At 42.0% G+C, this 71,822-nt stretch overlaps 4 protein-coding genes across 5 annotated transcripts in view; 1 reads left to right on the top strand and 3 right to left on the bottom strand.

The window, feature by feature from the left end:
* The window catches only part of LOC139638223 (frizzled-3-like), a 33,700-nt gene extending 9,528 nt beyond the window's left edge, over nt 1-24,172 (bottom strand). Inside the window, exon 1 of the mRNA XM_071512285.1 lies at nt 24,065-24,172. Coding sequence (XP_071368386.1) covers nt 24,065-24,151 — 87 coding nt within the window. The 5' untranslated portion in view covers nt 24,152-24,172. The remainder of the gene's footprint in view (nt 1-24,064) is intronic.
* Nucleotides 24,173-30,169: 5,997 nt separating this feature from the next.
* On the bottom strand, nt 30,170-34,985 carry krtcap3 (keratinocyte associated protein 3). The gene is made up of 6 exons (XM_071512290.1): nt 34,863-34,985; nt 33,322-33,506; nt 32,489-32,548; nt 32,113-32,310; nt 31,817-31,951; nt 30,170-31,503 (listed from the first exon to the last, which is right to left on the bottom strand). The coding sequence occupies exons 1-6, from the start codon at nt 34,873-34,875 to the stop codon at nt 31,405-31,407; spliced, it is 690 nt and encodes a 229-aa protein (XP_071368391.1). The 5' UTR covers nt 34,876-34,985; the 3' UTR covers nt 30,170-31,404.
* Nucleotides 34,986-35,546: 561 nt separating this feature from the next.
* Nucleotides 35,547-50,365, bottom strand: LOC139638222 (nuclear receptor-binding protein-like). Of its 2 annotated transcripts, none has more exons than XM_071512283.1 (18): nt 50,283-50,365; nt 49,343-49,759; nt 48,627-48,749; nt 47,500-47,601; nt 47,122-47,211; nt 46,707-46,747; nt 46,434-46,528; nt 45,640-45,723; nt 45,155-45,213; nt 44,951-45,049; nt 44,597-44,729; nt 43,810-43,900; nt 43,596-43,646; nt 42,555-42,690; nt 42,384-42,437; nt 42,078-42,141; nt 39,331-39,386; nt 35,547-38,739 (listed from the first exon to the last, which is right to left on the bottom strand). In XM_071512283.1, exons 2-18 carry the CDS (start codon nt 49,577-49,579, stop codon nt 38,680-38,682), a joined length of 1,575 nt encoding a protein of 524 aa, XP_071368384.1. In that variant the 5' UTR covers nt 49,580-49,759; nt 50,283-50,365; the 3' UTR covers nt 35,547-38,679. The 2 variants fall into 2 exon arrangements, with proteins under 2 accessions (XP_071368384.1, XP_071368385.1); XM_071512284.1 differs by having other exon boundaries at nt 44,597-44,726.
* A 1,198-nt stretch (nt 50,366-51,563) lies between these two features.
* On the top strand, nt 51,564-66,886 carry kctd3 (potassium channel tetramerization domain containing 3). The gene is made up of 19 exons (XM_071512291.1): nt 51,564-51,740; nt 52,253-52,306; nt 54,196-54,241; nt 54,987-55,060; nt 55,204-55,262; nt 56,158-56,238; nt 56,452-56,613; nt 58,616-58,706; nt 59,114-59,304; nt 59,573-59,688; nt 60,993-61,080; nt 61,709-61,825; nt 62,097-62,267; nt 62,907-63,062; nt 64,441-64,537; nt 64,655-64,848; nt 64,960-65,098; nt 65,517-65,639; nt 66,298-66,886. Exons 1-19 carry the CDS (start codon nt 51,670-51,672, stop codon nt 66,884-66,886), a joined length of 2,619 nt encoding a protein of 872 aa, XP_071368392.1. The 5' UTR covers nt 51,564-51,669.
* The last annotated feature ends 4,936 nt before the right edge of the window (nt 66,887-71,822 follow it).

The following is a 71,822-nucleotide window of genomic DNA, read 5'->3' as shown; positions in this document are numbered from 1 at the left end:
TTAATGTTAGCGGAACCTGCTTGACAAGGTCATTATTAATGCTGTCATGCACCAGGGAAAGAATGTGCATGATGATGTACATGCCCACACACTCACTCAAACACACACTCAACACCAAGTTAACTGCCATCAGTGGCACATAAGCAGAGGCTCATATTTAACCTGAAATAGCCATCAAAGAAAAGAGAGAGAGAGAGAGAGAGAGAGAGAGAGAGAGAGAGAGAGAGAGAGAGAGAGAGAGAGTACACTAAACTCCTCTGCTGCGACTTCTACTCCTCAGTATCCCATCAATATTTAGAAGCTTATGAAATATGTATAGCACCAATCACATTACCCAAAGATCCCTTTGAAGTAGGATACCGCAAAGATAGACCTCTAAAGGTTGAGCCAGAGCCATGTGTCAACATGCTGGACAAACAAACAGCAGCCGGCACCACACACACACCGAAGATTAAATTATATATTCCGCTCTCTGTAGTGGCAGTGTAAAGGTTAGAGAATCAGGCTTGTGACCTAACGGCTGCCGGCTCAAATCCCCAGAACGGTTGGGAAAATGTGGGCGATGGAATTGGATAAGTGGTACTCCCCCCTCCCTGAACAACTACTGCGATATCTTTGGTGATAAGCGGTCTTTGGTGTGATGTTTCTTCAATGCACTTTCCAGAGACCACTTGTCAATCAAACAGTGTGGCCAGCACTGTGATGTCTTTTTGAGTTTCTGTAGGTACCAGTCTATTCTTTGTCTGTTTAGCTCTGGTGGCTATCGCTGCTCATGCTAACTACCCAGGTCTTCTTCTATTTATTCCAAACAAAGCACTGTTGCTGCTGCGACTTCCTGTGCACCACAGGATTTTTCCCAGAAAAGACCTACCTGACAGCGGGTGTTTAAAACAGAAAATGGAAAAGCAACAGGGTATAGGTTGAATCACTGTTGTGCTACATCAATTGACAATAGAGAATAGCAAGACATTTATTTATATGAAAATGTTGCAGATCATTACTTAAAACCCCAAGTGCTGCAGTGGCTCAGTGTCCATCAATAGAAAACTAGTTCTGTGCAGCTCACAGGTGTAAATATGACTGTAAAGCAAGGTGTTGCTAAAAATGCCTATGTGTGCTCAGTCAACCTTACCTGAGTAAAAAATTGACTTAAAAATGCACTTTAGTGGATTGCACGTGGCATTGCCTTTTAATGTCTGTGTTTAGTTGTGCAGAGTGCATGTGTAAGTGACCAATCAGATCATTTTGATAGCTACTGGTGACCACGTTCATTCATGTCTTTGCATTGTCTACAACAGTGGTTCTCAAATTTTTTAACCAAGTACCACCTCTGATCAAAGCAAAATGTCCAAGTACCACCTCACCTACAAGCCAACATCTCAAAGCACAAATATGACAAGTAGTATGAGCGCATAAGTACGGAGCCCGGGAGTGGCCATTTGGAGAGAAAAAAAGTTATATCAAGTCCACAATTTAACGTGCGCACGTTTTACTTCATTTGTGCGCACAAGATACAATTCGTTCCCTCAATTTCATTAAACTGTGTATTTTAGGAAAAAATGCAACTTAAAAGATACCTTTTAGGTATTGCAGATATGCCTAGTAAGGATTTGGTATGTTAATATCCATTGTCTGTTTACACTGAATAGGCATAACCCCCAAATATTGCAACATATTTCGCCACTTAACCTTCAGGCCATGTAAACACAATCAGGTGGCTGCAACACACCCAGGACAGCGGCACATTTAAACATAATCACCAATATGTGCACTGACTCTTTATAAGCTCGTGAAGAGCACAAGTATTATATATCGAGAGCACCATATCACTATTTCGAGGGCACGTTTTGGCAATTCGTGCACACGTAAAGAGGAAATTGAGGAAACGAATTGTATCTCGTGTGCACGAATAAACCAAAACGAGGACTCATTTTAACCAGATCGAGGGAACGAATTGTATCACGTGCGAACGAAAAAAGAAAGCTTGGAAAAGAGAGCTCGAATTGCATATCGTGCGCACATTACAGTAAATCGTGGCCACGACATAAATTATTTTTCTCCCGATGGCCACTCCCAGGCTCTGTACATAAGTCATTCGGGCAGGCAGAGCCAGTGCAAGTATGTGGGCTGCGCGGGCAGAAACCTTGGTCAATTTTATAAAAAATGTAAAATATGAAAAAATTTTAAGCCTTTTTAAAATTTGGATTATGCTGGTAAAGCACAAATTAAGAGTTCATAAACATTGTAATGGTTTCAGATGGTTTTTCCAAATTCTCAGTGTTCCATGTACTACTGGTGGTACACGTACCACAGTTTGAGAACCACTGGTCTACAAGACCAAGGAGCAATTATTTTTCTTGGGAGGGGCAATACCCATGAGTCCATGGTGTGCGGCCCTACACACACCTGTTTAAGATCATGTTTCATAGCGTTTATGTTGTATTAAATAGTGTAAAGTGAAGAGAGAAAAGAAAGATGGAAGAGACAGAGGATGACATAAAACCATAAATTGGACTTGCCACAGGCCGCCGAACCATCCAGACATCCATACACAAACCGCTGTCATGTCTAAAACTCAGAGGTCTTAACCAGACATCGGCTCGCTTGGGAAAAACTTTTTCGATCACCTTGTATCCATGTATCTAAGTCAAAGAAAAATCTCTAGAAATGGATCTGAGGCTGCTGTGATAGAGGAGGGTTCAGAGGAAGTACAATATCCAATCAGATTTTCAATGATCACATGAGGATTTCAATAACTCCATACACTGGACAAAATTGACTACTTTATAGACAGACCCACATATGACTGAAGCTTTCCACAAGATGGGTAGTAGTCAGAGCATGAAAAGAACTGCTGCATGCATAATGTGAGAATGACTGAGGACTCATACAGGCCTGTTGGGGAGAGAGATGAGAGATGAAGAGGGGGAGGGAGAGGAGGGGAGATGAGAGAGTGAGTGAGAGAAATGAAGAGGGGGAGATGCAAAGGGAGGAGAATGGGAGAAAGTGAGCAAGAGACAGCAAGCAAGTCAGACGGAGAGAGAGAGTTGTCCTTTTGAGTGGATTCTTACACTTCATTTGTTCCCTACAGGACACCGATGACAGAACTGTAGGTTGAAGCTCTCTCTCCTTCACTTTCTCTCTCTCCTTCACTTTCTCTCTCTACTTTGACATCCACTCTGGTTTTGGGGGTGTGCATGTCTAGGCCAATAACTGTGTGTTTAGACATGTGAGAGCATAAGGAGAGATGTTTTTTTGGCCAGCCTCAGGGCGTCTCCTAGCTTTCAGAGAGGCTTGGGTGCTAATGTTATTAGCAGGGTGGGTATCAGGGGGCTGTAGTGAGTCAATGACTGTGTCCGAATTCGATTCTACCCACTGAGCAATTTTACGTTGATTAGACGTTTAAAACATGTCTAAATGGCCCATAGCCATCTAGGCTAAATTAAGTTTAAATGGGGTTGAAAAGTGAAAGTTTATTAGATGTCTATACATAGACAAAATTATCCTAGGCTATATGAGAGCTACGCATAGACGCAATGTTGAAATTACTTCTTGTGCTCTGATAATTATCTTGTAGGCTAGTCTACAGGACTGGTGCATATTTTTGGTATTTACAGATGTTTATTCATTGTAATAATGTATTTACTGCTTGGTCTAAAATAGGTCTATACATAGCCGTAATGATCCTGGGCGATGAGAGCTAAAGCATAGACGCGACATTGAAATCACATCTTTTGCTCAGTGGGTAGTTCCCCAGGTACCAAGTGACTCTCTAGTCAACAACCTCCAGGAGCAAGGGGGGCTTTTTGAATGCATTCACAAACCCTTTACAAGGAAAAGAATTAAGGAAAATAATAATGTTACAGATTTTTTATTTTTTTAGCTGGTTATAAAACATGATGGTAGACTGCCTAAGAGTTTAATAGCAAGTCAAACAGTAGCAGAAGTGAACATTCAGAAGTACAAGGGACAACAAAGAGCTAAAGAAATCATGGGTTTGTAGTGTAAGTCAGCAGAAACTTAAAGCATAATCCTGGTTGACATCTCTATAAAGAAATAAAAAAAAATATGAAAAGAAGCCTATTGTCCAGGCTAAGGAGGCTATATTGTATAATCAAAGCATACTGTTCAAGGTAACATCCTGAATTGTTTTGTTTTTTTTACTTGTGGGTTGCCACTCAAAGTGAGTTGCAGCCCTGTTTCTGGGTTTCTAGCTGATAAGAATGCTAGTATGTTTTAATGAACATGGGAAACCCAGGAGAGCAGTTGGGATACCGGATTGAAAAAGGTTTAAGAACCTGAGTCTTGATTGAACAAGTTACATCACTAAAGTAGGTAAATTGTTCAGGTTCACACCCAACGATGAAAGTGGTAACAACTTGCTGCACACCGCAATCATGCATTTTAATGATGTGCTTATAGTAACACATGTTGTGTGCTATTAACACTATGTGCATTGTGCTAAAAAGTCAAACATGTTTTCCCAAACTATACTCATTGATGTGTGGCACATATCTATTCAGCTATTCAACAGTGTATATAATTTGTCTGCACTAAGTGAGCCAAGCTGAGTGACACATTTTGAGGCAGCTTTTTCACATGAGGTAACAGAGAAATGAGAGAACCGTAGCGTGACGACGATGAATGGAGACAAGAGCAGTGAAATAAAACACTTAGCTTGACTGCCCACCACACTGCACTGTGTGTGAGGTATGCATGAAACAAAAAACACTGCACTTAGCTTGATCGCCCACTACACAAGCTGTGTGTCTATGTACTGTATGTGTGCATGTGTGCAAATGCCCATTCATCAGTGAATGTGTGCGTGTGTGTGTGTGTGTGTGTGTGGAATCTGGCCTTCTGAGTGTGTTTTGATCGTTCTCAATTGGTGAGTTCTAGATCTTCACATTGTAGAAATGTCCCACCAGTAAATGGGTGCAGCGGTGCATGAGCTCTCTGACATAGTTTTGAGTCTTGCACACAAACACACATAAGCGCATGCACACGAGCGCGTGCGCACACACACACACACACACACACACACACACACACACACACACACACACACACACACACACACACACACACACACACAATTCAACCATGTTCATTCTTACAGTCACATATGTTCAATAATTCACATTTTTCATCCTGCTTTTTTTATGTGTGTACATGCAAGCTTGACTGCATAAGAGAAGAGAGCGAGAAACCACATGAGCTTTGGTTGTGGGCCAAATCTCTCAGCTGAGTAAGCAGGCAATGTAAACATTAAGTACAATATATGTAGGCTGAATGGCGAATGAATGAGAAAGCACTTAAAGCAGGATGTACCACTGTATAATAACCTAACCCTTCCATGAAATAGGCATAATGGGCCTCACAGCCGAGAGGAGCTGCCAACCTGCCATAATAATTTAATTAATATTTATTCCAGTGGAAAATCTTAGTGCCATATGTTCTAAATGATCTTACACAGGTCGTTCCATCACACCAAGAATATTGTAAATCTACTGCATTTGGCTACTTTATAAAATGACCCAATCTCTGTCTTTCTCTCTGTCCAGCTCTCTGGTATTTCTACTTCATCGGTTTAGAGTGAAGAAGGATATGAAATACTGCAATGAGATCCAATTAAGCTGTGTCCTCTATTTGAACTACAACACTGCAAATACATAATAATACATGGTACAGCTCTTAGCCACTGAGCACTAGTTTTTGTTGTAATATGCAGTGAAGAAAGAGAGAAAAATGGTAAACGTGGCTCCAACAGCATCACATCACCTAGTATTCCAACCCATGTGATCATAGTTATGTCACGTTGGTCCTGTATACTGTGCACACAGACTAAGCTACCAGGACACAGATGGGGAAAGTGCATGAATAACACCTTCCCCTCCCTCAGCAAGACACTTACTGTAGCCTCTATCTCTGTTGCAGTGGAGCTGCTCAGTGGCCACCAGTAGCAGACTGTGTTTGTACTGGGCAGCTCCCAGGTGGGAGTGTGTGGAACTGTGTGAATATGAAACAAGGCGTTGCTTCAAAAGAGCAGTGTGCTCAGTCAATACTGGGATGCATACATTATATATATATATATATAATATATAGGAGGTGGAGTCACATACACACACTCTCCCTCCACAACACTACCCCATCTACAATACAGTCTGGGTGAGCTGCACTCACTCACAAGGATTATCGAACCGATTAACACCATATTTGGACATTCCGACAATTGGGATCAATAGGGATCATCTGAGACTGTGAGGGTTTTTTCTTTGTTTTCAGTGCATATTAATACATGTTGCATTAATGTGCATATTAATAACAATTGATTCAACCCCAACATATTGATTTGTTGGGGTTCCCACGATATTAAAGGTCCTGTTGTAAATGACGCATCAGAAGTCGGCAGGATAAGCATGAGCACAACTGAGAGACAAAAACATCTGTCAAATCCGTTGTCGTGTGTGATGCAAAGTGTTTTCAAAATCAGTCAGGATTTTAAGTCTTCCAGTGTGTCCCCAGCCTTAACACCAACCGATAGCAGGCATCCCTCTGTAGCGCCATCTCTCTCTCCATCTCACACACACACACATACTCTCCTAGTAGCGGCCTGAGGCCACACTTAACTGAGCGGTGGTTGCTTTCTGCATGAGTGTGTCCCACTGCCCAGCAGAAAGGACCTTTTCCGCGTGTCTCCTGATACCAGCTCCTACAGCGAGTATGTGTGTGTGACTCGTCTTCCGTTTTATGTGTCCCCATTCACCCCATTTCTCCTGGGCGCATTGGTGTGCATGCATGGGTGTGTGTGTGTGTGTGTGTGTGGTGTGTGTGCGCAACTAAAGGCATGTGTGCAGATATCTGTGTGCAATTATTCTGACAGTCAGGGTAATTGCCCCCCATCTCCCACTACAAAGAGAATATTGATATTAAGTGCCCTAACTGTGCCACCCAGCGAGAGAGGAGGGGGGTGGCAATCGCTTCTCCATAGAGGACAACTAGACTGAATTGTCTGGCACTTTGTAGTCAGTTGGTCACGGCAGAGCGGGGAAAGGAAAGTGGAAAAGCCTGGGAACCTGGCCTGAGGGCAAACACAGACTCCTCTTCTATTAAGAGATGGAAGGAGGAGGAAAAAGGAGTGAGGGATGGAGAGAGGGGGATAAGGAGAGCCAGAGGAAATGTAGTGCACCAGCTTCCTGCAATCCATCTTTCTCTCTTTCCCTCCTCCTCCCTCCCTGTGAAGTGGACTACATCCAGTTAATACCACAGGAGAAGATTTGCCTCTAATTACGATGGACAATAGTGGACAGTGGACTGGAAGACAGATTGGCCAGGGAGGGTGCCAGCTTGCTCTGAGGATGAGTATTGGAAACTAGCCAATATTAGCTAGAAATACTGTGATACTGCACAATGGGATGTTGCCTACAATATGTCCTTGAGGTTGTATATCATTTAAATAAATTACACATACTTGTATGTTATTTAGCACGTCATCGTCATCATGAAGCAGTGGAGAAAAAGAGAGGAAAGGCCCATGATGTGGCACACAAATTTTCTTCTTCCATTTAAAAATGAAAATATGAGAGATGCAGAGTTGGGTACAGGAGAATATAAGAGAAACAAGATTCAAGAATAAAAAAAGAGACAAAAAACCCCACCCCTAATTAGCCTATTTTGCATATACTGCAAGTAACTCAGCAGTGCTCAGCAGAAATGGTGAAAGAAACAAAAGTTGGAAGGATTAAAGTGATATCTGCAAGATTCTTGTTATTGATTGATTTTAGTGTGACATAAAAAACAGCCACATCTGCATTGCTCCTCAGTGTTTCTTCTCATCTTGTTTGTTTGAGTGTTTTTCATCTTTGGAAGATTGCAATGGCAATGTTCACTCTAGTTTTGGTTCACTTTCCTCTTTAGCACACTTGCCTTCCTCTGAGCGATTAATCCGTTTTCTGTTGATGAAGTCTGAGTTTCTGCAAGTAGCACCCTTTTATTTGTCTGTTCGGCCATGGTGGCTAATGCTGCTCATACTGCACAGCTCTTCTACTGTTTATTCCAAACATTATTCCTGTGTGGCAGAGGAGTTTTCCACGGGAAAGAGTTACCCGCACATAGGTGTTTAGAACAGCAACTGTAAATGCTTTCAAGAACTGGGTATAGGTCGAATCACTGTTGTATGGTATCAACCCCGATATGGAGTAGCAAATCAGACGTTTATTTATATGAAAACATTCTAGGCCTTACGGCTCAGGAGTTATTGGGCAAGATGTAAAGTTACTTGTAGGGTTTTCATCCCTACGGGGTTGAACCGCTAAAAATCAATATTCAACCATTTGTGTCAAACACTGAAAAAACCACACTGGCAGAGTAGCACACAGTTAGGCTGACGTGTGAGAGTGGGAGGAGAAAATGTTTTTGTGTCAGAGTGAGAGAGATAAAGAGGTGTGCATGTGTGCCAGTGTGTGAGTGAGGTGGATAGAGGTGTGTGTGTGTAATTTGGGTGGAGAATTGTGAGTGTACGGGATGAGAAGGGGAGAGAAGCAGGGTGGGATTTTTTGGCACGGTGGAAAATGAAAAAAGACCCTAACTGGTCCTCCTCTCGTTCAATAGAGGGATTAAGTTTCCCTCTTTCTCTTCTCTTCTCTTTAGTCCTTCTCTCCTGTGGAACCCAGGGGTTGGGGAGGGAGGGAGAGAGGGAAAGAAAGAAAGAAAGAAAGAAAGAAAGAAAAAGAAAAACAGAGGGGGTCAAAGGCATGTGATAATGGAAAGATTTTTCTCACAAATGGCAGTATAACATTTTATGATCACCAGTGTTACTTTGTCCAAAATTTTATTTCACAAGGCCAGATGCACCCCCAGTCACAAAAAGCAAGCAATCAGCTGTTCATGTTGCAGTTTGTCACAATATTTGGCAAAAGAGAAATGAACATCCCTCCGTGAAGCTCTCCCTCCCTCCCCGCCTCCCCCTCTCTCTCCAAGGTGACAACAGGGTGGGGCTCTATTTATCTGGCTTCAAACAAGAAAAGTTATACAAGTGGGTTTTTTGGAAGTGTGAAGTGTGAGTATGTGTGTGTGTGTGTGTGTGTGTGTGTGTGTGTGCATGCGCGCGCACACACACACACACACACGAATGTGGGTGTGTTTGTGGTGGGGGGTAAAGCTTACGCCGGTAGTAGAAAATCCAGTTAGCCAACTCTGCAGAAACTCTACACATTGTCTCAAGTGTAAAGGAGGAGGAAGGGAGGCAAAAAAGGAGAAAAACTGGAGAAAAGAGTGGCGGTTTCCCGGCGGATTAGGAAGTCAAATGGATTGGAGGGAGTGTTCAGAATGTGAGAACCTGAGACGCGCACACACAAAAACACACACACACACACACACACACACACTTCCTGAAGCCGTCACCAGCTTTGTGTTGTGGCAGAGTGGTAAGTTCAAGGTGACAGGCTGTTGGATCTGAGCCTACAAAGAAGCAGCTCCTGAACTGCTGGCTATTAGGGTTGCAAAGGGGTGGAAAATTTCCGGTAAATTTCCGGAAAGTTTCCGGTAAATTTCCATGGGAAGTTAAGCTGGGGAATTTTGGAAATATTCCAAATTGGAAACTTTCCATGGGAATTATGGGAATTTATGGGAATTTATGGGAATTAATGGGAATTTATGGGAATTAACTGGGAATTGAGGGTAATTTAATGGAAAGGTATCATATCCAAGCATAAATATTTGTTTTGTTATAAGCAGACATCCATCCAAAATAATACAATTAAAACAGATTTATTTGTAAGTAGAACTTTATCAAGTGTTAAATATTTTATTGAACAATCAATTCTTTCGTTGAAGAACAAAAACATGAATGTTGAGTTAAATATTACTCATCCCCCCGACCCAACCCATTCAAAAATTAACAAAACTGCACCCCCCCATCCAAAAATCCCAACAAAGTCCCATTCAAAATGTTAAATGAAAAGAGCCCCTCTCTCTCCAAAAAAGTCCCATTCAACATGCAAATAAAAAAGCATCTTCCCGTGGTCTCAATAGCCCTGCAGTAAGCAGTGTGCTATGTGTGCATGTGATTGAGGAATAGCATAGATATTCAACTGTACTTGCATGATATCTGGTTGTTTTAGTCAGGATTATGCTAAAATATATTTTCCCCAACTATATTTAAGTTCCCTATTAAGAGCATACCTTCAATTTAGTAAATTCCTGGTTTATTCCCGTTTATTCCCATAAATTCCCGTTAATTCCCATAAATTCCCATTAATTCCCATGGAAAGTTTCCAACTTTGAAAATTCCCGGAATTTTGCAACCCTACTGGCTATGTCTGCTTTTTATTTAAAAAAAAGAAGAAATCTTAGCCAGTGTTTAGCAAATGAACAAAGTGAAAATATCAAATGGATATAATATGTATTTAATCTAATTAATTAATAGGACTAAAATGTTGATCTATTAATGCACCGGCAGAGGGATTATACCATTTCTCTCTGCTCTCTTCTCTTCCTCTCTCCCTGGTATATGTGGAGAAATTTAGTCCAGAAAAATCACAAAGGGTTTCTGCTACTAAACCTTGCACAAGTCCATCTGGACACATATCAGTCTCAAGCCATCCATCTCTCTTTCACCGCATCCATCTCTCTCTCTCTCACACCCCATCTCTCTCTCTCACCCTCTCTTTCCCTCTCTCAGTGGGGTGAGAAGTCAGTCAGTCGGGCCCTGCAGCACAAACGCTGTCAGACCACATCAGCTCTACCTCCATCAGATAGCTATAATGTCCCGGCAACTCTCCCCCTCAACTAGCTATTACGCCTAAATCCTCCATTCCTCTCTCTATAACATTCCTCTCGCTATAACATCCCCCTGGCTTCTCTCTCTCTCTCTTTCATGCCGCTGAATCCCTCCGTCTCTCTGCACTCCACCTCCAACTAGATGCTGCATCCATCCTTGTTTCCATCCATCCTTTGAAACCAATTACATTGCCTCTCCCTCTCTCTCTCTCTCTTTCTCTCTCTCTCTCCAATAGACTAGTGCATCCTTTCAGTTCACAATCATCTGGCAATTACATGATCCCTCCATCTCCGTCTCTCTCTCTCTCTTTCCATTAGCCTGCCTATTTATTCTGTATTTTATCTCTCAAGTTGAAGCATCCCTCGGTTTTCTTACTGCTGCCTCTCTCTCCTCTCCAACACTCTTATTAGCTCAATTATATTGCCAGCTACATCTTCCAGTTTTTCTCTCTGTAACACACACACACACACACACACACACACACACACACACACACTCACACACACACTCTGGCTGTGTGCCTGCCTCCTTTCTCCTCTCCTCCTCTCACACGTTCCTGAGAGAGACAGGCGTTGGCCATGAATAGATGAATTGAACAAACCATGATGCTCTCCTCCCTAATCTTCCCTTCTTCCCTCTGAACCTCTGAAAAGAGAGGGAAGAAAGGGGCAGCCTTCTCTCACACCCTCTCTCTCTCTCTCCATCGCATTCATTCATTCGTTTGTTCGTTTATCCATGTCCATCCATCCTTCAGTGAGGAGGACCAGACAAAGCCGTTAATGGCATTCCCCTCCACGTTCACTTCCCCTCCTCCTGTCCTCCTATCTTCTTTCTCTCCCTTATTCATCTGTTCTTTTTCTTGTCTCCCATTTACTCCTGGCAATTACATCGACATGCACTTGTCCTCCTCCTCCACCACTTCCCCTTCTCCTTTCTTCCCCCTCACATCAGCGCTCATCCACTTCCCCCCTTCTCTCTTCCTCTCTCTTTTGTCCTTACATTTCTTGCTCCGCAAAAATCTTAGCAATAGCATCAACTCTTTCCCTCTCTCCTCTGCTCTCTTCCTCTTCTCCTTTACATTCCTCATTTCTTCTTTTCAATCATCCACTTCTTCTCTTTTCCTTTGCTTTCTCATATTCCTATATTATATCTCTTCTCAGAAATCAACAGGCATTGTGATTTTGTTCTCTCCCAGCTCCTTTCTCCTCTAACAGCAGTCATCCATTTCTCCTCCTCTTCTCTGTTGTCTCCATTTTTTTTACTTTTTGTCCTCTATCTGCCTATTTCTTTTCCATTTCTCTCTTTCCACCTTCAGGGCAATTCATATTCCAGAAGTATATTTCTTTTGTCTGAGGAAAAATAATAGCCACTTATATTTGGGCAGTTGAATATCTCATTTTTGTGGGGTGCATTTTTGTCACTTACGTGCCTTCCTCTAACAAACAAAACGGCCATCATTTACTGTGATTGACCACTTCAAACCTTTCATTATCAACTATGAAAGCCTGTCTATTCAGCAGCGTGGGAGGAGGGCCATTCTGTTCTGTTCTTCAACTGCACCCCTTTTCCCAGTGATTACATGTGACCGCCAAACTCACACATCTAGTAGATTTCTCACAAATTCATCTTACAAAGACAAATATTAGCAGTTGAGATCAAACTGTATTTTTTTATGACTTAGCTATGAAGTATGAATCTATTCATCCTCTCATTTTCCCTCTCTTCTTTTATTACCAGCCCTCTCCCTCCTCTTTCTCTCCTGTTTATTCCATCAAATGCACTCATCATCCAATTTCCCTCCCCTCCTCTGTCTCTATCTGTCTCCCTCCATTCCTTCCCTTCCCTCTCTGGCTATTTAACTACCATGGCAACAGGTGATGTGGAGGTTCTCATAGGACCTTTTTTCTCATTGAGGATAACAGGGCAACACACACACACACACACACACACACTCTCACACTCTTGCGTGTGAGTGCAGGGGGCTCCTTTTGTGGGGGAAACCATCCAAAAAGTAATCCAAACATGCAAACACGAGGAGCTACATAGAGAAAGTGTGAAAGTGAGAATAAAGGAAGAGGAGGAGAAAGGGTTAAATGAAATAATAGAGATGTAGATGGGGAGACAGAGTGTGACAACGGAGCTGAATCAGATAGCACCCACACACTTCCAAACACCATCCAAGCTGCCTTCGCACATCCATCTGCTGTCAAACTCTCAAACGCACTCTGTTGCTGCCGGATGAAAACCCATTATCTCCAGTTATTAAGGCATTAAGAGTTTGTATTTTGCAAATTGATGGCTCTGTACATTTGAAAATACAAAATGAGTTTTGAAAGAGTGTCATGTTTTTCCTGTGAACTTTCCAATGTATAAAGGACCACGTACAAATTGAACTTGTACAAAAAATGCCAACAATTGAGTTACGAGGTTTCCACATGACAGCAGTGACAGGCTTCTCAAAAACCTGACTTGGTCTGTAAATACAGAGATGTGGGAAAATAAATGTTGCTATCAAACCAGAAATTTCTGGATTGTTAGTAGCTAGAGATGCACTGATCGATCGGCTGGTGACCGGATATAGTCTAGGTATATCTTAAGAGATGCTGCAGTTCCTCACTACATTACATAGTGGGCTGGTTAGGGGGCTGTGGAGCTCAGACACCACCCACTCACTTCCACCAGCATCCTGCAGCCAGTACCCAGCACCCACACCCATCTGCTCTCACCAAATGTAAACGTTAACTGTCACCTCAAACACAGGACACTGCTGTAGGTTTTTTAATTTCTCTTCCTATTTGTCTCCTTTTTTGGCTTTATTAAATGCGCTAGTTCTTGGAAAAAATTGGCATGCACATTTGGACGAGTTTCATTTGCATGTGTGCCCATTTCTGTTCAGGTTCTTTGTGAGAGAAAATGGATATGGACAAGCAGGATGGATAATATGCAGAGATCCTGTGAACCTAATTTGGAATGAATGCACTGCCTGGGCATACAGTCAACTTTTTCAACCATTCCCTATTGGAAATGACTGAGACCGCTTGAAATGCATGTGATTGTTATATGAATTAATAAATGAATTTATTTGGGAGTTATTTTGGAGAGCAGCAAGTACATGACTTGAGAGTTGCATGTGGCTCAACAAGCATGCAATTAGTACCACCAGAGCTGTTAATGCTGATGCCGGTCTTGATCTACAGAGAGCTGGAAATGTTACAGCTGCCTTGTGTTGAGTAGCTTTGCGTGACAAGGGGATCAATGATTGTGTGAGTATGTGTGTGTTGGTGTGAGGGTTAAACATACACACACTGCCCGAATCACTCTCTCTCTTCAAAACACACACAATTCACAGCCTGGGTCATGGGTTCAGATTAAGACCATAAGACATGGATAACCTATATTTATGCTTTTTATCAGAGCTGGTTGGCTGTAGCTAAGCACCATTGGGCTCCCTGCCAACTGACTGGGTCGATCACAGTCCAGCAGAGTCCATGCTATACATTACACAGACGGAGAGAGAGATGCATGGAGGGATACAGAAAAGGATAGAGGCATAGATTGACAGACTAGGTAAGCCAAAGCACGCCACAGAATCCAGGTTATACATTATACAGACGTTTAGAGGGAGGGAGGGAGTGAGGGAGGGAGCGATGGATGGGCCGGATAAATATAAGGGTAGAGGAATAGATTGAAGGATGAACTGATATGATGTATAGAGCTCCACTTCTGTCTATACATCACATAGACTACATAGGGATGAAGAGAGAAAGGGAGGGAGAGGGATGGAGGGAGGGATAGGAAGAACAGGGGTGGGATAGGTGCATGGATGGATAGCTTTGATTTACCAAAGTGCACCACAGACACCAGACTATAATTTACACAAACACTATACGAAGGGATGAATGGAAGAAGAGAGAAATGGAAGGATAGAAGAAAGGGTGGAGGGTGGATGGATGGTGTGGAAATATTAGTGTCTTTTGCCATTATGTTTTATGCACTTTTGGCTTGATGCAGGTACATTAGAAACACGCTGGCAGTGTATCCAATCATATATCGTCCTAGCCCACTTCCAATGATATTATTAGGTTGGAGCTGTTCAAGCGCCATACACAACTGCTCAGTATTTTAAAAGGAAACTAATGGGAGCTTATACTCATACCCTGATACCAGTGGGCCACAACACAATATTTGTGCAGTTCAAAAACTTTACACTCTGCCTTCAAATCTCTCATTCCCTGGCATTCTCAGGCTGGATAAGCAGCAGTAGCAGCTATGCTGAAGGGAGCAGTCTGCCAAATAACAGCGCCAGGCAGTGCCTTTGTTCTCCGCATAAATAAATGATTGCTTCATTTGGGCTGGCGGCTTCAGTAGACTCCGTCAGTATGAGTAGGATAATCAACAGTTCAGTTGAAATAAACAGGAATTTTTTTTTAACTGAAAGAGGACCTGTCTGTCTCAGCCAAGTGAATAGGGTAATGGACCTCTTCAGAAGCACAGAGCCCCATGAACAGCATAAGACACACACACACACACACACACACACGATAGAAAACCAAGGAAACCAAAGCATCACATGCACAAAAACCACAATAAAATCAAATTCTCGCTCTCATTCATTCACACACACACACACACACACACACACACACACACACACACGATAGAAAACCAAGGAAACCAAAGCATCACATGCACAAAAACCACAATAAAATCAAATTCTCACTCTCATTCATTCACACACACACACACCACAACAAAACACAAAATAGACCGCATTATAGCACAAGCCTCAACCTCTCTAGCTCTGGCACACACACACTCTCTCTGTTGGGAGGACCTGCTGGCCCCAGGGTGGCCCTTCTTAAACAGAGCAGTCTTATTTTGAGGGACAGGACCCCATGCTGAGAGAAACACAAACACCGGAGACTGTAGGGGCTAAAGACCTCACACAACCTGTCACTCCGTCTTTATTTTCTCCTGTTTTGTCTCCGACTCTCCCTTTCCGTTCTCTCCGACTGCCCCACACTTTTCTTTCTTTTACTCCTTCTATTCCTGTCATTTTGTCCCTTTCTCCCTCCCTCCCTTTCTCTGACTCCCACACACTCTAATCTCAACACCGCTCCAATACATAAAGACCAGAAAAATATACACTCGCTTAACTATACAGTAAATTCAGAGACCTGTTGGCAGCTCAGCGGGTTAAACCACATATCATAAGATAAGCTAAAACTTTAATGATCCCCATAGAGAACTTGGGCAAATAGGCTGCTTTCATGTGATTGTGGGTTTGAGTCTTTATTCCTTGGAATCATACTATAAAGCAAGGAATCTCTGTCTGTATGTGTGTCTTTCACATATCTCGAGAACCGTTCGTCCGATCTACTTCACACTTGTCGGGTGTATTGCTGGGGACACAAGGACTTGCAGTGTCGGATTGGACACACAACACGTTCAATATTAATAAACTTTGAATAAATAAGCGAACAGCGCTCTGTGCAGCAGCAGGGCTCAAAGCGAACGGGCACTGCACTAGTTCCTGTTAATTCTCCACTTTGTACTGTCAAATGAAGCACAAATGCCACTGAAATACTGTACTATTAAAAAGGAGCCAGTTCTCTGCTCCCTCCATCTCTCTTTTCTTGGGTAGTCTGTGTTGTAAAACTAGCATGGTCTTGTAGGTTAAGAAAAGATCTGAGGGTCTTTTCACAAGGACCAGAAGCCTGTTCATCATATTCCATTACTTTGCTGTTTCTTGAACTATGGTTTGGGACCCAAAATGGGTCAAGGTGGGCCATATGACATTAGTAGCAATAGGGTGTAATAAGGCTCTAGGCCAGAATGAGAAAATTAATTTGCATTATATGATTTTGGGAAGAAAAGTTTGAGAGCCCAAATCACATTGTCATATATCAATAAACAAAGATGATTGTGATCAAGTGACTACCATCCTGCAATCCAGTGACTGTTCCTTGATCAATACTCCTACACTTGGTGTGAGAAACGCTTTTGAGGTAGTTTTTACAAATATCCAAGTACAATTTTAAGTGAAAAACCTGCATGTATTCTCTATGAGAGAGTGCATACTGGCTGCTGTGTAAAAAAAAAAACCAAAAAACCCCAGCAATTTTGATGAAACTTAGTTTCAACTTTGAATAATAATCAATAGGGCATCTTCTGACTGTCCTTGCATTTGTGCGGTCACATTTTCCAGATAATCTGCATCACATTGGTGTGAAATGGCCCCTGTGTTTGGGTCCAGAACACTACTGAATGAAGGAAGGATGATTGACAGCTCTGGATTCCTTCATTTGAAGCAAGGGTTTCTGTCTGTTTGCTTTACAAACAGTCTGCTCTATTGAAAACCTAATGACTTTATTGAGACAGTGCCATTATCAAGACTGACCTTTAGAGCTGGGGCTCTTAAACCTCTTTTAGCCCAGGACCTACATGACGAGGGTTGTGCCAGAATAACCTATTCTAAGAATTGTTGAAGAGCCTTGTGGTCTGTTTATTTTTAGAGCAGTTTAAACTGGAATGCCAAAAACAATATCAAAAACGGTTCTGACGCTAACTAAAACAAACAACTGCGACTTTTCTGGTCCGTAGTGTTGGTTAGAGGCTGTGCCAATAATTATATTTGCATGTTTTGCTGTTGAATTTAAAATTTTTTATCAGTATTTAACAAAATGCATATTTCAAATGATGTGTCATAGTAAATCTAATTATGTGGTGATTTCAGTTACTAAGCAAGTTACTGTGTAACCTGAATAAATAGATTGCTGTGTCTTTTACCAGTGAGGATTTTTTTTTTCAAAATTTTGTTCATCGTAAAAGACAAATAGCCAAGATAAAGAAAAAGAGCAAAGGAAAGGGAATGTAGAGAAAGGAGAGTAGAAAGGAGCGGTGCTTTTTAGAAAAATGGGCTACTTTGTGGAAAGAATGAAGAACAAGATTCAAAAAATTCAACTCTGCACCCTGATGAAGATCAGCCATGCTGCAACACATAGGTGCATCTTTAAATGCAAGCTGCAATGGTCAAATAAATAAAGGCTTTTTTATATTTTCAGAAGAGGGAGAGACCTAGGAATTTTTTTCATTCTAGTTTTGTGAGAAAAAAAAAGTGTTGGGTTTTTCCCATCGTAACAAATGAGAAATTTATAGTTTAGCCTTGGAACCCAGGCTCAGGAAAAATAAATATTGCCTCCTTTGTCACATGGGGACTCACTAGTAACAACCTTGCAACCCATTGTGGATACCAACCCATAGCTTAAGAGACCAGATGTTGGAGAGATTGACAATAGTTGGATACAACCACAACAAACAAGAGAATGAGGAAATAATGTGCTGCATTTGGTTTTATTCTATTAGCCCACCTACATCAGAACAGATTAAAACTCTCCAAACCAAAATCTACTCATTAACCAAAGGCAAACCTCCTTGGTCAGGGGAGACATCTGGGCTGACAATGCCTCAGGCAGGGCAACGCGACCACGTATGACATGCATGCGCACACACGGTAGGCTGTAAACAAATAATGGACACAGTGAACCGTCCTGGTTTATGACCGTCTCTGGGTTTTGTTCAAAGGCACAGTGCACCCATAAAATGATCACCTCTTTTCTGCCATCTTCTTTTGTCCGCAACAGCAGCATGTCCATACACAATTAGCCACCATCTACACCAATGTACTTTGAGATTTGAAGTGATTCTGGATTCTGGAGTATTATGCACCATATCTCATGCTAATATAATTAATGTATATGTAATTTTAGATGAAAAGAACTAGAACGCTTTAGAAAAATCAATCACAGGCAGTGGCAGGTTCAGGTCATGTGATCAGTCCATGTCCCCTACACACACACACACAGTCCCAGTGATGTCATATGTCTAAACCTATCTGTATGTCTAACTAATGCATGCATGCGCGCGGACACACACACACACACACACACACACACTTTGAGTAATGTCACAACCTGCGTCCTCTGGGAACCATAACTTGCTGCGGCAGATGGACAACATAGGCCACTTTCCTAAAAGACATGCACACACGCATGTTTCGAGCACTAACACACAAGCATGTTCCAAAAGAAATCATTTAACCATTCACACACACACACTCACCCATTCTAAAGCCATTTCCCCTCTCTTCCCCTTATTTCCCTTCCCCCCGTTCTATGCTTCATTCTTTCTCACCCTCTTCTCTCAGGTTTAATTGACTATTGTGGCAGATGGGGGGGGGGGGGGGGGGGGGATGGCTGGTCTGCAGGAATCAATGTCTCCATTGTGGAGCTGAGAGAGAGATTAGCAGCTAGTTAGCACTGGTGAGGGATGACAGCTGGCACAGTTAGCCTCTCCTGCCACTCACACAGACAGGAAGTTCTACTGTACAGTTCGCCCTTAGCCCAGCTCTTCAATTACACAACAGAAATACTACGCTGTACCATTCGCCATTAACTTAGCCTGTCACTCAAACACACAGGAGAAATTTGGCCTAGCATGTTGATCGTGCACACACACACGAGACAAGTCAGTCAAAACTGGGGGTTCACCAGGTTTAGTGTGAAGAAAAGTAGCCCAAGTAGCTCCACACTCCACAACAGCTGTGGTGAAAACCAAGGCCTTGGCTATTCAAAATGAAGACAGAGACAAATTGAGAGCTTGAATATGTCTTGTGGACAACTCACAACAAAAACGTTGTAACATGACAACACACTGGACTGATCGCTCTACTTTGCAAGAAAGCCACTATTAGTTAGGGTTCGCATTAGGGCTGCAACGATTATTTCCATTGTCGATTAATCTGTCGATTATTTTCTCGATTAATCGATTAGTTGTTTGGTCTATAAAATGTCAGAAAATTGTGAAAAATGTCGATCAGTGTTTCCCAAAGCCCAAGATGACGTCCTCAAATGTCTTGTTTTGTCCACAACCCAAAGATATTCAGTTTACTGTCATAGAGGAGTAAAGAAACCAGAAAATATTCACATTTAAGACGCCGGAATCAGAGAATTTTGACTTATTTTTCTTAAAAAATTACTAAACCGATTAATCGATTATCAAAATAGTTGCCGATTAATTTAATAGTTGACAACTAATCGATTAATCGTTGCAGCTCTAGTTCACATTGCCATTGTGAAAGCATTGCCAGTGAGGTAGAGCAGAGCAAATACATTCATCATGTGGTCTGAGTCAGAAAGTGACTGCAACAGTTGCTGACAATGGCTCCAGTTTCATTAAGGCATTTGAAATCCATCAGACTGATTTGGCAGCAGTTGTTTACTTTGAGATCACCCACATACATTTTAGAAGTCTGTGTCAACTCTTCTGTCACTTGGCAAAGCCTTTTGCATTTCAGTGGAAGCTTGCGTCTGTTGTTAAGCATGTTTGAATATAGACTTAGTTTCATCAGGTTGATCTTCTTTGACAGAGAAGATCCAGCTGTTAGCCTGTTGGGTGGCACTGGTTATGTAATGTAGGGATTCAAGCTATATAGCTATTACAGTAACTGACAAAAAATGTCACTAGTTTTCTGCTCACTTCCATCTGGATTTCACCAAAAGTCAGCCACTCCTGTTAAGCACATTTGAACACAGACTGCCAAAAACTCAGTTTCATAAGGCTGATTTTTGTTGACAGAGAACATCCAGATGTTAGTCCAGCTGGCCTGCTGTACAGCTGCTCTGGGACACAGTGCATATTATGTGAGGATTCAACTAATACTGCTGTAACAATGAGAGGCAAAATTATTTCACCATCCCATATGGGTTTTTAGAAATGAAAAATGGGGGCGCCCCGGTGGATCACCGAGCGGAGCGCGTACCGCATAAGGCTCAGTCCTTCCCGCAGCAACCTGGGTTTGAATCCGGCCTGCGGTCCTTTGCTGCATGTCCTCCCCTCTCTCTCTCCCATACCTTCCTGTCTCTCGCTAACTATCTCCCTGTCAAATAAAGCATGAAAATGCCAAAAATAAATCTTTAAAAAAGAAATGAAAAATGTCTGTCTTGGCTGTGAGATGACACATTTGGAAATGTGATCTGCAGAATGGACCAGAATTTCTAGTTGCTAGTTCCCTGTTGAAATCTATTATTTCATAATGCCAATTCCTGTACATACAGATGTTAGTCCATGCAGAGATTAGCCTCCTGTCCAGGGGGTTTAGCCCAGAGCCTTGGTTATGTGAGTATTCAATTCCCTCTATGCTTCTAATGCACTGGGTATATGAAGGTTTAAATATGGAAATGAAAAAAAAAAAAAATGTAAGAGAAAATTTCATTGAGTCGCAATATAGGACTATACGAGAGATGTGACAACAGTACAAAAGGTTACTCGCTTTTCGTACTTGAGGCAACAAAGAAATAAGTGAAAGAAAAACGTGGTATCCTTGCAGAAATTATTAAATTATTGTTAAATGTTATTTAGACCACAAATAGACTCGCACGCACATGCACACAAACTGACCCCCGTACATATACACACACACATGCACGTGCATGTCTACGTACACACAAGCTGGTATTATATAGCCAGCATCCCATGAGAGATATTATTCAATTTCCTCCAGGTTCCCACCAGGGCTGCCATGCCAGGTCAGGGCAGAGCAGAGCAGAGCAGAGCAGGAAAACCAACAGGGCTCATGTTGCTACTCAACCATCTTCAGAAAGCTGTCTCTTCCATGACTGGAGGGACTGAGGGTTTCAGTTACAAGGCTCCTTCTTCTACTGGGTCAAATCAAGTTCAACAACAGACGCTTCTTACAACCCCCGACACTGCGTGTTTTGACATGACGCTGGGGAATTGACTTGATTTGAACGTTTGCATGGTCCATGATGTGCTGAGTGAATTCTAAGACTCGAGGAGCATTAGAATACATTAAAAACACGCTGGGCAAATTCAAAAACGCATGGCTGTCAAACTGAAATAAAGCTGTTTTTCCCCTCTTTTTGGAGAAGAGAAAAAAAAAAAAGGGTTTCATCTGACAGCAGTGATCCTGACAATCTCCTGCACCGCATGATTTCACATGAGAAAATGTTAGCCAGAAAGAAATCCCTTTTATGATTAAATATGCAGAAGTAGCAGAGACATTTCTGGCCTTATTCACATTTGGCTGGTTTTGACATGAGAAAAAATTAGCTAAAAATAAAAATCATCCTATGACTAAACACACACAGAGCACAGCAGTCATTTGCCTTGTCCAAGTTCATCTGGTTTAGAACAGGGGTAATTTAATATGCCAGCCGTGAACAGCTGCGGGGAGAATTAATTTGACTGACTGTATTTGTTATCCTACAGTGTTGTTCGTATTATAAACTATCGATGTACTGCAGACAAAACATGAGTTAAACTATTCCAGCCAGCTTGTGCAGTGGGAATGGGACCTGCAGACATATGGATGGATAGATGGATGTACACACACACACACACGGCATACTAAGGGTCTGGAGGTGAAAAAAAAATCACTGGTAGCATACTTCTACTCACAACATTCCCTTCTAACCAGGCTGACGAAAGCCTTTTATTTATATTATTTGGCCTAGCCTATAAACATGTCTTGTTTAAAATAAGTCTACTTGTTAAGTGCATGATTTTTTATTATACTAGCATGATACTACAATGGTAGCCCTAATGTAGCTCTACTAATAAGACCAAAACATCCCCAGATCCCATATATTTATCTCATATATTTTATCCATGGCACTAGCAAACAGATACTTATGGTCTGGTTCCTCAGCAACACCCTCCTGTATAAAACATATGGTAGGCCCTGGTCTCTCTCCCTCTCCCTGGACTAACAAAAGAGTAGGAGAGCGAGGTAATATGATATGGATGGATAGTGTGTGTCCACCATTGCACTCAGATAGCAGGTAACACTGCACCTTATTTCTCTGTACCTATTCCTCTAAACCAATGTCCTAACACTGAAGAACATTGTGTCTGATTAAATCAATCACACAGAACCTCATTTTTTCACCTACATTTTTTTATTTTGCTGTTTATAAAATCACTCTGCTGCTGGTGTTAAGACAAAACCTCCTGTCTCAGAACCACTATACACATGCAAGAAAGGTCATGAGTGGGACTCAAACCCCTGACATCACAAGCACATGGTGTGTGTACGCCTTTAGCTGGCTCAGCCACCGGGACGCCATACACACATTCATCTGTGTCCAGATGGAACAGTAACATGCAGAGAGGAGTTGGAGTTGTAACACGAGGAGCGCCGATAGAATGTCAGCCTTTCTGCTCCGATGTCAAATGACCTGTTTTGTTGTCTCCGTTAACTCTTTCCTACTGAACCGTGTTTTTCTGGGTCTGTGTGTAAGCCAGTTTTACTCGAGCACTCAAGAGTATCGAGCGTGGCTCCATCATGTACGCGATGTGTGTCACTATAAGCCCGTAGATTCTATTTGTCATGCAGTTCAGGGGCGAAAACATTCAAATAGCAACCTGTTTCTCTGCGTCGGTGTAAAACAAGACCCCTCTACCACTGTTTCTGTGTAAAGCATTTTTGTTTACTCTGAGGATATAGGATATGGGTGATTTATACAAGTCTTACTGGTTGATAGGCTGGTATGCTTTTACGTTAGTAGACGTGTAACAATATGCTGAGCCCATGATCCGACTATAATTAACACAGACCGTAAAGATAATTACCAATACAACAATACAACTCACAATACAACACTGCCCCAAGTAAAAAAACTGATGGACTTGTCTATGGTGGAACAAATTTAGGCTAGGCTACAAGAGGACAATGTCTTACTACCTTAGCATAAAATTGTAATATCTGTTTGTGAATTTTACTGTACAGTTGTAGTCATATCGGAACTCTCCCTGTCCCTTACACTGTCTGTTTACACTGTATGCAAGGTCCTTTGGTCCTTGGTATACTAAAACTCTCCAAGTTGCACATAAGTTGTCACTTTGACTCCAGTTGGTGAGTTGTTTCTGATTTCTATCAAATTGTTAAAACACATTTCCCTGCTCCACAACGCATATAGTTTTGTTTGTACAGGCAACATGTTACATACATGTTTGTTCTGTGTACAGAACTTCTATGCCGTCCATAGACAATAAAGCTGAAACTTAAAGGTCAGCTGCAGTGGCTGCAAAGTAATCCAGCAGATGTATCTGCCATAAGCAAGAATGTTTTAGTCCACCTCTCTGTGTCATACACAGCAGCAGCTGTCCAGATTTCCCATGTGCCTTCATGCACATGTTCGTACACAGACACACAAACACAAACTGACTGAGTGACTCACACACACACACACACACACAGCCTACCTCCATTGCTAGTGCGGCCGTTTGTTGGTCATAGTGGTTAAGTAGGTTGGGCATGAAGGTGGTGTTATAAGGCAGATCCTGGCACATTCTCAATCCGATGGGCTCACAGCTAAACTCACTGTGGCTCTCCACTGACTCCACATGAATGGACAGAGTGGGAGAAACCAGGGAGGAGAGGAGGAGGCAGAGAGGGATGAGGAGGAAGGAGGAATAGAGCTGGGCCATTTGTCTGCAGCAGATCCTTGTAGTATTTGAGAACCGGTCTCTCATACCTCCTCTTCCGATAGGCGTTGTCATTTTAATTTCAGATATATATCCTACTGCAAGATCTCACAAGCTAGCTGTCCGCTGCTGCTGGCACTGGTTAGCCTTGTGGACATGGATTGTTTGATGGCTTCCTATTAGAAGCGATGGAGTCCATTGTTCTCGTGGTAGTAGAGGAGGTAGATATTACTGTGACCCACCAACCAAAACAAGTCATCTGTAATCAGGCTGGCAGGGGAAATGCACCTTTAAGAGAGAGGTGGGAGGAGAAAATGAGCTGGCTCCTTGTGTTAGTCCTCAATCCATCCAGAATTTGCTTTTCTCGTTTGAGTATCTTGACATGTGCTTTTAAATGCAAGGTATTGACAAAATTGTTACTTATTAAAATAATGATCCTACAGTTTCCCTCCACAGCTTGGTAATCTCCGGGTCAGAGAGGGTTTCGCCTGGTTCCATCCCCCAACTGAGAGCATCTTGCTGAGCTAATGGATCCACCATCAACCATGTACTGGAGCTCCTCTCTGGGTCACTGTATGTCTCTTTCTTATGGTTTGCAGAGATCAAGGATCAGCCGTTTAGGCCTTAAAATCTCTCCTCCGTATTTGTCTGTCTCCTCTCTCTTTCAGTTTCTGGTGATGTTTCCAAGGACCATCCGAGTTTGAGTCTTTCAAATATCATTATCCTCCAACTCATCCAGCAGATAGCACCAGAAGAAGAAAAATCCTGTCTTTTGCATCCAGTAACCACACTGGAGTAGCCACTTCAAGCAGGTCCTGCAGGTTTAAAAAAAAAAACACACAAAGGAGAATAGCTGAATGGTCAAACAAGCAGAGTAGGCTGGCTCAGAGCTAAGCATTGTTGTACTGTAGGCTATCTGGTTAAAAATGAGTGTTAAGTGTTGTCTCTGATCAGCCACACCTTCGTTTCTCTCCAAGTCAGGATCAAAATGATATCATCTGCCAATTGGCTCAGTATGAGTGAAATCTACACCGGCCTATCTGAGGCAATTAAAATATTTCTCAAAGTACATGAAGATGTATGTTAGCCTAGTTTTGTAATGATTGCCGATGAGTGACTGGTGTCAAATTCTCCTCATCTAGAGCGGTGTTACTCAACGGCAACACTCAGGAGTACACACTTTTAATGTAGCCGACTATTTAAAATTAGTGTTCAAAGCAAGGCATGCCCATTATTTTACGATTCAAGATTCACATCTGATGTTACACCTGCAGATGAGCCGACCCTCTCCCAGTCGCATGTTTGTGTGAGGTTGGCCGGGCAACTAGTAACGCTCCCATGCGATGTTTCACACTCTGTGGCTCGGTGTCTTTTTGATTGACCGGGGTTTTTAACTTTAGCAATAAGCTTGACGCACCTTTGCAATACAAAGAGAACGCAAATGTTAAGTATCTTTGATCGATTATAATTAGCTACGTTGAGTATTATTTTTCCTGCTGGCAATATAGTTGGGTTTTTGAAGTGTAGCGAAACAAAGTGGTTGCTAAGCGACAATAAGTACCGGTAGGAGAGGTGATGTTCGGTTAATGTTAATTTTATATAAATTAACAATTAGGCCATGCAGTCACAGGTGTGTATTTATCGGGTGTTTTACAACAGCGCCCAACGGGACTGCGCCTATCACCTGAGGACCGGAATTTGCAATTTTATAAAATCCCAGCTACACCTAGTAAACATAATGTTGGTGAAATGTGCATGAAATAGGCAGAAACCCCTCTGTTGCGCTCCACGCTGCCACACAAAACCCGTTGCGTGTCACACAGCCCTGGGAGGAGCACCTGGCTAGTTTTATAAAGCATAAATATGGGGGGAAAGGGGTATTTGGTTCTGTAATGTAGACCTACCCCCACCGTAGTGAAACAAAAACAATGCCGGGTTACATTGCGGGTTGACAAAATAAGTGCATATCAATCCTGATAACTGTGGCTGGATGTGTCACCGCAGTATCTTCCAGCCAAACCGTGCGCCGAGGACTCGCACTGTGGACGCCTGCATGATTCGTTAACAGCATTAATTTGTCGAAGTCTGCCTTGCATGCAATGGTGAACCTGTATTTCATCATGCATTACACAGTCCCTCCTTACAATTCCTGATAATTTACCTTGTATGAAGAATAAAGAGCAATTTGAGGCGCTCCTCGTCTCCACAGGCGCCGTTCACTGCAGTGGTTCGTTGTTCCACTGTTTGCAGCTGGTCGCCTGCAGCATGCAACCGACATCGTGAGCGCGCATTTGCCGTGGCCGCGCAGTGGGATGATATAATTAACCTCAGTAAAGTACATTTTTACTGTGGTGGGCATTTGTAAATTCACTGGAAGAGGCGTCTGATGGGAATTCGTTGGCTATATCTTACCAGAAGATATGTGCTCTATTCAATGCGTTTGTAATAAAGGCGAGATAGCCTCATAGAGGTCAGATATGCTTTATTTGTCATCATTTTTCAGGTCTAAACCAAAGATGTGATCGGGACGATACAAAAAGCAGGAAGTTATTATGGAGTGTGCGTATGAGTGTGATGTAGTGTGGGGTGGATGTGGGGTCACGGTAAGCGGTGTTTCTCCTGATTTAGCAGCTTTTCTCCCTGGTTGAAAATGTAGGGGTTTGATCTGTGAAAACATTTTTTGATATTCGAGTTGCCCATGCAGTGAAAGTATAGCCTTAACTCTGTTCTACAGGCTATCTACATTTTGAGATTCAGAGTATCAAAGCAGCTAAACCTAGATTTTGCTTTCCTGTGATCATGGTGCAATTTTTGCGATTCTCCAGTGATCCCAGAGATAACTGATGACTGCGGGGTCAGCTGAGAGAGGCGCTCCGCAGTTGGTAGGGATTCAGTATCTAGCTCAAGGACAATTTAGCAAGAGGGGTCACTCTTGGGGTCACCTGGGATCAAAGCTGGGACCCTCCTGTTACATGACAGTCTCTCTGGCGCCTGGGTCATCCTCCTTTCAAATCAGGAATTAATGGGAGCGAACCAGGAAAACAAAACTACTAGAAGTGAAGGGGAAGGTGCAAAAAAAAAAAAAAAAAAAAAAAAATCATCCAATTAGGGGCTGTGTGCAAGGAGGGGGACATGGCCATAACCCCCTAAAAATACATAATGAATGCTGGACAAGTAGAATAAAAAGACAAAAGGGGAAACTAGAAACAATATTATAAAAATTATTTATTCTAAAAACACTGATTATAAACAATTTGAACGAAATTATGTCTTTGACAATTATAAACATTCATTGTTATAATTGAAACTGTTAATTACTTAGTTACTGTCACAGCAGAGCCAAGAGGAGCTTTAGGCTACAGGTTTTTTTCTTTTTATTACATTTCTATTTTATTGGCTTATCGGAAACTGTTGTTATATAAAAGGAGCCACTGAAATGTTTTGGAAGAAACCGAGTTGTAGCTAATAGCCCTGATTGGCTCTTTAGAGGATTCTAGGATAACAAATGGCATTTATGGTATAAAATCCATTAAAATAATCACCATCAAAAGGGAAAACACTGCTAGAAAACCATAAAGAAAATCATGAAATGTACAGTAGATTCATATTTGTTACATAAAAAAAGTTACAGTCATTGTGTTATAAAATACATATCATTCATTTTGGGTTTAAGAGGCTTCAACACTTGAATCAGGGGAAAAGAGAACTGGTGAATTTCTGATTTAGAGGACCTTGAACATGGTGTTGTCTACACCTTTTGAAGCTAATCAGGCTATTATATTTGGGCTATTTAAACATCTTAAATCTATTATTGTTTTGAAATGACAATGCAGCAACTTAAAAGACAAGTACACCTCAAGCCTGCTAGTGCCAGATATTTGGATCAATGCATTTCTGAAAATACACCTTGTATTGATAAAACATGCTAATATGAGACACATTACACATATAAAATGCATTAGCGTATTGGCTAAACTTATATGTGTTTTGCTCAAAATCCATACAGTTCAATGACAGAGAGCACAGAGAGGGATTCAACAATAATTAATTAGATGCCTATGGAGTTGGGCACTATTTCCTCTTCAATTCAATCGATTAAAAGAATATGTCCACTCAAAAAAAATATCAATATAACATGGTCATAATGTTTTATCAGTGATGAACCAATTAAATTAGTGATTTGTAAATTTTGTTATTTTAAATTGGTCAATTGTTGAATTTTTTTAAAATGTTGATCATGGCAAATTTACAAATGGACTGCATCCTACATAAATTTCAGATAACCTCAGCAGACACTTTCCAGCAGAACCAAGCCAACTGATAATGCATCATGAACTGTCAAAAAACACCTGGGCATCAATTCCATCCCTGTTTCTCTATTCCTGTAAAGCAGAGGATTTGTGGAGATAAAATGGTTCTGTAGCACACTGATAATGTCTGAACTTAACATTTAGAACAGGCTGGTAAAAAGTGAACTGAGACCCCAAGCTAGCTGGGTGGTCACTGTTAGTTTAACCAGGTCATCCTCATGAATGGCCCATCACTGATCCATCTGATCTCTTCAAATCCATGATACTACACAGCATCAATATACTGCAGCTTTGCAGGAACAATCCTCTCTACTGGACAGCCAATATATATGTATGAGAGATTGACATGAAAGAGGAAAACAGTGGGGATGACATGCATTTCATTATGCATCATTAACATTTTAATTCAAATGCTTTGCTTGAATTCCAGTAATCTGTGCCTGTGCTGACATTCTTCCAGATCAATGGGACTGCCAACAATAACTACAGCTTGCCTAAAATATCTGAACGCATAAATTTAAAAAGAGATGACAGTCTACACTGTTGCCTCATCTTCATCAATTTCAAATATAAATGTGAGTCTACATCATCGTTCATGTAGTCAAATGGCCCCACAGATACAAGATGTATATTTGTTGTGATTGTTTCAGTCAACAGTCTATGTCAATATTTATCCCCCACAGCCCAGGGATTAGTATTGCGTGCAAAGATCCCGTTCTGCTCGATTAAGCACAGCACTAGATTAACCGTTTCATGGCTGATCTGATCTGATCTTCTCTGTAGCCGCGTTGTGGGGGTTCTGTGCCAGCTGAGGCTGCTGGCCCAAATACTGGTTTAACTGCTTAACATGACCCCACTTGACATTCACACATACTGATGCACACACACACAAATACATTTACTGTAGCACGCCACACACAGCTGGGTTTGGGTCCAATTACTTTCAATTCAACCAGTTCAAGGCATTGCTTGTCTTTGCAAATCCCCCAAATTGAAAAACATCCTACATCAATCACCATTAGAAAGCAGTTTCACGTAGCAGTTTGAATTGCATGAACTGACAGTGAATAGACTCAACCCTGGTGACAGGAACGGATGCATGGATTTACACCATGTGAACATGCACATGCAAGCATGGATATACATGTACATATACACACCCATACACACATGCCAAAACACAAACATTGCTGCATGCATGTGCATATGTACACAGGCATCCAAATGCATACATATGTACAGATATACACAGAAGCAGATTTGAATAGACAACCTCACTCTCTCCATTCTCCTGTGTTTTGTCACAGTAAATGTCTTACATGAGGTGAAAGCAACACAAACCTATTTAAAATTAGTTACCAATATTTCAGAGGAGTGCTTGATTGAATCTCCCTGGTGTTTAACAGCCCTCTAAATTGAAGCATAGCTTGTTTTCTCTCAAATACATATTTTAAACAAATTCAACCAATTTTAGCACAGGACTGGCCACAAATAATGATGTGGCCTTAAAAAAAAGTGAATGAATGTTAAAAAAAAAGGAAAAAGAATGGCAAATAAGTAATAAGTTTAGAAGTCATAGTTTCCTTTTAAAAAGGTGTTGGAGTGTGAGACTCAGCCAGTGTGTAGTAAGCATACAGATGGTGTATCTGAGGTGTTCAACAATCTGCAGTTGTCCTTGTAATGATCAAATGACATGAACTGTTTTAAATAAGTGCATCTTAGGTAGTGTGTCCAATTTTACATGAAGCCAAATATCTACATAGTATTAAAAATCACAGCATTTTGTAGCTAAAGCATCACGTGATATTTACTGCACATGACCTCCACATTACCAGTTTGCCAAGGAATGGCTAACATAAAATATGATTATTTGTGGGTTATCGTTTGCTTACAGTCATGTTTGTTTATGTAAGCGAACATTGTTGTGTGTGGTCTGTTGAACACACCTCAGATGCCACAGGGAGGCTTACATGCCTGTAGCAGTAGGCAGGTAGACAAACAATAAAATGCTAAAAACAAAATATATTTGGCTGAAATAAGAGCACATATAAGCTACATCTAAAATATCTTAAGACATAAAATGAACTCAACTTACTTCATAAACTAAAGTTACTTCATATTGAACGACATGCTTTGCATGAAGCATTCTGTACTTCTGAACCCAAACTTGACTGGTGATGTATGGTGATGTGACTGAGAAGACTGTCTATTCTTTTCTACTAAACTCTTTGGTATCATTATGAGCCAAATACCATTTTCACATACTTACACACGCACACACTAAATCCCAATATCTGCACAACAGGCTGCTTCGTGCTTCAGTTGCACTTGGGAACGCACCTCTTGCAGCCTGTATGAATGTATTACTGTGTGACTGTGAATTAATTTAGCATTGATGGGTTGCATTAGTAGCCCAGGAAGCTGCAGCTCCCTGGCAGCAAGGTACTGGGGAGGAATGTGCTATATAAATTTAGCCCAAATGTATTCTGCTCACAGCATGGAATTTAAAACAAACAGGTTGGTTTAGAAATTAAAGCAAACAGAGCTGTTTGGTATCCAGGCTGCTCATCAGGGGATGGAGCTAAATGATACCAACTAGCATGAGCTGCCACTGTTTGATTCATTGTGACTAAAACACCTTCCTTAAAACTGACCCCATTACTGTATCAGGGTACTACAGTACTCACACTCACCCAACTGGCCCTGAGGCAGAATCTATTAGTCCGAACACTGGTGCAACTGAAACGTGTATTGGGATTTAGATATGGTAGTCTATGTGGGGCGGTGTCCTTCCTGCGTTTCGTCCAGTCAGGCTTCAGGGCTGAAGCGCTGTCCAATCAGGCTTTGGCCTTGGGTGGAGAACTCAGCGCCGGCTGTGTTCCTATTGGTCAGACCCCCTTCCTCCAACTGGAAGAGAGAACAGAGGGATGAGAGATGGAGAAAAGAGTATGTACTGTATTTGTGTGAGAAAGTGTGTATACGAGAGACAGACAAACTCTAGACATACGAGAGACATGACAGAGAATGAGTGAGAGTAAATGTGTGTGGTGTGAGTGTGTGCGTGTGTGTGTGTGTGTGATGTACCCTAAAGTGTGTGTGTGACTGAGACCAAGTAAGTATGTGTGTGTTTTTGAGTCAGACAGTGATTCAGACAGAGACACACAAACACACCCCACACATAGCCCCCCCACCCCAAGCCTTCCCACCCAGCCACACACACCTGTTCTTTGATGTAGCTGTTGCCGCAGGGTGCCAGTCCTCTGAGAGTCAAGCCGACTATGAAGCACCAGATAGACAGACCGGCCTCCATCGCCGCAAACACAGCACTTGGGATCCACAGTGCCAGGGTGGTGTCCTGAGAGACAGGAGGCAAAGGAGGGAGAGGGAGAAGAGAAAAGAGAAGAGAAGGAGGGAAAGAGTGAGAAAGAGAGAGAGCTTAAATGACTTGAACAACTGCTAGAATACATCCACACCTACTTTAACGATAGAGCAGGCTAAGAGAGAAGCTGGACTCACATAGATCCGTGTTGTGTCAAAGGGGCACTGGGCGCTGATGGGTGAGCGAGCGTTGATTGGCACCTCTGTGTCATTGCACCCCTGCATCAAGACCCGCCCATCAAGGGCAACGGTGAGGCTAATAGCCAAGAGAACCCCAACGCAGCAGGCCGCCGACAGCAGAGCGTTCAGGAATGAAACAATCAGAAGGCCTATTTGCTGCAGAGACAAAGAGAGAACATCAGATACAGAGAGAGAGACATCAGGCTTCTGGGGGAACACTCTGGTGGTATATTCACTCTTTACATGAGACCGTGCAGAGTGAAGGGATCAGATCAATAGTTACAGTCAGACCAAACTTCCTATTCACTGTGTTTCACAGAAAACTATTTCTTACCAGTTTCACCACAGGGAGATTCCTTGACACCACGATGGCAATAATCCCAGTGGTAATACTCTGCAAGATTCAAATGACAAATCAATTCTTTGAGTAGAGTTTCTTTACTACGGACTATGACTTATTTAATTATGGGCCAGGAGTACTGATGTGTCTTAATGACCATGGGCTCCAGGATCTGAGACTGAATTTCTCTTCTGAGACCCGGGTGAAAAACTTTTTAGACCTCGAGAGAGAAATAGGCAGAGATCCTTTAACTGAGGTCTGTAAGTGAGCGGCCACCAATAGCAAGCAATCTAAACCAAATATATATTTTAAATTGTCTGCTCTGTGTGTTCTACTATGTGATATAAAATGGAGTTCCTTGGATATCAAGAAAAATTCCACAGAAATCTGACAGTAATGCTATCTCATCATCAACAACTGACAGACCATTTGACATTTCAAAGTAATGGAGCCTGGAGCAACAAGGGACTGGTTTGCAAAACAACACAACTGGCTCCGTTCTAATAAGCAAGTTCAGTCTTGATTGTGGAGAAAAAGACACGACAGTATCGGCAAGCTAACAGAGCAAATCACATTCGAAATGGAGGTGAGTACACACTTGTTTCTCTGATGCACAGAACATAGAAAAGTATTCATTTGTGAACTGTACTTTCATAGTAACCTGTGACATGTATATCAGTTTTCCCTCACAAGTCATATGTTTCATGTGGTCAAATGTTCTGATCAGTGTGCCTTGATTGCTACTCTTCTTCTTAAAGCTCAATGCATATGGAGCATGCTTTGACTTGGAGATGCATGGATGATTGTCTCCCTATCCGCTGACTCACCAGCAGGCCAGAGGTGACGGAGATGATATTGGCTGCAGTGTATTCTGTGGTGATGTGGTGGCTGGGTTTGGAAATGTGGCGGAGGACGTTGCCATGGACGATTGCTCCCAGGATGAAGTTAATATGGCCGACCAGAATGAGAGTTAGCCCCTTTTTCATCAGCCTCCTTGGCCCTTTGTCCATATCTGGAAGACAGCAACACAAGAGATATCCAATATACATCCAAGTTCAAGTTTGTTTATTTATATAGCGGTTTATCACAAGCATGTCTCAGAGGAGAATAAGCCTAATTTTAACTGATCAAAAATCAGTTGTGAACAAAATGATATAGGACAAACACACCCACCTATAGCACTTGCTGAGTGAAAACCTGAATCTGATTAGTTGGAGGTAACTTAATTTTTAGATAATGAGACACATCCAGCAAACAATTCTAAATGATGTGTTGGCTTAATATTATATCATAACTTTTAGTTAAGAGAGAACATCAGAACATCAATTTAACTAAGTTATTTGAAGTTAAAAAAAAAAAAGTCTCACAGCGTGGAAGTAGCCAGAGCCTTTTTCCTTGCGTGCACAACAGTATTTTCATTACATTTATAAGTGTGTGTGTGTGTGTGTGTGTGTGTGTGTATGGGTGGGTTGGTGGGCTGTTACAGTCTAGCAAATCCATGTCAGCTGATCAGGCCTTTTCTACTTCACTATTTGATTTAGTGAATATTTTTTGTTATATTTATACATCTTTTCCACCAACCATCACAACAGATTTATTGTATGTGGCAAAGATATACTTGATTGTGATTCTGAATGTGTAAAATAAAATAAGATGATAAGCTGAAACCTTATTGATACCCTTTTTGAAATTAGGTCATTGCATCAGCGGGAATAGGAAATCGAATAGCCCATAAGCACACAACTTGAATATGAAATTAAGCAATAAAAATACTAGAAATAATAAAATAATGCAACAATCAAATCAACAAACAATTGTGGGGTTACAAAAACATAATTTCTGTCTGTACAATAATACAATACTGTACAAATTGGAAGTAGCTATGGGAAAGAAATGGATTAGGCTACCAACATTTCTGGATTTACATTGTCACTGCTGTTTTTCTGACACATTTGAGGAACAGAGGTCTTCTATCACTACCTACTTTGCAGCCCAGTGTTTACCGAGAAGGGAGGGACAAGTAAAACACTATTTGCACACAGTGACGTAATTAACTGTTTTCATTTGTGTGTGTGAGAGTCAGTGAGAGGTGGGAGGAGGCAGGGAGGTCGTTTGATCCACTTACAATACTTGTCTTAGTGGTCGATAGAGTCTTTCTTTTAGCATGGACTAAGTATGACGCTGTTCGCCCCATGGTCACTAATCTTCTTCTCTGGTTTCTGTTTGTGCGTGCAGCCTCTAAAAGAAACCACCTGAATCTTCCTACCTGTGGGCCTGCGGTCAGTAATCACGCCGTCCAGCACAGAGGGAAACACACATAACGCTACTTCCCACTACAATATGAGCATGCAATCGGAAAATCACTCACCAAAAGTGCACATTTCTCTGGCGGTTTCGATTGTTTTTCCTTTGAGTAAAAGATATTGACAAATCAATGATCTTTAATGCCGATTCTTTTTGGAGCGACTGTTGAATTACAGATGACCAACTACAAAGCGCCCAGACGTCCCTCTCGCGCTCCACTTCCTGTAGTCGCCGTGACGTCACTGCACTCACCTGTCAGTTACCTGTGGGCTTGTTGGTCGCTGAGAGGTTTAATGTAAGGATCTTTTCTGGAGTATTATAGCAACTGTTCTGTATCGATCACCAAACCTGGATGTGCTTTTACTAGAATCGCCTATACATTTGAAAATAAATACATACATTTCTATTAGTTTTTTTTTTATATATATATATATATATGCATATTTGTACATAGTAGTTAGATGCTTAAGTTTACCTCTGTCCATTTTGTTGTCCTTGTTTTCAGCTGTATATTTATTCTGTGTAAGTACATTGTGAGCAATGGAAAAACCGGAGTCAAATTCCTTGTATGTGTACATACTTGGCCAATACAGCTGATTCTGATTCTGATAAATAAATAGATAAATGAATAAATAACAAATCTGCAGGAAATGCAATTGCAGTATTCAGAGCGTAGAGTCCTTCTCTTAGGCCTACGTATATTTATTTAGACAAAAAGAAGAAGAAATTGAGGCATATAGTTGTTGTTTAACATATTTATTTGAAAGAATACCCAAAGTCATACATTGCAGATTCTTGTCAGGATACATGTCTCAACACGCGCACACGCACACACAAAGTGCCATTCATATCACATGAAGTACATGAAGAACCAAACATTACCAAAAGCTCACATCCTTGAGTAAAGGGCTGAAGCTGCCCACCCCAAACGATTATTTAATAACCATTGTTTCAACACCACCAATCTGGGTGGAAAAGATACAGATTGATAAAAACACAGTCTGAACATCATAGTGAAGGGGAAAGAGAGAGAGAGAGAGAGAGAGAGAGAGAGAGAGAGAGAGAGAGCGAGAGAGTCAGTATAAGGCTTCTCTGATGGTCACATTGGTTGGTTTTAACACTATCAATACAGGAAACAGACATTTACATTCTCCCAACTAGCCTCAGAACAACATCTCTTTGGATTATACAATCTTAGCTGTTCACAAAGGGAAACGCTGAAACAGAAGAAAAAGTAAATAATTCAATTGGATGGACTACAGTATAGCAAGAATGCAGACTGGAGCACAACAGTAGCTGAATACACTTAAAATACTGCAGAAATATATAAACGAGGGGCGCTGGATTTACCGGATCTCATAAGTGACGCTGCTGACACAACGTCTGGCATTGTAAATCAAGCACACCTGAAATAGTTAACATATTTGAAACCATACTGAACTTTATTTTGGCCCCAATCTGCAAGAGTGGCCAACCAACTGACAGTATGACACGACAGTATAGAGACAATGTTACAATAATTTATGAGTTCTTCCTTGCGAAAGTGACAGGTATATTAATTTGAAACAATCATTGAGTTTGGCAATTTCGGTTTTCAGCTGCAGCCAAGTTAGCTTCACAATGTACCACTATGGCTGTTGCTAAGCAACCCAGCAACCAGCATCAGATGACAGCTCTGTCTGAAAGCTCACAGTCTCCTATTTAGCTGGCATTTTGAATCTACTAACTTCGACTTTTTTTTAAGTATACTGTCAATAAAATGCCAGGACAATTAAACAAGTACAGAATAAAACTATACTTGACTGGATATTTTTTTTGTTTCTTTATGTGTTGAGAATAATGTGGTATTTTCTGTGCATTCCTACTGCCCTATAATGGTGTTGTATTGTATGAGCTTTTGAACACAATCTAGGAGGGTGCTGAGCCAAAAGGTCACAAATCAGCCACTGGCAACTCCCTCACCTTAATACAAGCATCAACATGGCTTCCAGGATGTAAACATGGATGGCCAAACCCTCTGTATCGAATGACCTTTGACTCCAGCCCTAAGATGTATTAACGGACCAGATGTAAAATGATGGCGTCCTTGTGGTTTGACCATCCAGCTCTCCCACCTGTCAGAATTTACTGTTGAATTTTTTTCATTTTCTGCTCTCACCCACTGCCTTTTCCTCTAACATCTAAGCTCATACACAGTCTAATCCTTGTTGAACAGCACAGAGTACAGTTTATAAACTCCATATAAAAGCTTTGAGTTGATGTTTGGATGCACTATGCACTCTGGGAGGGACAATGACGTCAAACCAGTAGGTCCCATTTTGAGCACATGGTCTATTATCAACCTGACAAAAACAGCAACAGAAACACTACAGTATTGTATTGGCTCAGACTCTCGACAATGTGGCCTCTACGCGACACCACAGTAAACACTTAGTTAAAAAAGAAAAAAAATATACATCATACATTTATAACATAAATAAACCATCTGACCCTCCCATACAGATGTAAATGAGGAAAAGGCTGTGTTCTTTCCACAGTATATGGCAGCCGAGTTCAGCATACACGAGTTCAGCACACACGCAGTCTAACATGGTGACCAGATGATAATGGAACTTTAAAGGCAGAGTAGCATGTGTGAACCCAATGAGCAGCAAATAGTTAAACAATGAATAAAATAAACTGAGATAGAGAACCTTAAGGCATGTGCGTATGTGTAAATCCACAAGAAGGCATATGGTAGAGGAACTTAAAAAGCAAAATATAAAAACAAACACGTATAAACTGAAATCGAGTAACACTGACTTGTATCTCACAGTAACTAAGTTATCTTCTTCTCCAGAGAAAATTGGCAAGATGCTAGCCCTAAATACGACTGCTATGATGCACATAGATTTTAGTCCAAATCCAGCATTTTGGAGCATATCAATCCTGGATATTTACTGTAAAATTCCTACAGAGTGGAATTTGAAGGTCACACCTTTACTTTCCAGTTTTGTAACTCAAATTATGCCAAATATTCGATTTCATAGGTGATATGTTAGCCGAACATATCACAAAAGTCAAAGTTAGGGCTAGGAAGTTTCTGTTGCATGAAGCAGAAAAAAAGAGAACCAAATGAGAGGAGGAACCAAGTGAAATGGGGAACCAGTATGGGATGGCATGCTGTACATTCTTCTGTGGAGGGAGAGTTATCCCTCCCATCTGTAGGAGAGAGAGTTATAGAGTGTTTTGGTGGTGGTCAACAGGTGCAGATCAGACCAGGAAAAACTGGTACAGATGTGGAGAGGTGGGAGGGAGTATCTGGAGTAGCTCCAGTGAAGGCCTGAATCACTCTCTCATTTTTTTTCAGCGTCTCACCACAAGACACATTTACAAATATATTCTCTCACTCTGGGACCCCAACTCATTCAAATATACTAACTTTCTTGTCATGCGAGGACCCACCAGCACTAGGCCAGGAAACCTACAATGCAACTAGGACCAGCCCATAATATAATACAACCAGGTGCTTGAGAGGTGGTGGGTTTTAGCGTAAACCTGCCAGTAAGCCAGTCAATATTGGTGTGATACAGTATGACAACTCAGCATTAATGAGGTTTACCTTCCAATGAGGACAATTTACCAGCTGACTTTCTCATGAACACAATTAAAATATATCATGCAACACGTTCTGTATATATATTCACTGCTATGGCTTCTGAGTGAGCGTGAATTCATCTAAAAAATGGCCTTATGTTTGCTCATGAAGGGTATTGTGTGCTTTTAAACTTTGATTCCAAGAAAAGCTGGGAAAAATACTAAATACAGTGAGTGCGTTGAGTAATTATGAAGAAAATGTAACAGGGTTGAGAGAGAGAGTAACAGGGCGGAGGGAACCGTTGCTACTGAGGAACTTGGGTGAAAGCCTCTTCTACCACAGAGGCTATTCTGCTCTGGTCCACCTATGGAGAAAACACAAATATTTGCAACAATCCAGGACAGAATAAAAACATACACTGAACAAGACTTGCCAGTTAGATTGTGCACTTTTTGATCAACAATATGGTTCACACACACATACACACACACACACACACACACAGACACACACACACACAAGTCAGTATGATGGAAAAGACAGAAAAGTGTTTTGTATATCTAGGAAATCCATTAACAGGAAGAAAATGTGGGAGAATTTATATAACACCCGAGCCCACAGAGAGATGGAATGACCATATGGTATCAGCGTGGGTAGGTGTGTGTGTGTGTGTGTGTGTGTGAGAGAGTGTGAGTGTGAGTGAGTGTTTGTGTGGTGGTGGTATGTAATTGTTGATGACTAAATGTATGTGTGGGCAGATAAGAGTGTAACAGGGGTCACCTCACCTCTTCAACATCACCTGTAGTTTCAAACACTTCAAGATAAAAATAGCACCCTCAATCTCACCTATTACCCACATACACATTGGCCTGTGCATGCCCACACATGTGCACACACAAACACACACACATAGATGATGAATGTGATAGCCTCTCTTAAACACACAGACACTCACCTCACTGATTAAACCCAGTTGGACCAACTCTCCAGCCAGCTCCTGAACATTCTCATCTGAAACACACACCGGCCCAGTTAGTGAGAGTAACACACAGACATGTAGCAACACCTGCACATCAGTTCTGTAGCAGTCACTCACTACCTCCCCTGCGCAAACATGGTGACACACACACACACACACTTTTGGGTCCTGAGCTAGACTTTGAAAAATGGATCATAATTATTGCACACATTATGTTTGGTTACACCCCCAAATCAAGGTAATCTTTGCCCGTGCCAGCAGGCAGTGGAAGCGTTTTCATGGTCTATTGATTTTTAATCAACTAGCTGTCAATATATAACCGAACCAGGAATGTGACTGGGACAAGACAAAATAAAAGGAATAAATTGTTATCGGGAGGAGTGTCCAAAGACCTTGATATTCTGAAAACAAAAACTACCAGCAGCCCACAACCACCTGGCCAGGGCTGGGAAAGAGGGCTGGGGCTAGGGGATTGGCACTGGGGCTGAGAAAGAGGCTTATGCTCTCGTTAGTGCTTTGGCCTGCAAACCTAACTCCTTACTTTAGAGGGAAAAGCAAGACCAATCAACAGTCTAGCTCAACACTCAGTTAATGGGAACACAGTGTTGGGTGTGGGAGGACCAGGAGAGAGGAAAGGAGTAAAATTGAAGTGGTCCAGTTAGCTAGTGACCCAGTACAGTGCTACTTTGGACTTTGGCATATTGATAAGGAAGCCTTCAAAGAATATTCTCTGATAGCAGCAAGAGGGAGTGTGTACAGAGAGGCCAGAGAGGACAGGGTGTGTCTGTGAGATTGATTGGTGTGTGTGGGTGTGTGTGTCTGTGAAGTTACAGCATGTGCACCAGTGGAATTAGGGTGTGAGTGAGTTAGAGAAAGAGAGAAAACGAGAGAGATAGTGAGGGAGAGAAAGCAAAAGAGATCGGGAGAGAGAAAGTGAAAAACGACTGGTGTGTGTGTGTGTGTGTGTGTGCCAGTGAAGAGATGGTTGGCTCCTGACACAGATAATGTCAGCTGTCAGTTGCAGCCATGCCTCGCATTCTCCACATGCCTGCAACACTGCACATGCCTCTCATACCTGTGTGTATGTGTGTGTGTGTTGGATCATACTCCCCACATTCTCCTGACCATTGCAACAGTTGTGTGTATCCTATATCCTTTTCTCTTCCTCCTCCCTTGGGTCTAGCCAGTGACACTGCAGCCAGATGAAAATCTTGTATCTCCAAAAAGTCAAAATTTCAGGAATTCAAAACGGAGCAAAATCTTACAGTAAAATGTGTTTTGAACAGATTTGGCGCCCACCAATGTTATGAAACCTACTCTCCACATTAAAAAACAATTTTACTATTCAGTCCAAATGAAAAAAAAGATGTCCAAAGTGTTGAGATACAAGGTTTTCATGAGACATCAGCGATGCAGGCTGTCTCTCTAGGGAAGCCTAAAATGGCCTTGCGTATATTGTGACTCCATTTGAGCTCCAAGCTCTCTCTGGAATCTCACTCTCACTTTCACACACGCTTCAGTGTGCACATATGGAGATTCATAAGGACAAAACTATGTGGGCGGTAAAATCTGAGAGGGGACAGTGGACTAGGCTGTGCTCCCAGGCATATAAACACACACACATTTGTATTAGTATACTTGTGAGGACCTTCATTGACTACATTCATTCCCTAACCCTAAGCTTATCCTAAACCTCAACTAACCTTAACGCCTGAGGAGCTGCCAAAATGACAACACTTCGCAAAAAGTCCTCACAAAAAAAGTTCAGCACAAACTGGTTCTCACAAAGACAGAAGCACAACACACACACACACATACACACAAGGCGTGTGTTTTTTCCCACTGGAACATGGGTTTATCAGAGGTTGTCAAACAGACAGGAGAGTAAGGACAGGAGACTAATGCAGAGATGCTTTCTGTAAATATAACTCACTTATTGTTTTAACATACATGTATGGGGACAAAACAAAGTGTGGGGACAGTGGACTTACATACAAAGACACACACACACACACACACACACACACACACACGCCTGCCTTAATGACCTCAAATCCTCTTATTTTCTCATCTCATCCCGATACCACGCATCTTCAGTGATATCAAATGATCCTCTGATTGCAGGAACCATTGTAATATTGACTGATTGGAAACTGGAGGGCAGTGATGGACATTTAAAAGGAAAAAATCCTACTTGGTAATCTTTTAATCACTAGGAGTTGTTTGCGCCTGCATGGCAAGCCAGATGAGTGATGTTTGATATTCTGGTTTTGGGTATAGATGCTCATTGCAGTGATCAGAAGATTTTATGTAGAAGGATTTGAAAATATCTTTTTTTACAATTGCCTCTCTCTATATTACACACTATACATTGAAATTTGTCTTCTACTATCTTCCTGAGACATGTGTAAAGGTGCATGTATACCCCTCAACACAGGGGCAGGCGAGACATGTCTGTCTGTCTCTCTTCTCTAGCCACATTTTTACATGAATTTGGTCCCAGACATTTAAAGCAAGAATAAGAAAAGCACACCTAAAGAAAGATTAGCAACCTGCTGACTGGATTGGAGGAAGATACTTGTAAATGTGTTTGTTTGTGTACACTATACAGGGATGTGACCAGTACGACAAAAATTCTAAACAAGAATCTTCATTAGAAAAAAATTAAACTTTTCACATGTCTGAGTATGTGTGTCTGTGTGTGATAGAAGAGTTGGTCTTACTAGGTAACATGTCACAGCTTAAATGTCTGTTCAGTTTGTCCTCCAGTTTCAGCAGTAATGTTAGCTGTCAAGAGATGGGAGAGACAACAACAGACAAAATTAAATTCAAAAGAATTGAGATAATTTTACTTTCATGTATGCCTGGGAAAAAAAACAACAACAAATGGCTTTGAATAATATCGCATTGTTGGACCTTACGTTGCCCATGAAATAATTCTGAATTGGTGGCATGTTGAAATATTCGTGGCCAACCAATAAATATGTATAGATTTTTATCAATAAAGACCAGATGTTCAAGAGACTTACGTGATACTTTGCTCCCTCCTCAACTGGCTCAATGTTACACTGCATATGAACAACCTACAGGAGATATATGGAAATCTGAATATAAATGGTTCTCAGAATGACAGGTTGGTTACAGAAACTGTCTTGTTAGCTAATGGTTTTGGTACAGTCCCAGAACACACTTTCACACACCCTTCGTGTCTCGAGCTCTGCGGGTTCAGGGGTGGGGGATTTGACCGAGGGGGTGACAATGGGAGACTTAACAGTCTCCTGTTGAGGCTGCTGAGGACAAGGCAGGCCAAACGCCGTCAGTGGATAAATACCATTCCTGACCCAGAGAGAGAGGGAGGGAGAAGGAAAGGGAGAGGCAGGGGAGGGAGGCATTAGAGGGTGGGAGTAAGAGAAAATGAGAAAAGAGGGGGAGAGAGAGAAAATTGTATTTTGCAACTGAATCTCTTTCAATATAACACAAACATTTTAAATAACAATGTTTCTCTCTTCCACACAGAGCAATATGCAATGCCTTCAGAAAGTATTCAACCCTCTTGACTGGAGCCAAATAGAGGTAAATTCTGGAGGAGAAACTGCTTCAGAGAGCCAAAGACCTTACACTGGGGTGATGATTTAAGTTTATGTTTACAGGACAAATCTGAGTTTGAATGGGAGAAAATCCAGTGTAAGACATAAGCAAGACCTGAAGCTGTAATCACTGCCAAGGGTGCTTCTACAAACTACTAACACAGAGGTTTGAATACTTATTTAAATGAGATATTTCTATATTTCATTTTTCAATAAATTTGCAAAACAATTTCACTTTGTCATTATGGGGTATTTTTTATAGTTTGTTGACCAACCTAATCCATTTTGTATTCAGTCTGTAACACCACAAAAGGCAGAAAAAGTCAAGTGGGTTGAAGACTTTCTGAGGGCATTGTATCAAAATATCAGATCTGAACATGGAGCGAAGGAGACAGACAAAACAAATAGTCTACTGCTGCCCCCATGTGGTTGGTTAGTGTATTGCATCTTTGGGACTTTGGGGAATTGTAAACGATAGACTGAGCAAACCAGAACAAACGAAGACAGACTCTGTGTATGTGACTTGATTGGTTGATAGCTCACACATGACTGGCAAATGTGCTTTCTGCATGCTTAAACAGTGAATTGAGGGTACAGTATAATGAATGGGTTTGCTCTGATCCTTGTTGTACAGGTGATGTGTTTGTTTCTTACCTCACATCCTCCAGGAATTTATCCAGCTCCAAGGCAGGAAACTGTGAAAGCCTAAGGAAAAAAAGAAAACAGAACCACAGAATGACCACAGAATTAGAACTGTGGTAATATATCATTTCCAATTAATTCAAAACACCAACTATCTATGGATATGAGCCTATGGTGATACAAGGGCAACAAGATTAAGGAAAATGTCAAGGCATCTCTCCCTTACTTGAACTGGACACCCTCTTTCCTCTCAGCGATGACCAGGTTGGGGTCCATGTTCTTGGTAATCTCCTCCAAGGCATTCTCAGGAATCATGTCTGGACAAACACAAAACATTGAGGATTGATTAGATGATACAGGGCGTTAGAATAAAACACTTCCCACTGACACTTGCTTCAGTTTTCCCTGGCAGATGATGGCGTGAGAGAGTGTGGAAAAGACTCGTGACCCAGAGAGCACATCGCGCTAATAGTGCAATTCGTACATGCACGTTTTTGTGTGTGTGTGTATTACACTCAGATGATCTAGTGCATTAAGTGTTTGTGTGTGAAACTGTATTACAATATACACTCAGTCGCCAGTTTATTATGTAAACCTTTCTGTTCGTGACAACTGATCACTCCTACAGAAAGTGATATGCACATGGTTTGCTATATATCAGACAGGCAGGCATTGAGGGATTCAGTTACTGTTCAGCTGAACATTAGAATGGCCAAAGCGTGACTGTGAGCATGGCATGACCGTCGGTGCAAAGCACACTGGTTCCAGGATCTCCCAAACGGCTTCTCCCCCTTTTCATGCATGACTGTGGCTTGATGGAGAACAGTGCACCAAAACAAAAAGACACCTAGCCTCCAGCAATCCTGTGGGCGAAAACAACTCATTGATGTGAAATATTGTTGGACAATGGCAGTAGACAACCACCCAATGCTTGACGGATGTGGTGTGTGTGTGTGTGTGTGTGTGTGTGTGTGTGTGTGTGTGTGTGTGCGGGTGTGTGTGTTAAGACTTACGTTGGTGGCTGACAATGCAATGCGCAGCCAGCAGTTTTAGCAGCGGTACTTCAAACAGAGCCTGGTTAAACAGCAGTTCTCTGCCTGTAGGCCTTCTACTAGGATCACACTCCAGGCACTTCTGGATAAACTCCTACAAAACACAAACTCCTGGGTCACACACTTCTGGATAAACATCTGGGTGTGGGCATATTTTTGTGCATGCACACACATGCACAGGAAAAATAGCTGTCACCTTGGGGGCTTTAACACACATGTATACACACAAACCTAAGCTTACCCTATGCAATTATGGGATAATCTTTCAACATGCTCATGATCCTGCAAAAGCACACTCCCTCCTCCTCTCCTTACCCTCTGCAGTGGATCCTCCAGGGACTGTATGGCATTGTTGATGGCCTCCTGAGAAACATAGGAAGACTCTCCATTCCCCTGGATCTCCAAGACCGCCATCTATAACACATATGCACACACACACACACACACACACACACGTTAGGAGATTGTTTTGGGAAGTGGCTTAGGCCATTCCATCATGTTTTATGGGTTCCATCTCACCTCTAAGGCACACATGCCAAAGGAGTAGATGTCTACAGCTGTGGTGACATCAGCAACAGCTAAACACAGAGAGAGAGAATAAAAAGGTAAAAACAGGGGATATATAGATAATATATCAAAGCTTAGTCATTTCTTAATTTAAGCTGCAGAAACATCACTGTCAGTACGGCTGCTGTCTTCCCAGAAGCAATAGAGTGAAAATGGTGATTGTCATGAGTAGATGATTTAGGCTTAGAGGCTTTTTCATGTTTAGCCTGCACACAAAACACACATTTTATTGTGTTATGTCAGTATAAGAAATCTTAGGGATAAAGGAAAAAAATAGGCTGATTTTCCCCAAAGATGCCAATGCATTTTCAATGTTTACCAATATATTTTCAATCGTCTGGCTTAGTCCAAAGGTCAACAGACAGTGTCTTCACATGGCAGACCATCAAGTCCAAGAACAACAAAAGTAAATACAAGGTTTGTTTTGTAATCTCTACCTCCATATTCTGGGGCAAAGAAGTGCAGGTTCTTCTGCTCCTCGCGACACGTCTTCACATGGTTGTTAATGGTGTCTGGAGCAACTGCAGAGGAAAGACAGAAGGAGAGAATCAACAGGAGAGAAGAGAGGGGAGGGAGAGTAGAGAACAGAGAGAGGTGAGGTGAGAAAGACAAGAAAGAGAGTATGAAAGACAGGGAGGGACAGGAGGCAGGGACAAGAAGCAGGGAGATCAATATTATCTGTACATTTTGTAAACTACAGTGTGTACTACAGCCTGTTGTCTCAGTTTATATCTGTCAGCAGGGTTCACCACAAACCATGTAACTAGGGATCCACCATCAGTGCTACTGGATGGAAAGTGGGACGATACCAGGCTAAAATAACTATATTAAAGAAAGTGGTGAATAAAAAAAGAATATGATGCCAAACCATCAAACAAATATGACATCATATGATTTCAGCCTTTTTCATGCATGGAAGGATGTTATATTTCTATAATGGATAAAATGGAAATTGCAACCACTTTTTGTCAAATGACAAGTCTATATTGTTCAGTAAAAGTAAAGGATTCGATTGTTCCTTTTTACGTGCCGATACATTTCAGCAACTGTAGGTATCAGTAGTCTGTACTGTTAAAAAATACATGTAACAGAGGTTCCCCTTGTGAATCTGCTGTAGAATCATGTGAAATTTCCTATCAGTTAATCCATAATTGAGTGTCATTTGAGTCCATCGACGCTGCCCCAGGTCCGCTACATAACATCCAGGGAGGAACCCAGTGTAATTCCATACCTGATCCGATCTTGATGAGCCCGTTGTGCTGGATAAAGATGGTGTCACAGGTCAGGTTGCCGTGGATGATGGGAGGGTCACATGAGTGGAGGTAACTGCAGGACAGAAAAAACAAGCAAACACACACACATGCATACAAACGATATAAGAGAGGGATTGGACATTTTTCACCACAATGGGTCAAAATAGGATTGTTTTCAATGTTTGGTGAATTCTTCTGTGAGTGACTGACTGTATTGATTTTATTGCATTGTCAGAGAAATGGAAACCAACCTGAGGGCTGAGAGGATCTGTGTGCACCATCTCTTCCAAGCCTGTAGAACCACACACCTTATCAGAGCTCTTACTGGCCAGTTTCCAAAACGGGGATAACTACGGCTTACATCGTGATCTAACTTTGTCCAAAATAAAATTCAAAATTTTTTGCAATACTTTTTGCATTTTCTTACCGATACCCAAATGGCTTTTTATTTGTTTGCTACACTAATTAAATACTGCTTTTGAATCCCATGTTCAAAATATTTTTGAACTGGTCCTGGCACTGGAAAGCCCCACTCTTCCCTGTTGTGATAAAGGGGCTATTGACGTCCCACAAGATATCTGGGTCATTTAGGGCCTAGACGTTTCAAATACCCTTATCCTTAAAAACAAAGCTTTATTGTTGCCTCTATATACTGGCAGTTATTACCTTTTCATTCATTGTCTTGTGGTTCTTCTTTGTCTTCTTCAGAAACTGCTTCAAGCTTCCTGATGACATGTACTCAGTAATGAAAATCACCTGAGGAAGACGTGAAATAAACCATTCAAGAATGAGGAGCAAATCAGAGGACAGACATTATTCAAATATTGGGGGAAAAGACGAGGAGTGCTTGTTTTATTTTATTTTGGAAGTGCTGATACTATTTTTGAAGCTGACAGGTTAGCTGGAAATGTATTTAAATGATCTTGAACAAGTTTAAGTGGTTTTACCATTTTCAAAACAGGTTTATTCCAAAAACAGGTCCAGTGATTTGAACTGGTGAACTTCAAGGCTACCTGTGAATGTTTTGCCGAGTCTGAGACTCACCCTCGCCCGGTTCTCCTTGGTGTCGGCCCAATACTTGTGGAACTTGACAATGTTCAGGTGCTCCAACTGGATCAGGTTATCAAACACTGCCTTCACTTTCTCCTAAACACACACACACTTACATTTCACTGACTGAATATTGTACAAATCCCCAATGAGCACAGGGGGATTCAAGGCCCAAAATTAATCAGATAGTAGAGTGAGAACTTGGAACAGTTATGTTTGCAATCCCATTCATTTTAGCTAATGACGTAATGACAAGACTGCAATTAAAACTTGCTTTCATTGATTTTAATGTGCATGAATGATAAATAATGTGTCCACAAAATTATATAAACTATATATAACTATTGAAACCAATACTTATGGGAGGATATTTAGTTAATTTTGATAAACTGCTTGCTAAGATAGCAGAGGACCGGCCCTCCCTCACCCATCACAAATTAAAAAAGAAAAAAAAAAAAAAAAAGGCGCCGAATGGTCCAGTGTCAGACGTAATATAAACAACGAACCCATTTAAACGTGACATCAAAAACCCACTGCAGAAGCAAAGCGAAAAATTAAACACCCAAGAGTTTGAAATCTGATTTTTTCGAAACATGATTTTACAACAGTCAGATTTCAGTGTCAATACTTGACAGTTTTTTCCACATTGTAGACCCTGAGCGGCTACATTCTCACCATTATAGCTCCATATCTGCACACTATATATACAGCTTATCTTTCTGCCCCTCTATAATTTTCCAGGCCATTTTTAAATGTGGATTCAAGGTGTTTTTGTCATTTTCAACATAGTTTAACATCGAGGCCAATAAAGACCAGTGATGAAAAGTCTGTTCTTTTGCCTCTTTCACGTTTTAATGTGATACCTTTATAACTGAATGAGTCAACACTGAAAAGATTATATTTAGCTCACTGTCCCAATCCATATGCTATGAACTGTACAATTACTCAAGTCACTATTAAATTACCTGCAGTACCTCATACCCAAACCTGTTTTTTTGTTTTTTTTGGCAAAGCAAAACCAGTCTGCCTTTAAACTATCCTTGCCTGTAAGTATTAGAATGGACAATACACACATACACTATCAAGTTTCCCCATGCTAACTGTGTAACAGTAAGCATTACCTCCTGCAGTTTGAAGTTCTTCCTTTCTGAGAACATGACTTCATTCCACACCACCTCCACCCCCTCCTCTGTGTCCATGGCCAAGTAGGCAGCATCTATCCCTGGGACATTACGCTGATTCACCTACAGAAGAAGTGAATGGAAAAAATAGATTATGAGACAACACATGCCCGCAGTGCAGTACAACCTGAAAATAGGAGACATCAAGTGATCCTCTATTAAAGACTATTTTGTTGGGTACCATCCCATTTTTCAACACTAAATTCTATTGAATAATGCACCAACCAGTCTGGGTACAGTCCTGTCATTATGACTCTAAATTACAAATGGGATAAAGTCCTACTAAAGAATTTGAGAAATGGCGTGGCATATCACAAAACTGGCATAACTCCTCAACAGTTTGTCCAACCATCATAAAACCTGACACCTCTGTTGAGCACAGGCAAGGAACCATGTCTGCTCAGGCATTTTCAAGTTGACTGACAGAGAGTGCAATTAAGGACACAACACTGTATGTGTTAATCTGGTCTATTGACCTTCATCACTTTGGTATACATGCTCTAGGGCCAGTTGAAATCTTAAGTTTGGTTTTGATTGATGCAGGTGGATGTGACCCATCACATAACGGCTTATAACTCTTTGAAGGTTTGGACTGTCCATCCTTTTCTCTCATTACCATCCAACCACCCCTCTCTCTGGCCCTGCTCCTCCTTTACCTCCTCTCTGCGTTTCTGCCAGCGACCACAGGGACTCTCCTCCAGAATGTCTGATTCGTCTTCGCTCTCGTCCTCGTCCTCCGTGGCTGTGGTGGCAGGAGGGGGCATGGAGGTCGCAGGCGGGGACACCGACGCTCCGCCTGGTCCCTGCTGGTTACCGGTTACATGTGCTGCTGTGGCCTCTGCCTTGTTTCCCTCTGCAGCTGGAGTTGCTTTCCCCTCTCCCTCCGACATCATGACACAGCTTGTCTGCTGGGTTTTCCTCCTCTCTGCTCTTGTTCTTGGGCTGCAACAGGTGATAGGGAGCCTCTCTCTCTCTCTCTCTCTCTCTCTCTCGCTGAGTGCCTCTCTGTTCCAGTTGGTCACACCCCCATCTTTTCCTCTGGCCTCGCTTTCAGCAGCTTAGAGCCTGAAGAACTGCAGGCAAATGACAGCATGTCTAGTGTTTAGCTCATTCTCTCTCTGAGCTCTGTCTCTCTCACCCCTCCCAAACAATTACACGATTCCATTCTCTCTCACAGTCACAGTCACACACACACACACACACACACACACAACATTTGACAATACCCGTGCTGACATGACTAGGTCAACTAATTCACAATAGGGAACTAACTGAACTATTCTCTCAGTTAATTAACTAGTAAGTAACTACGGTGTGCTTGAATGTCTTATGGTGAGCTAGGGGCCAGAGGCAGAGAAAGATTAACAAAAGTCCAGTAACGTTAACACTAAACCACCAGCCAGCTCTAGCTAGCTAACTGTTACCGTTTAGCTAGCTAACTCAAGTTCTGCCTCCTACTCCTTGCTAACTTTCCCGGCTAACAGGCTAACGACAGCTAAATAAACAAATAGATAACATTAAGTTAACTGGCATTCAATCAAAATGTTACCGTGGAACAAATAACTACCACCACCGAAATGGCCTTGGGTTACTTACATAAGTAAAAGCTGTACAAGGGATGCAGTCAAACCATAATGCTAGTTCGTCATTAAAAAAATGTTGGTGTTTCTAGACTCTTTCTTAGCAGGAGTGGGAGGGGCGGGACAACACTTGGAGAGCACTTGTTTGCGCACACAAAACGCAGTGCAGTGACTCCGGTGTTAGATAATACAGCTTATCAAAAATATTAATGTTAATAAATCTACCCTTCACGGGAATAATAGAAAATTATTCATGTATACTAAATAAGGTAGTCTTGACTCTTGCAGTAAACGAGATATAACGTTAGGTGGGTATGTTTTATATTCCAGCACAGCCCCGGTGTTTGTAGTGTACCATGTTGGACCGCCAGTGTCAAGCCAGCCAGAATTAATAACGGTATTCACTGTCAACATTTTCAAAACAAAGGCCTTACTGGCGAACAAACGTTTTGACGTTTTGGCTTAATACAATGTACCACAGTGAAAATAAAGGTTAGATTTTGGTTCGATTCAGGCAAGTCGTCCCGCTCATCAAGTGTACGGTAGGTAAAATCGAGCGCACCCAGTGGGGAGAGGCAGCTCAAAGGCTTCACAGTCAAGATGTCAAGATAATTCACATCCTACTCCAGCCTATGGTCGGAATGGAAACCCTTGTCCGCTGGACCGGAACAGCATCTCGCACCTGTGTACAACAGTCTAATATTAGAACAACAGTCGTATCTAAATGCATATTCGTCATTGACATCAAACATCACCTTACTACGCATGTGTGAAACAGAAGCACCTGCTAAACAAAATTGTGTTTTGCTGATTTGAAGACATGTTTATATCTTTCAACATATTCGTGGCTTACTAAGACATTAAACTAAATTAAATGAGTCTTTATCAAAAAAGGAAGATATTGCACCGAATGTGAGGCACTCTCATTACCCCCAGCGAGAAAAGAAGCGGTCTAATCTACCTAAAGGGACTAAGCGAACACGGAAGTACGGAGAGGTGAACCCTCTCGCAGCGCCTGTGTACTTTCTGGACAGCTGTTTCACGTTGCCAAAATACTGCGCAAGATGTTATCCACGATAGGCTGAAATAAAAACTATATGCAAGACAGTGGTGCAAATAAGCTAGTTGGAAAAGAAAGGGGTGCTTGTTTTGCCGCTGGGCGGTTTGGTGGATAACAAGCCCTCCAGTCTCTTCGCCCACCATGCAGAGGCTGACGGAGGCCGACTGCAGGAGTCGCACATAGCGGATATTTTATGGAAGGTGGGACGAGAGAGGCTGTGAGGCTGGGGACATCAGCTGAGTTGGGGAGAGAAACCTTACGTTAGCTAGCTAGCGTTCGTGAGTGGATATAAGCATTGAGTATTTTGACTTGATCATATCAACATCCCGCCGATTCAGTGGACATGGCTGCGAACGGTAACAATTTGACGCCTGGGATGGGAGAGATCATCCAGTTGAACGTCGGTGGGACAAGGTAGGCTGATGTCAACATGACAGCTCGATCATGATCGCCTGGTCACCATTTAGGACATTTAAAACGTGCCGAAGTAAAGCAAGGATATACACGGTGTCTTGTACATCTTGTTAGGGCACTTCATTATTTCTCTGTCTCACTCACTCACTCACTCACTCACTCACTCTCAAGCGCGCGCGCGCACACACACACACACACACACACAAACACAAACACAAACACACACAGTAGGTTTTCATGAAAATACATAATGTGCGCTTATAAACGAACAATTCTATTATTAAGCTAATATTGGTGCAAGTAATTATAATCTCCACCACTATGTGTGTGTGTGTGTGTGTGTGTGTAGCATTAGTAGAACAAATTAATAATTCCAGTCCACATAAGTATAAAATGTAAAGGGGAAATTTCCAGGCTGCCCCCCACCCTTTTAATTTGAACATACCCTGAACTGGCCTCACTTCTTTCCATAATCTAGTGATAGTAACTACTGTGTTATTGTGTCCTGGCAGGTTCAGCACCTCCAGACAGACTCTGATGTGGATCCCAGACTCGTTCTTCTCAAGGTGGGTTGAATGTTTGCCTGCTCTCTAAGAGCCCAGGATGCACACAGTGGCCCTGGACTGTTTGTGCAAGTGCTATTCCCACCTTGCCTCTGTGTACTCAGTGAATGAGCATTAGCTTCTGTCATCTCAGGGAGATTAGCACCTAGATTAGATTAGGCGTATCAAATACAGTATTGGTCACTGAAGTTCAGTGATGGAGTATATTGGGAGGACCATGGGTTTGGCAATGAAACATAGAAAGGTAACAGAAATGTGTCTGTACAACCATTTGAGTGGTATTGCAATGTACATATTTCAAAGCAGGAGTTCTTAAACGTGTTTAACAAGGGACCCAAACTGAATAAATTTAGCCTAGACTCCCCCTGGGACTTCGGCTAATTAAGCTATGCTAGCACTCTTGCCATGTAGGAGCCACCTACCAGAAGCAGGCCGGAGAGCCAGTGTGCACGCTAAATGCTGTGGTGCAGACACAAGTCATGTTACGTTTTCTTTGCTCAGTGCACTATTTGTGGAGAGAGGAGATGTTCTCGCCCCAGTTGTCAACTTAAATAAAGGGAAATTCAGATTACATATTTAATGTTAAGGAGTGTGTGTGTGTGTGTGTGTGTGTGTGTGTGTGTGTGTGTGTGTGTGTGGGAAGGGGGGGGGGGGTGCCATCCTCCCACCTCATATCATATTCATCCTTTCATCATGTTAAGTATCCAGCAACAATAGTTCTGATGGAAAAATGTCACAGAATTAAGAGACCTAACAATTTTCTATGTCAGTTTGCTTTCATTTCTTACATGTTACACCTTTTGCTATTTTACTATGGTGAAATTCTCTGATTTTAGACTTGTATTCACCAAATATTCAATACTAGCATTGGTATTGATGAATCCCTTGCTCTAAAATGTTTCTTATTTGGATACTGTCAGTACAATCTATGGACAAAGTTTTTATATATTGGTCTTGTACTTGTTTGTTTTCAGTGTCAGGTAGCCTAGATGATTATTTTTGTCTTTGCTTCAGTAGGATTCTAACCATCAAGGTAATTTTACAGCATTTGGTGTCTGTCACCATGTAATGAATGGATGTAGGGGAACCACTGTTGGGAGTGAAACAGGTGGTTGTTGCTGGGCAGTAATACCATGGCATGGTCGTAACTTACTCAAACACAGCCTGAGCTCGCAGTTTGACAACAGCTGACCAAGGAGTGCTAATGCCTGTCTGTCTGTCTGCCAGCCCACCTGTCTGTCTGTCTGTCTGTCTGTCTGTGTCTGCCTATCTGTCTGTCTGTCTGTGTCTGCCTATCTGTCTGTCTGTCTGTCTGTGTCTGCCTATCTGTCTGTCTGTCTGTCTGTGTCTGCCTATCTGTCTGTCTGTCTGTCTGTCTGTCTGTCTGTCTGTCTGTCTCTCTGCCCCCCAACTGTCTGTAGTCACTAAAGTCGTTCTTTGACTCCACATCCACATTACACACCTAAAATGGATGTAGCATTTTCAACATGTGTGTTATTGTAGCTTGGGACAACAACCGTCTTGTGTTCCTTCTCAGCAGAATATGATAAAATGTGTAAATAGCAATGCACGCTGATATGAAAACTTCCTGTTTTAGAAGGTAATAGTCCATAGTACAGAGACAACAGGTCAGAAGATTTGTTGCTGTCCAAATAGTTTTGATGTTTACTGCAGGCAGTAGTGTGGACCGACGTAACAGAGCTGTGAAGTGGAAATGGAGAACTGCTTGGGTTAACTGGAGCATTGTGTGTGTGTGTGTGTGTGTGTGTGTGTGTGTGTGTGTGTGTGTGTGTGTGTGTGTGTGTGTGTGTGTGTGTGTGTGTGTGTGTGTGTGTGTGTGTGTGTGTGTGTGTGTGTGTGTGTGTGTGTGTGTGTGTGTGTATGTTTTCCAGTTTGCTGAGCGGTAGGATATCAACTCTTCGGGATGAAACTGGAGCCGTAAGTATAGCTTCAGTTGCATCTTATTCCATCAGACAAAACCAGGACAGTGTCTTCAGGCCAAATCCGACCCTCCCCAAAATTCGTCTTGGCATTTAAGAGATGTTCCATTTTTTGCATAACAAGATGCGTCATCTGTTCTGTTATGATGTAATTTATTGAATTATGATGAGATTTTGAGATGGCATTGTTATGTTTACAAACAAACGAGATATGACATTAAACCAAAATCCATAATTAAATTTAATCCATTTGCATTTCATCATGTTTTGATACCGCTGGGCTGGATGCACACTACAAGATTTTGACCACAGGCTTTACCACATAGATAAAGAGATTAAGAACATGTAAATGAACATTGCTGTTGTATTGAATGAAAACATATATCTTTGCTATGGTCGTGTTTTTAGTCATTTTCAGATTCATGCCCATGCGTAATTGAAATTATGCAATGGGTTTTGAATGGGTCTGATCGGCCCTAGGCTCAGAGATAGACACAAACTCTCAGTACAAGTAAAAATATTTACATCACCATAAGAAAACAGTCAAATCAACATAATTGGATTTACAAGGTTTTCATTTATGATGCATTTTTCTCACAGGCCAATCATAACAATTTGGTTGGGACAGCAACTTTGATGAAAGAGTCCATCTTTAAAAAACGATGCCCTTTCACAAATCTCTTTTCCACAATGGTTAATGAAGACCTGCATTTGCCCCTTACTGTGTGTTCTTCTGCTTCCAGATATTTATTGACAGGGACCCTACAGCTTTTGCACCCATCCTGAACTTCCTCCGAACCAAAGAATTGGACTTGAGGTAAGGAGTCATGAACAGTCTATGTTCTGTTTGACTGTAAACATTCAAATATCATTGTCAATGTCAAATGCCATTTTTAGGAAGTAATTCTGTTGGGTTGTGGCCGCTGTTTTACAGTATGTGCTCTTTCTTTTTCTTGGCAGAGGTGTGAACATCAGCATTCTGCGACATGAAGCAGAGTTTTATGGGATAACTCCTTTAGGTATGTTCCTGCAAGGAGTTTTAAGAGGGGTGAATGGAGGTAGCAACCTTCTTGTTAGCACAAATATTGGTGATTATAGACATTAGGGAAACCTCTGGGGAAAATAATGCACCTGCCCTCTGTCCCTCTTTGGTGAATGTGTGTAAAATCCCCATTTTATCAACACAATTCACCTCTACACTCTCCCTCTTGTTGTGTCTGGGCAAATGTCCCACTTATCAAACATTGTTCTGAATTCATATACAACGTGTCCAAGGTCAAAGCCTTGATACTTTCAGTTTCATATAATACCCCACTGTTGTTGTAGTTCCTGTTTCAGTGTGTTTTAACTTCCCTGCATTGTCTGTGTTCAGGGATGGGAAAGCTATCAAGATGTTAGTTTATGATTACTGATCACCTGCGTAAAGTAATAATCAGGAACAAAATCAACTCAGTAACATAACCTAATTTCAGATACCTCTGGTTTAAAAGTTTAAAACAGTTTATTCTGATATCCAGACATTAATTTGGATATTGTTATTATTGATTTATCATCATCTGCAACTATAATCATCTATTATATATTCAGAAAATGTTTTAAAAATCTAGAGAGCATAATTTTCAATTACTTTTTCTGAGTAATCCAATAAGTAATCACTTATTTTTTCAAAAATATCTCTAATCCTATTTTTAGTGCCATGAGCTGATTGCAGCTACCAGATTTTCGTAATCATATGAATTAACTGGAGTTCTTTTTGGATATATAAACTGTTACTCATCGACTTGGTGTGTGTGTGTGTGTGTGTGTGTGTGTGTGTGTGTGTGTGTGTGTGTGTGTGTGTGTGTGTGTGTGTGTGTGTGTGTGTGTGCGTGCGTGTGCGTGTGCGTGTGCGTGTGCGTGTGTGTGTGTGCGCAGTGCGACGCCTCCTGCTGTGTGAGGAACTGGACCGCTCATCATGTGGTAGTGTTCTCTTCCACGGCTACCTCCCGCCCCCAGGTAAACTCATGGAACTAGTTGATTGGCTGATTGAAGGTTTGATTGATGGGTCGGTGTATTCCGCTGATGTTGCAACAGAAATAGTGGCTATGAACACACAAATCCAGATTGTAATTGGGACTGGTTATACCATGTCTGAACACAAGCCATAAACAGTAACAAAACAGCAGAGCTCCACATCAACGTTAATTTCAGTGTGTCTTTACTCGACAGCCATCCCAGCCCGTAAGTCAAGCCCCCCCTCCGCAGCCTCTAGCTCCGCCCTTGAGGAGCGGCCCGGTCCAAGTGGAGCAGAGGGGGGGTTCACCCGAACCGTTCCCCCCGCTCACCCCTCCCTTCCCGGCCCACCTGGGACAGAGGACACCCACAGACTGGGTGAGTAGACCAGGACCCCAAACCCCAAAGACTGAGTGAGATAGTTTACCGCTGAGTACAGCAAACCATGGAACAATGATGGATTAATAATTAAAGGATAAGGCTGGTGTTTTTTAATGCATTGCTTACCATCAACAAATCCTATGAAAATAACAAAATCAACAATCCGTTTGCTCTATTCCCGTTACTTTCTGACTTCCCACATACCATTTTTAACTGTCAACCCGGAAGTAATTGGCTCCAATTGTAAGCTAAAAACCTTGAAATACAGCTCACAAAGACATAGTTTACATTTTAAAAATCACTAACTGTTACCATGAAAAGTCAGGCTGTTGTAGTTAATACAAATCAAATTCAAATGGGAACAAATTCTTCATTATGCCGGGGACTATTTTCGGTGCCACGGAACTACTTTCCTGAGATCGCAAAGTGTTTACAGCCGGCTTATTAAGTTGTTTGAGGAAAAAGTCGGCTGGCCCGGTGCATCGTGATGATGAATATGCTGCCCAGAGCAACGGCATGGCTCTTTGACGTGTTTTTAATTGTTTTTTTAATACAATGGAGTTCTATGGCTGCTGGGACACGGCTTCATTGGGCACCGGCTACATGGACGAGATTTGCTGGTAAAACAAAATCATTGCTGATTTTGTTATTTTCATAGGTTTTGTTGACGGTAAGCAATCAATGCATTAAAAAACACCGGCCTTATTCTGTGTGCAAAACAAATATATTACAGTAAGCTGTGTCTGAAATGTAATTTTTGACTCACTTACTGAGGGCTGGCAAACAAACAAAATGTAGCTGCCAAGAATATTTTTTACTGGCCAAAGTAATTAATATACAGTTTACAGAGAAATATGTCACCCTTCCCGTTTTCAGCTGTATTTCACCTAGAATGTCGTACCTCATGGAATCAGTTACTGTGTGTTAATTTAAAACTTGCTCACTCATTTATACAACCAAGGCATTCAAATGTTATTGTCTCATAAAGTTACTGGCCAGGTGGCCTTTACTGATTTATCTGCCAAAGAAAAAAATGTAATGTTATTTGGTGCAGAGCAGGTGTAATTTCAGAGCCTTACTGTATGTACAGAATAGATGGCTCCCTATTTTTGGCAGTGAAGTCACTCTTGTGAGGATGATGTTCCGGTTCTGTGGAAGAACAGCATTTTCTTTCTAAGCTGGGTTGTTATAGCTATCACTTTTCAACCCAGACTAATGCAAATTTGACCTGATGTATCAGAATTTAAATGCTAGCTAATGGAGACAGTCTGTAAATCGGAGACATATAGCTCTTCGGGGCAAGTGCCCAAAATCCATAAGTTCCATTTCAGAGGAAAATAAGAGCAAGCAGAGAAAGGCAGGACTGTCAGTAGGAATGTGTAATGCAGCAATGGGTCTACACCCTGGGACACTCGTGTGTGTGTGTGTGTGTGTGTGTGTGTGTGTGTGTGTGTGTGTGTGTGTGTGTGTGTGTGTGTGCTCTTGCATGCATGCTGTGTCTGGGTTTATGTGTATGTTTGTATATGTTTACGTGTGTGTGTGGTCTGTATGTGCGTGGAACACAGTGTGTGTGTGTGTGAGAGAATGAGAGGGTATGTACTGTATATGTTTGCCCACATCTGTGTGTGTGTGTGTGTGTATTTCTGTGAGTGTGTGGGTGCATTAATGCTGGAGCTAATGTGACCTGACACATCCTTTTAGTGGACTGACTAGCGGAGTTAAAAGCTCTGACTGAGGTAGCCTAGATTCACATCGGCCCGCTCTGTGTTGAGGATGACATCAGCTCAGAGAATACACTCAGCTGCAACAAAGAAAAGACTGTGTGTGCTTGGGGTTGAGTCTTTACATCACATTTCAAACTAAACATCACTGATTGTATTGTAATCCATCTTCTCTGTAAATCTCTGCACACTCCCATGACAGGGAGGAGAGACTGCCTGCTGTAAAAATCTAGAAAATATGAAATAAGTGTGTTGTGTGTATTTGTGTGTGTGTACAGGTCCTACAGTTGACCCGAGGAAGGTGTTGATTATAGCAGGACACCACAACTGGATTGTAGCGGCTTATGCACACTTTGTCATCTGCTACAGGTAATACTGCCACTGAGTCATTTGTTCAAAGCTGCTTTACCTCAGATCTATAGTTCATAAGGGGGAAGCATTTAATTTTTTATGGTAAAAAGATGGATGCCATCCTCTGTTGTCTCCTGTCAAATTTCTCCCTGAATGCTACTTCCATTACATTATCCATTACTAGCAGTACACAAACTGTCATTTCTGGCTCTGTACATATTAATTTTAGACTAATAATTTGTTTATTAACCCAGGTAGGCCAGTTATTAACAACATTTTACTGTCTTCTATGATGGAAAGGCTCGAGATTGAGAAAAAAATTTGTCTTTTTATAATCTTCTAATCTAGTGGTTTGCACCTTACTCTGCATTGGGAAATAAGGAATAAGGAAAGCGGAGAAAAAGGTGTGTGTGATCTCACTACAGGATAAAGGAATCTTCTGGATGGCAGCAGGTGTTTTCCTCGCCTTATCTTGACTGGACCATCGAACGCATCGCGCTCAACGCCAAGGTGGTGGGCGGCCCGCACGGCGACAAGGACAAGATGGTGGCCGCCGCCTCCGAAAGCAGCATCATCCTCTGGAGCATCCAAGATGGAGGCAGCGGCAATGAGATAGGTAGGGGAGCAGGGTTTTTCTGGAATTTCATGGAATTTTGAGAAGAAAGTCAGGGAATTTGATAAATTCTCTGTGGATTTCAGGGAATATCAGGGAATTGTACAAATGGGTCACTTTGCAAGAATATACCAGAATGTATTTTCTTTTCTTTTCTTGTTAATTATACACAATATGCCTAACACCTTGCTGAATTTTGACCTCACCCTCCACCCACCGTATCCCCACACCCAAATACACACTCACTCCTCTCTGTCTCCCTCTCCCCCAGGTGTATTCAGTCTGGGTGTACCAGTGGACGATCTCTTCTTCATTGGGAACCAGCTGGTTGCTACGAGCCATACTGGGAAGGTTGGGGTCTGGAATGCCGTCACACAGCACTGGCAGGTGGGAGGACGTCTGTGTGTGTGTACATGTATGTATGTGTGTGTGTGTGTGTGTGTATGTGTGTGTGGGAAAGAGAGAGCAAGGGGGGAGGAATGGGGGGGAGTTTGGTATTTTCCTCTGTTTATTGTATAAAGCTGCTGTATATACTGCCGCAAACAAATTTGTGTTTAACAAGAGAAGGACGTTTTTTTGTTTACTGTTTGCATGGATTTGACCATCCCTTGTGTGTACATGTGTGTATGTTTTCAAGATAAGATAAAATAATCCTTTATTAATCCCACAACGGGGAAATTTACAGTGTTACAGCAGCAAAGGGGATAGTGCAAAAGCAAGTAAAAAAAGGCATCAGTAAAAAGCAAGATATAATGAATAAATAAGTAAACAGTAAACAGTAAACGGTTGAATTCACATTATTGCACATAGGAAATATTGATATTGCACAGTTTGGTATACATTGATATTCCACATGAGTGAATTTGTTCAGACTTGGTGTGTGTGGTCTACTGGGAGCAGTGTTGATTGTAAAGTGTGACAGCAGCAGGAAGGAAGGACCTGCGATACCTCTCCTTCACACACTGCGGGTGAAGCAGCCTGTCACTGAAGGAGCTGCCCAGTGCTGTCAGAGTGTCCTGTATGGGGTGGGACATGTTCTGGGGGTGATAGCTTAGCCATCATTCTCCTTTCTCCCACCACCTCCACTGGGTCAAGGGGGCATCCCAGGACAGAGCTGGCCTTCTTAACCAGTCTGTTAAGTCTCTTCCTATCAGCAGTCGAGATGCTGTTGCCCCAGCAGACCACTCCATAGAAGATGGCTGATGCCACCACAGAGTCAAAGAAGGTCCTCAGGAGTGCCCCCTGCACTCCAAAAGACTCCTCAGCAGATAGAGTCTTCTCTGGCCTTTCTTGTAAAGTACATTTGTATTGTCTGTCCAGTCCAGTTTATTATTCAGGTGAACACCCAGGTACTTGTAAGACTTCACCATCTCAATGTCCATTCCCTGGATGTTCACTGGTACAGGAGGAGAGTGTTTGCTCCTGCTCCTTTGGTTTTCCCCGCATCGATCTGGAGGCGGTTCCGCTGGCACCATTCCACAAAGCCCTGGGTCAGTTCTCTGTACTCCCCGTTGTCCCCATCTGTGATGAGGCCGACGATTGTGGAGTCGTCAGAGAACTTTTGCAGGTGGCCGTTGGCTGAGTTGTGTGTGAGACTCAAGTGTGAGACTGTGAATATGTGCAATAATGCTGGAGCTGTCGTGACTTTACTTCTGTGTGTGTGTGTGTGTGTGTATGTGTGTGTATGTTAGGTTCAAGATGTGGTTCCCATCACCAGTTGTGACACAGCAGGATCCTTCCTACTACTGGGCTGCAACAACGGCTCTATCTACTATATAGGTACACACACACACACACACACACACACACATGCACCCTCCTCCCCCACCCACAGGGTTATTTACAAATACATTTGCGCAAAGACATTCAGTCATCAGGCCAGCACATTGAACATACAGTACATGCCTTGATTACATAATAAACTTGCATGCACAAAGTTGCTGATGTCCTGAATTCAAGGCCCTGGAATGTCTTAAATACCTTTTAAATCTTAAATAAGGTTTAAAAATGATACTTTTTCTCGGTGCACTATGTTTCTAGGAAGCATACTCTGATACAGCTTCTATTTTTTTGCCTTTCAGGCTTATTTTTGGGATGAAATTAGTCTTTCATTTTATTTAGATTGGCATTAAAAATGTCAAAAGTCCTAAATTTAACTACAGAAATCTGTAATCAGACATTTTTTTAACAAATTTGTATCATATTTTCAACCCCATTTTGTCATGATTTTGCACTCCTTAGCTTATTTATTCTCTAATCTGACAAAATTCCCATTAAGCCTTGTTCTGAAATAGGCAACTTAGTTGGATTTTACTGAGCATATCAACCTTCTCTCTCTCTCTCTCTCACACACACACACACAGACACACAAACATATTAATGTTTTGTCTTGTTCTCTGCTTTTCAGACATGCAGAAGTTTCCACTGAGGATGAAGGATAATGATCTGCTGGTGACGGAGCTTTATCATGACCCTTCAAATGACGCGATCACTGCACTGTCTGTCTACCTCACACCTAAAACCAGTCAGTACACACACACACACACTGCCATGACACATGACCCATTTCACCCATTCGTCAGTGCCAATATACACACACACAAAATTACCATAATATTGTATCTCATTCACTCACTCACTCATTATTTTTTGATTATTTTCTTTTCTCTTCTTCCTTTATCTTGCTCTAAGCTTAAAAACATGTAGTATAAGTCACAGTTCTACATCTGACAATAAAATATTTTTGTAATGTAACTCTCTCTCTGTCTCTCTCCCTCCCTCTCCTCTGTTCCCAGGTGTGAGTGGGAACTGGATCGAGATAGCCTACGGGACCAGTAGCGGTGCAGTGAGGGTGATAGTTCAACACCCGGAGACGGTGGGATCGGGCCCCCAGCTCTTCCAGACGTTCACCGTGCACAGGAGCCCAGTGACAAAGATTATGTTGTCTGAGAAACATCTGGTGTCAGGTGAGGAAGGATCGATCTCCTCCTGTCTCGATCGACAGAGACAAAAAGACTGAATGGCTGGTGGCTCTGACAGTGCCAAGCACTCTGCTCTTGAGCATTAGCTAGTAAACTGACTAGATATTGTTCTGAAGCTACCACTGAAAATATTAAGCTAAGAACAGCATGTTGTGTGTTGAAGTTGGGCTTAGTGCAACTTTAAACACAGGTAACACACACTGCAGTGGTTGCAACTCTTTGGAACCATAGAAAATATTGGAAAAATGTAGCGCTTCTGCTTTGTGTTGTCAGTCTGATCATTCAGATACAATGTTGAGGTAAACGCACACCAGATAACAGGAGGTGCTGGTCATGGTACAAGTGCCATTGTAGATAAAGAAGAACAACCGCACACTCAGCTCCACATAAAGGATTTAATAACCAATGTTTTGGTCTATGATCATTGTCATAGACAAGGAGGGATGATTGGGAGGATTACAGTGGATAGTGAAGGAATATAGAAGAGAGAACACTAGAAGAGCAGACCATTAACACATAGTCTAATCATCTTGTTCTTGTTTATGTGTGTTCTCTTTGTCTGTATGTCTCTGGGCGTATACATATGATTGCATTCTTGCCTGTGTTTGTATCCTTGTGTGTTAGTGTGTGCGGACAACAACCACGTTCGGACGTGGACGGTGACTCGGTTCAGAGGGATGATCTCCACCCAGCCGGGCTCCACTCCTCTGGCCTCCTTCAAAATCCTCTCCCTGGAGGAGACAGAGAGCCACGGCAGCTACGGCTCTGGGAATGATATAGGTGAGAAGACGGATGGAATGGATTCTCTCACCTACTGTCCCTGTAAGAGACTCGATAAAGATAAGACTTTAATAATCCTTGAGGGGAAACTGGGCAGTTGCAGATAATAGCAGGGTACAGCAAAGAAAAAAAGAATACAATAGACGATCATATGGACATGTGCAACTGAAAGTTTCAACACTAGAAAATGTTATGTAGAAATGTATGCATGAAAATGTGTGGATTGCAGAATTAATAGGGTGTGCAAAATAGCAGCAATAGTTGTAGCAGTAGGACTAATTCAGATGAACACAAAACATGAAGTATGATGATATGTATGATGTGAGAATATGCCAAAGCATGAAATCACTTAGAAAATAATGTCATGCAATCTAAACAAATGAGAGGAAAAATACTAATATGAAGGTAAAAGAATTGTGAAATGACAGCATATATACAAGATGTGCTTGTATTCACATTAACAGGTCCACAGAAGTAAAACACTAGACACCTTATCAGTGTATTCAAATTCTGTAGATAACATACAGAACATGCAGATTACTGGCTGTTCAACTTATCGAAACCTCCAGATGGAGGTACTGTACCAATATGCAAGGCACATGTCTATTGTTGTCTGCTCTAATCATCACTATAATAATCCAAACATATTTATGGATTAAGTCTGTGTGTGTACATACTGTATATGCAGATTCATATGGATGTACTGACATATGTACAGATCAGAAGCAGTGCAAGCAAATGTCGTGCAGGATAGTCCAGAGCATGGGAATGTGAAAAGCAGTCTGTTATAATTTGTATAGTTTATATGGGCAGTGCAGGCGCTCTGCTGCAGCATCTTCCTCATTGGCTGAGGCTGGAGCTTGGACAGAAAGCCTAGTACAGTATATAACTTGTACAGCGGAAATATACCTGAATATGTTTTCAAATGGTTTAACTAGTTATGGTGTGTTTAATGCATCTTGCAAGCCTCCTGAGAATAACCACCTTTTTGGGAAATAAGCTCTTTGATCAACAGTTGTGGGACAATAAGATTGGTAGCAATGTTACGACAGAGTGTTTCATGCTTTAGCACATGGTGCATGTTAAGTGGTATGAACTAGCTTTGCACCAAAGCATCCTAAATACTGAACATACAGAAATGAAACTGTTACCAGTCTCCTTGCTGCACAATTGTTGATCAAAAGCTGGTGCATTGCCTTAAAGAGCTCCAAAAGTGGACATATCGCTTGCACAATGTTCTACTATTGTCCTAGTTCTCTTATACTAGTTCTACTATTGTAGTGTTCTGCTACGTGTTTTCTACTAGTATTTTGATTTGGTCTTGTTGGGGCCGGATTTAAGATACCATGGTAAAGACTGGGTGTGTTTCTGCTCTCAGGTCCGTTTGGAGAGAGAGACGATCAGCAGGTTTTCATCCAGAAGGTCATCCCCATCACCAACAAACTGTTTGTCAGGCTCTCCTCTACTGGAAAGAGGTATGATGTCCACCATGTTCTTTCTCTGTCTCTCTCTTTTGTTAGTTGACTGAGGTTTATGTGTTTACATGCAAGTGTCTGTTGACATGTATCTATGTGTGTGTGTGTGTGTGTTAGGATCTGTGAGGTGCAGTCAGTGGATGGGACCACCATCTCCTCTTTCATGGTGCGGGAGTGTGAGGGTTCCAGCCGGATGGGGTCGCGACCCCGGCGCTATCTGTTCACTGGCCACGGAAACGGCAGCATCCAGATGTGGGACCTGACCACTGCCATGGACACCGCTAACAAAGGAGAGGAGAAGAAGAAAGAGGGTGAGAACAGAGAGAGAGAGAAGAGGAAATAATGTACAGTATAATAATATACATATATAATATACAGATTTGATTGTTTCTTTTAATGAGCTGTGCGTTTGTGTTTGATAGATGTAGGCGGGCCTACAGAGGAGGAGCTGCTGCAGCTGTTGGACCAGTGTGACCTGAGCACCTCCCGCTGTGCCACGCCAAACATAAGCCCCGCCCCCTCTGTGCTGCACCACACACGCCTCCGAGAGTCCTGCTCCAGGTTAGAAAGTAGATGGTACACAGACAGCAAGAAAGGCAGACAGACACATTCAACTGCCTCCAAGAGTATATATTCACTAATACACACAAACACACACAAAATAATGAACCACTCAACCCCCCTCCCTTCCCCTTCCTACCTCTTACTCTATGTCTCTACAAATACATACATACATACATATATATTGTACAAAAAAGGTACCAAACTCTCTCTCCTTCTTTCCACATCTCATTGTCTCATACGCACACTACAGCAATAACTTGGCTGCGCCTCTTATGGATTATTATCGGATTATTATTAGATTGCTTTATGGGATCATGGGATTATGGGATTTATCAGCACAGTCGGAACAGGTCTTTGACCAGCCATTGAAGCTCTCATCTGTCTCCCTCTCTCTCACTTTCTTCCTCCATCCCAGTCTCCAGTTACAGGCCCAGGAGCCCATTCCTGAGAGCCAGGCTACCTATGGAGCTCTGCGGCCCTACAGAGAGAGCCCCCTGCTGGCCCGCGCACGGCGGACTGAGTCCTTCCACAGCTACAGGTAAAGTAACATCTGTCTGCCTGTTCAGAGACAGCAGTCCAAGACCTCATTTACACCTGGTATTAAAATATGATCTGCATCCAAGTATGCCATCCTGAGAATGAACAATCCAATCACGCCTCTTGCATTTACACTAAGTATTTCTCTCTCTCTCTCATTGTCTGCATTTTGTCTACATTATGATCATTGGATCTAATTTTCTGTGCGCACTATGCAAAGCAGGAAAGTGCGTCTATTGTCAACAAAAACAAACATGGCAGGTGTAGGTTCACTAGGGGCGATTACTGTACAGCCTGTGGTGGAAAGGGTTGTCTTCTACAACTTGGTGGTGCGGTGAGACAAGGGAAGTTTGGGGGATGACATGCAACAAGGATCCCAGGCCGGATTCAAGCCTTAGCCAACTGAGCCACCAGGAGGATGACTTGGTGATGAGGTTTCTACCTGTGGTGAAGATCTACTCCATGGATGGACAATTTCTCACTAATGTGAACACACTGTACTGTATGCACACACGCACTTAATGTATTTACACCATGCATTAATATACGTTTTCCTTATCCAGATATAATTTAGATCACATTTTAATACCAGACAATCTATCATTCATGCATCTACCTACCCACTCATTACTGACACCCATCCATCTGTCTTTCTCCAGAGACTTCCAGAACTTCAGCCTGAGTCGAGGTGCACTGGAGAGCCCGGGTCAGACGGCCACCCAGGGCCCCGGCCCCTGCCCCGCCCCCGACGCCCGCCGCTCGCTCTGCGACTTTGGGCATGAGGAGAGCGAGAGGAGGGCCTCAGCGATGGAGCTCTGGGCGAGCCGAACCACTGTTGCTAGTTCTAACACTAATGCCGCTGCCGGTGTTTCCGGGGCGACGGCAGAAGCCGTTCCGGAGTCTCCGCGGCAGCCTCCTGACAGCCCGGTCGTCGGAGGCGATGTTCGGCGAAAGGTGCAACCGCAGCCGGAGGAGGGAGAGGGGGCGGGGTCAGGGGGCGAAGGGCCGAGGGCGGAGGGAGGCGTGAGGAAGAAGGGAGTGCTAGAAGGAGGCTTGTTTCTGGGGAGGAAGAGGGCTCCGCCGGTTCCCCACCTCTCCTCCCTCCCCTCCCTGTCCGCCGGATCTGAGGGAGGCGGCAGCGACTCTTCTTCCACCGCCTCGCCCTCCCCGACCAAACTGGCCTCCTCCACCTCCCCCCGACACAGGAAGCTGGCCCCAGAGCCGTCCAATCAGGACAGCAGCCTGTGAGGGGCAGACAGCGCAAAGTGCCCACCCCTTTCTCTTTCTACCAATCAGAAGCATCTCACAGATGAGTCCTGTAGTCTTGTGACTGAAGGGTGGGATTGGGTGTGTGTAGGTGAGTCAGCTCTCTCCACCCCCTCAGGCCACACCTCCATTGGTGGGGAAATGACAGCACTGACCCTAGATCAGCTTCTAGTGGCAGTGGCATAATGGAGGCTATACACAGTATGTACAGAATATATACCCAACTCTGGGCGTAGAGAGTATATCCGCTTGTCAACCTAATTACCAATGACACACGTATATGGTTGGGCTGTAGCATACCCACCTGCTCAGTGGGACACACATCTCTTCAATAAAGTAAAGTATGGAATACATTATGTACACAATTTGGTATCCCCAATGGAATCAAGCCAAATGCTTACAAGGAAGGACTGGAAATAGCCACAGAGGATCAATGTGACATCAACTGAAGGCAACGATACCCCCCTCTTCAACACCACTTGTCGAGCGGCCACCCCACCCTAACCCAGCGCTTCTTAATCTGTGGGGATGCAAAATGGGTCAAGGGCCTGCTCCTTTTGGGACTCCAAATAACAAGAGTGCTAACATGTTTTAATGAGTCTGTGTCCCAGGACAAGCTCAGTTTGCGTTCCAGGTTGAAAAATGGAAGTTTAAGAACATCTGCCGGAGTCACAGGAATTGGAAGTTTAATATTATACTTTGCACTACAAGGTTCAGCATGAAGAAGCAGTTGTAACATCCCAACACTAACAGCCCGCCATCTCATCCAAAACAGGATTTTTTTTTTTTTTCTTTCAAGGTTTTGGGACACCTAACTCACATGTACTTTACTAACGGTATTTCTTGTTCTTATTTATTGTCTTCATCACACTCATGTGAAACCTGCTGGGTGCAACTGGAGTTTGCTTTGGCTTGTCTAGACAGATTGGCGATGAAGTTTGCACTTTTGGGAGAGAGTTTTATTGATTGCAATTTGCCAGCTCAGTCCTGGAGAACTGTTGAAAAAGGTTTTTGATCCTGTGTGCTGATCTCTACATCTTCATCTTGGACACGACCAGAGGCTTTGATAAAATGTGTCTGGCCAGGTTGTGTTAAGGGTTGCCGTGTTTGCCCGCAAATGTGTGTATGTATACAGTCCATGAACTCATCATGGTGAGATTTCTAAAAAAGTAAGATAGCACAGAATTACTACTAACTGAGCAATGGTTTCAAATAGTATTTGAGGAGTGCCTGATTTAGCGTGTGAGACACATGAACAGCTGCAAAAATGGAAGTTAAACCAAGGCACTCCTCATTCTTTTATCAGATATTTAAAGTGCTCTGAATGACTTTTTTCCACGGTCTGGTGGGAATGATTTTTTTCATTCAGAACCTGACCTAAACCATTCAAACCTAAAGGAAACATCCACCTTCAAACAGAATTCACATGCATAATTCTTGAGCTCTTGAACAGTTTAATTTAGATTTGTCAAATTGATCAGGCCTCTTCCAAAGATAGGAACAAAAGAACAACACTCTACTTTGTGATATCAAGAGACACAACCTGGAGCAGCTCCACTGACAAATGTGAATATGTGCATTCGTTTGTCAGGTGATTTTTCACTTTAACTTAACCTTAAATAGGTTTCCACAACTACAACCTTGGCAGCTACTTAAATTGTGTGTCCTAAATTACTGCAGTCAGAGACGGTGGTCATTGTTGTTAAAGCAATGATATTGAAAGCAGACAGACAGCATGCAGTAAAACCCTTCTAGGCCAGTTGCTTGACAGCTCAATGACAACTATGCAAAAGTGGAGTTCAGATGCACAACAGAAATCGTCGAAGTATAAAGCGCTCTGTGTGGTTTCTACATGAAGGCTTCAGTGTTGCTAAATCCTGACCTTTGGTATGCATGGATGCTGGACTGCAAACAACAATGAATCCTCATGGAAACCTGCATTTCACTGCAGCTTCAAACTATTTTACTTCATTGGTTGCAGGCCAATTTGTATTGTTAACCTATTCTAACACGAGGTAGTGTAATAACCTACCTGACTCCTCAACAAAGGCACAAAACATAAACTGTTGTGTGCAACATGTGAAGTCCTATGTGTTCCAACATACAGTATGAGGCATTTTCCTGAACCATTTGTAAATGTGAATTATAAAATACTTAAAAGACTTAGTGGCAGCACACAGTTGGAAGCTTACAGTTTGAGGGAAAAAGTTAGCGATCCATATAAGATATCACATTCACACTAACATTGATAGTAGCTCACCTTTGGCTGCATTTATACAGGAACAACACAAGTCTGTTCAGACAGTTATGGAAAGCTCAGATTTTTGACAAAAATAGTTAATAACAGATAAAAAAACGTTTTGGTGTTCCTGTATAAATTCAGTCTATATTTGTTTCTTTTTTCACCTCGGTGCTTCTGTGATGGACAGCATGATCTTACACTAATTTTCTACAAGATTACTACACTCACCTCAGTACTAGTACCTACACTACATCACTTTACTCATTCTCCTTTTGAAACACAGATTTTCGATGTGTCTTGTGTTGTGTTAGATGACTGTCGCAGTGCCTTATTTAACTAGTCTGACAGTTGTCAACCTGCCTATCTGTCCTGTGTTTTAGTTGAAAAGGACTCTGACCAAAGGCTTGTGAAGATGGAGCTCACTGTAGAGCCAGATAAAGGCTAGAGGTGTCTTATGCTAGATTTACACTTGGTCACTTGGCCACATCCGATTTTAAGACTGTGTGAGACAGATCGTTTCAGCGATGCATTCTGTTTTCACAAGATGTGTCAAAAGGTTTAAAAAATCAGGTTGAAGAGGGAAGAGGTCTTTATCGATTAGTGATTATTTGAATTTATAGGTCTTAGATATTAAATTATCTTTATCTATTGTGATTAAATAATAATATTGCAATAGTAGGATTACCTTTGTCTGTAACCAGAAAGTCCATTCCTCATCCCAACACCTGGAAACCCTTTCTGTACTGCAGTAGCCTTGTTCTTGCTAGTTTGTGGTGGACCAGCTCATTGGCTGCCGAGCTTGTGCTGGTAAAACAAGAGTCTGTAAGTTACAGTGGAATATAGGGAACACAAGCAAGGCACCGTGGGTGTTATTTGGTTGTGAAGGACCGAAAGAGTTGGACAGCTGAAGGTAAAATGGCAGTAACTCTCATAACCAATCATTGTGTGAGTTGAACCTACTTCCTCACTGCTTGAACCTATCAGATCCCCTATCACATATCCAGGAGCAGCTTGTTTGGGATAAGGTACAAATAACGACTAGAAAAATAACCCAGGCCAGCACTCGATTGACCCTCTCTTCTTCCCTGGCAAAGGTGTTCTGAGCAATAATCATTGTGGGTACAACATGCTGAAAGCATTGGTGTGGCAGGGAAAACAAAGTTAAATGGAAAGGTTGTCCTGTCATGTTGATTATAATTTGGCAAATTCAGCTCCTAGTTGAAATCTTAAAAGCAGATTTTAGCACATTGTTTATCATTTCAGCATAAAGAGGTAACTGACCAAGCGGTCACTGACTGTACAAAGATGTAAATCTTGACATGAAAATTGAGTATATGGAAAGTAGACATAATCAAAACAATATCCTAATACGGATGCATTGATGTGTGTGTGACGCTCTGTTGATACGCTGTTGTCCATTACATATTGTTGATAATCATATATGGCCTATATTGATATTGATATTACCATGCTATTGGACCTAACTGCATTTGCACTTGCACTATGAAGACTAAAATTATGAAGTAACTTGCTCGTGTTTATTTTGTATAAAACAATATAAAGTGTAAAGTGCATCTCAGGACGGCTGACTGGACTGTCCTGTCCGTCTCGCCACCTGTCTGTCCTTCCATGTTGCCCCTCAGCTCTCCTCTGGCTATGTTTACATTATATTCAGCCAGCTGCTAGTGAACTGAGAGGAATACATATCTACGTATTTAAATTGCCCTGTATAACATTTGTTTCTAAACAATTATGTGTATGTTGGAAATTATTCATTATGTTGTGATGGTATGCATTGTCGCTTACTGATACACATGATCAACTACAACACCTTTGTCAACATTGAATCATTTGCTGTCAGAATCACAGTGTTGATGTCATTTTAGCTACAACTGCATTCTAAACATTTTCTTTGAACTGTCAGAAGGGAGAGGTAAAAAAAAAAGACAGTGAAGGGAAAAAGTGGCATTCTCATTTCATTCTTCCATACTGACTTTGTCTATATGTACAAATGAATACAAACATTCAGCTTCATAGTTTACAGAAGATGCTTCAAAATAGCTTTGAATTATAATAAAAATCAAAATAGTTAAAATTGTTTAAACGCATTGCTGCAATTAGTGTGTAAGCAGTTACTAGAAATGTATTGCTTTTTTCCCCCCAATTTGGCTTGCCATTCTATGTAAAGAAGCCAGGTTACATCGTTTGGGGACCATTCACTTTGGTTCAATTTTCCAGGCAAATTTGACTAACTAAAATGATTTGAAATCATGTTTGGACTCTGAGAAGCCTAGAACAATGCTTATGATCGCTGCCTTGGATGGCAAGAACTTTGACAAGTTGAATTCACACAAACCAGCACTGATGCTCCATGTTAACTGATCTAGTAGAAGTTAGGAGGGTTTAACTTGAACCTGTTGTTTTACCTTTAGATCTAGAGTTGGTAAGAAGAAAAGACTGACAGGCATTGCTTTGTTTTTAGAATATGGTTTGTGTGGAGAACTTGCCAAAGCGTATGATTTTTGTTTTGCTCAAGAGTCGTAGAGGTGTGTGTGAGTGTGTGTGTCTCGCCAGTACTTTCATTTCAGTAACCTTCCCGTTCAGACAGTCTCCTCTCTGAGACGGCGTCTGTCGTCATTGTGATTTATGAGTTTAATAAAGCCACGTGTGTGTGTG

Source organism: Centroberyx affinis, unplaced genomic scaffold, assembly GCF_046629955.1.
Source record: "Centroberyx affinis isolate AG114_WGS23_722 - 3 ecotype Tasmania unplaced genomic scaffold, CSIRO-AGI_Caff_v1 ptg006213l_1, whole genome shotgun sequence".
Taxonomy (NCBI): Eukaryota; Metazoa; Chordata; class Actinopteri; order Beryciformes; family Berycidae; genus Centroberyx; species Centroberyx affinis.
Note: the sequence above shows the minus strand (reverse complement) of the source record. Positions and strands in the feature narration are given on the sequence as shown.

What these genes read in the sequence shown, in the direction of transcription:
- krtcap3 (XM_071512290.1), bottom strand. An exon ending in TTGACACAACACGGATCTAT is followed by an intron (nt 31,952 to 32,112) that starts GTGAGTCCAGCT and finishes CCTGTCTCTCAG; the next exon opens with GACACCACCCTGGCACTGTG. An exon ending in ACAGCTACATCAAAGAACAG is followed by an intron (nt 31,504 to 31,816) that starts GTGTGTGTGGCT and finishes TCTCTCTTCCAG; the next exon opens with TTGGAGGAAGGGGGTCTGAC.
- LOC139638222 (XM_071512283.1), bottom strand. Translation starts at nt 49,579, where the DNA reads ATGATGTCGGAGGGAGAGGGGAAAGCAACTCCAGCTGCAGAGGGAAAC. An exon ending in GGCAGAAACGCAGAGAGGAG is followed by an intron (nt 48,750 to 49,342) that starts GTAAAGGAGGAG and finishes CTTCTTCTGTAG; the next exon opens with GTGAATCAGCGTAATGTCCC. An exon ending in TTGGCATGTGTGCCTTAGAG is followed by an intron (nt 45,050 to 45,154) that starts GTGAGATGGAAC and finishes TATGTGTTATAG; the next exon opens with ATGGCGGTCTTGGAGATCCA.
- kctd3 (XM_071512291.1), top strand. Translation starts at nt 51,670, where the DNA reads ATGGCTGCGAACGGTAACAATTTGACGCCTGGGATGGGAGAGATCATC. An exon ending in CTCTCCTCTACTGGAAAGAG is followed by an intron (nt 64,538 to 64,654) that starts GTATGATGTCCA and finishes TGTGTGTGTTAG; the next exon opens with GATCTGTGAGGTGCAGTCAG. An exon ending in AGAGGAGAAGAAGAAAGAGG is followed by an intron (nt 64,849 to 64,959) that starts GTGAGAACAGAG and finishes TGTGTTTGATAG; the next exon opens with ATGTAGGCGGGCCTACAGAG.